Source organism: Moschus berezovskii, chromosome 13 (assembly GCF_049115385.1).
Source record: "Moschus berezovskii isolate FMDL1 chromosome 13, NW_MosBer_1.0, whole genome shotgun sequence".
Classification (NCBI taxonomy): Eukaryota; Metazoa; Chordata; class Mammalia; order Artiodactyla; family Moschidae; genus Moschus; species Moschus berezovskii.
In genome coordinates, this window is record NC_142472.1 from 36,936,010 (window position 1) to 37,008,098 (window position 72,089).

Below are 72,089 nucleotides of genomic sequence, written 5' to 3' on the forward strand. Positions count from 1 at the left end.
GACCTAACAGAAGCAGAAGATATTAAGAAGAGGTGGCAGGAATACACAGAAGAACTGTACAAAAAAGATCTTCATGACCAAGATAGTCACAATAACGTGATCACTGACCTAGAGCCAGACATCTTGGAATGTGAAGTCAAGTGGGTCTTAGAAAGCATCACTACGAACAAAGCTAGTGGAGGTGATGGAATTCCAGTTGAGCTATTTCAAATCTTGAAAGATGATGCTGTGAAAGTGCTGCACTCAATATGCCAGCAGATTTGGAAAACTCAGCAGTGGCCACAGGACTGGAAGAGGTCAGTCTTCATTCCAGTCCCAAAGAAAGGCAATGCCAAAGAATGCTCAAACTACCGCACAATTGCACTCATCTCACACGCTAGTAAAGTCATGCTCAAAATTCTCCAAGCCAGACTTCAGCAGTATGTAAACCGTGAACTCCCAGATGTTCAAGCAGGTTTTAGAAAAGGCAGAGGCACCAGAGATCAAATTGCCAACATCCGCTGGATCATGGAGAAAGCAAGAGAGTTTCAGAAAAACATCTATTTCTGCTTCATTGACTATGCCGAAGCCTTTGACTGTGTGGATCACAATAAACTGTGGAACATTCTGAAAGAGATGGGAATCCCAGACCACCTGACCTGCCTCTTGAGAAACCTGTATGCAGGTCAGGAAGCAACAGTTAGAACTGGACATGGAACAACAGACTGGTTCCAAATAGGAAAAGGTGTACGTCAAGGTTGTATATTGTCACCCTGCTTATTTAACTTATATGCAGAGTACATCATGAGAAACGCTGGGCTGGAAGAAGCACAAGCTGGAATCAAGATTGCTGGGAGAAATATCAATAACCTCAGATATGCAGATGACACTACCCTTATGGCAGAAAGTGAAGAGGAACTCAAAAGCCTCTTGATGAAAGTGAAAGAGGAGAGTGAAAAGGTTGCCTTGAAGCTCAACATTCAGAAAACAAAGATCATGCATCTGGTCCCATCACTTCATGGGAAATAGATGGAAAAACAGTGGAAACAGTGTCAGACTTTAATTTTTGGGCTCCAAAATCACTGCAGATGCTGATTGCAGCCATGAAATTAAAAGACGCTTGCTCCTTGGAAGGAAAGTTATGACCAACCTTGATAGTATATTAAAAAGCAGAGACATTACTTTGCCAACCAAGGTCCGTCTAGTCAAGGCTATGGTTTTTCCCGTGGTCATGTATGGATGTGAGAGTTGGACTGTGAAGAAAGCTGATCGCCGAAGAATCGATGCTTTTGAACTGTGGTGTTGGAGAAGACCCTTGAGAGTCCCTTGGACTGCAAGGAGATCCAACCAGTCCATTCTAAAGGAGATCAATCCTGGGTGTTCATTGGAGGGACTGATGCTAAAGCTGAAACTGCAATACTTTGGCCACCTCATGCGGCGAGTTGACTCACTGGAAAAGACTCTGATGCTGGGAAAGGTTGGGGGCAGGAGGAGAAGGGGACGACGGAGAATGAGATGGCTGGATGGCATCACCGACTCTGTGGACATGAGTTTGAGTGAACTTCGGGAGTTGGTGATGGACAGGGAGGCCTGGCGTGCTGTGATTCATGGGGTCGCGGAGAGTCGGACACGACTGAGCCACTGAACTGAACTGAACTGAATCCCCTCCCTCTTGCATCTCCCTTCCACCTCACTCCCATCCTGCCCGCTCTGCCACCACTCTAGGTCATCACTGTGCTATAGAGCAGGTTCTCACTAGCTACCGATTTTACACATGGTAGTATATTTATGTCAAACCTGAACTCCCAATTCATTCCACCCACCCGTGTCCACACTTTTGTTCTCTGTATATGCATCTCTATTCCTTCCCTGGAACTAGATTTATCTGTATCATGTTTCTAGATTCCACATACATGCATTAATATACAACATTTGTTAAAAGAAATCTAGCTTTGAACAACAAAATAAATAATAACAGTATTATTCTGATCCTAAGAGTAAGTATCTGAGAGACTATACTCATATACATAAATAATTGAGTAAATATAAAAAGAAAAAACCATAGTCATAATTGCAGCCAAAATTCTTTTTTCATTAAGGAATAATTGCCATTTAACACTAGTTTCAGGTATACAACATAATTATACTAATTCAGGTATACATCATATACAAATATGATATTTGTACATGTTGATATAAACAACATATATTGATATTTGTATATGTTGCAAAAAGATCACCACAATAAGTCTAGTTAACATCCTGCACCATTCATAGTTACAATTGTTTCCTTCTGATGAGAACTTTTAAGATTTATTCTTTTAGCAACTTTCAAATGCGCGACACATTATTACTAACTATTAGTAATGCATGCTGTATGTTGCATCACACTTAACTTATTCATTTTATAGCTGGAAGTTTGTAGCTTTTGGCCCCCTTGACCCAATTTATCCACACTTTACATCCTGTCTCTGGCCACCACCTATCTGTTCTCCATATCTATGAGTTTGATTTTTTTCTTTGTTTTCTGTTTTTTTTTTTTTAATTCCACATGGACGTGAGATCATACAGAATTTATCTTTTCCTGATTTATTTTACTTAGCATAATGTCCTCAGGGGCCATCCCTTTTGTTGCCAATGGCAAGTTTTCCTTCTTTTTATGACTGATAATATTCCATATACAGTATATATACACAAACTATGTTTTCTTTATCCATTTATCCATCAATGGACACTTAGCTTGTTTCCATATCCTGGCTATTGTAAATAATGGTGCAAAGGATGTAGTGAATATATCTTTTCAAGTTGGAGGGTTGTTTTTTTTTTCCCTTTGGATAAATACCCAGAAGTGGAATTACTGAATTATAGGCTAGTTCTATTTTCATTTTTTTTAGGAATCTCCATAGTATTTTCTATAGTGGCTGCACTGATTCCAATTCCCACTGAATTCAGTGCACAAGAGTTCCTTTTTCTCCATATCCTTGCCAATAATGGTTATTTCTTGTTTTTCTGAAAAGAGCCAGTCTAACAGATGTCTCACTATGATATGCATCTCTGGTGATGAGTGATGTTGAACATCTTTTCATGTACTTGGTGACAAGGCTGTTTTCTAAAGGCTGAATACTTCATGTGCATGTACCATAATTTATTTAACCCTTATTCTGTTGGTGACTATTTGGGTATTCTCTTAATTTTGGTTATTACAAGTAATATAGTAGTAAATACTTTTTGGATATATATCCTACTGTATATATTTACTTAAGAATGATACTGAGGAGTGGAATTAGTGGGGAAAATGATATGTGAATAAAAATAAAACATCCATTTGATAAATCTCTTCATAAGATAGGAATGGAAGAAAGGGTTCTTAATTTGATAGAGTATCAGTTCAGTTCAGTTCAGTTCAGTCGCTCAGTTGTGTCCGACTCTTTGCGACCCCATGAATCACAGCACGCCAGGCCTCCCTGTCCATCACCAACTCCCGGAGTTCACTCAAACTCATGTCCATCGAGTTGGTGATGCCATCCAGCCATCTCATTCTCTGTCGTCCCCTTTTCCTCCCGCCCCCAATTCTTCCGAGCCTCAGACTCTTTTCCAGTGAGTCAACTCGACACATGAGGTGGCCAAAGTATTGGAGTTTAAGCTTCAGCATCAGTCCTTCCAATGAACACCCAGGATTGATCTCCTTTAGAATGGATTGGTTGGATCTCCTTGCAGTCCAAGGGACTCTCAAGAGTCTTCTCCAGCACCACAGTTCAAAAGCATCAATTCTTCCGGGATCAGCTTTCTTCACAGTCCAACTCTCACATCCGTACATGACCACTGGAAAAACCATAGCCTTGACTAGACAGACCTTTTTTGGCAAAGTAATGTCTCTGCTTTTCAATATGCTATCTAGGTTGGTCATAACTTTCCTTCCAAGGAGTAAGATAGAGTATACTAATGAGTAAATAAGTAAAATTATAATTAAACCTATATAAACTGTGTATAATGCTTTATTGTAAAAAAAAAAGAAAAATTATAGAAAATATGGAAATAGTAGCTATGTGTTGTAAGCATTCAGCTAATTAGAAATTGTTAGCACTTGGGTTGTATCCTTTTGTGCTTGTTATTCATTAAAGAATAAATATATAGTTGGATGGATATATAGGTAGATAAATACATGTGCATATTAAAACATTATTATATGACACTATTGTTCTGAAATTTGCTTTAAAAAAATTTATCAACATGTTTAAATTCTTCCATATTAGTACATAGAATTCTATCTTATTCATTTTTAGTAGTTTTATACTCCCTGTCTGCCAATATAAGAAACACAAGAGACACAAGTTTCAATCCCTGTCTCGGGAAGATCCCCTGGAGGAGAGCATGACAACCCACTCCAGTATTCTTGCCTGGAGAATCCCATGAACTGAGTAGCTTGGCAGACTATAGTCTGTGAAGTCACAAAGAGTTGGACATGACTGACACATATATATACTCCATAATATATCATAATTTATTTAATGCTCCGTTTGGGATATTTGGGGTTTTCCCCAAATTTTTGTACTTAAATAATGTCATTTTCAACACCTTTGTGCATCTATCCTAGTGTCCCTATTTCTTAGGATGGATATCAACAAAGAGAAAGGTAAGCAGGAGCTGAGGAAGTAGAGATGAGCTCATATATAACTTTGAGGAGCTGACCCAAGCAGAGAAGGAAGAAGATATGGCATTATCTTAAAATGCTGGAAAGATATGTATCTTTTTGAAAATAAAAGAAAAGCTAATATGTGCACAAGAATAAAGCAAAAAGTAAAGAAAAACTCACGACAAATGTCCATAGCCTCATGTGCCCCTTCTCTGCTGCTGCGTCACTTCAGTCGTGTCCGACTCTGTGTGACCCCATACACAGAAGCCCACCAGGGTCCCCCATCCCTGGGATTCTCCAGGCAAGAACACTGGAGTGGGTTGCCATTTCCTTCTCCAATGTGTGAAAGTGAAGTTGCTCAGTCGTGTCCGACCCTTAGCGACCCCACAGACTGCAGCCTACCAGGCTCCTCCATCCATGGGATTTTCTAGGCAAGAGTACTGGAGTGGCTTGCCATTGCCTTCTCCGGTGCCCCTTCTCAGTGCTCTCTTATTAGGATTTAGACTTCACGTCCCTGAAAACTTCTCTGGCTGTGGTCACCAAGGTTCTTTCAACCCATGGGATAAATTTCTTCCAGGAAGTTTGGCTTTGTTGCCTCCTCTTTTTTCTTGAAACTTGGGCTAACTTGGACTCCATGAAACAGTTATCCATGGGCTGGTTTTAGCCCTTTGACCCCTCCAGTTTCTTATTTCTTTTCAGACCACTTTAACCCCCCTCATAACATCACTAGTAAAGATCCCCAGGTTTTTTCACTCTCTCCTCGGTTGACTTACTGTGTGGGCTTATCAGCTCCCTTAGCTTTAAAAAGCACCTGTACTTCAAAATTTATTATTTTAGTGTACCCCTCTCCTTTGAGTTCTAGACTTCTCTGTATCTCTTTGTTGACTAGACACATGGGAATTTTGAGATAGCTTCAAACTCAATGACCAAAACTAAATTCATAAGCTTTATTCTCATTCTCAAATATTTTACTCCTCTTTGGTAATCAATTATAGACGTTAGTTAATTATCTACTGGGTCTTCCCAGGCGGCACTAGTGGTAAAGAGCCTGCCTGCCAATGCAGGAGACACAGGAGTTGTGGGTTTGATCCCTGGGTCGGGAAGATCCCCTGGAGGAGGGAATGGCAACCCACTCCAGTATTCTTGCCTGGAGAATCCCATGAACAGAGGATCCTGATGGGCTACAGTCCATAGTGTTGCAAAGAGCTGGACGTGACTGAAGCAACTTAGCATGCATGCACAATTATCTATGAAAAATACCACTTTTATCAATTCTCACACATGAATGCATTGATCAGGCACCACAAATATCAGAGACTCAAAATAGTGGTGTATTAAACAAGATACAGTATATTGTATACTTAAGGTTTCTTTTCTATTTGAACATTATTTTGTAGCTCTAAAACATGCAATTTGTTGTCAATGATATGACTATTTATATATTGAAAACATATTTTAACTGTATTTTAGAAAATTTAGTAAAAGTCAAAATAGACTTTTCTTTAAAATGTGCTATTTGGAACAAAATTTAGAGTTTTATTCTTCTACCTGGACATAATGAAGTTATTCAAAGAGTAGGTATAATTTTAACACTCTTCTGTGTTATTTATTGGTAGGGCAATTGCTGTGAAATACCGAAGAAAAAGAATGCACACATACAGATTATTCAGTGGGAGAATCTGATTCAAATCCTTAGTTTCACAGGATCCTGTTTACTTGCATCTATTAATATAATAGAAGACAGTGCTGTTAATGAGGACTGCTTCTGTCACTTCTCGATTCACCTTAGGTTTTCAAGTGGTGATGAGAAAAAACGGAAATACATTCCAGCTGATAAAAGTCCATGTTTTCCTGGAAAAATGTTGAATATCAAAATCCTAGAAGTGGTAGAATTCTCATTCAAGTTAGAATAAACAAAAAAAGTTATTTGTGATCGTTAACAAAAAGATATCATATAATCCCTAGGGCACGGTACTGAACATAGTCCTAGAATGTAGGGATCTTAATCTTGGAAGAGATCTCAAAAATATCACCGTTTAAAAGCCGTGATCTAGTGCCTCTAGGCTGAATATAGTCGGCTAACAGTGTGTGTCTATGTATATATTCTGAATGCTTCAAAAATAATGTGAAAGCCATCAACTGGGGTGTGTGGTTGGGGGCATCACTCTCTGGCATGCCACATGCTCCATCATTCCATATTAACACTCTGGTCTGCTTCCTCTCCCATACTTAGCCTGAGCCTTTGAAGACATCCAAGTTTGTAACTCCAGCTGGTTGAACTTACCTTCCAATTAAGCACATCTGCCAGGTGGTGATCCGGTCTCTGCTTGAACACTCTCCAGGATGGGGAACAGTGAGCTTATTAAAATTTCAGGCAGCCTTCCTTGTTAGAAAGTTCACTACAATCGAGCAGCAACTTGGTTCCCAGTAACTTCCACCTAATGGTCGAACAGCAAGGAACAAGCCTAATGCCTCTTCCACATGACAAAACTTCAGATAATTGATGGGATCTATCATGTCTCCTCATTTCATTCCAGGGCTTTTCTTTTCAAGGTTAAACACCTTCCATTTCTTTAATGTCCCTCATTTGGCATTCGCCATCCTGATAATCCTCCTTTGAATGAATGTAATTCCATTTGTCAATGACCCTTATAAAATGTGTTTCTGGGAATGAACACAGTGATCTACATGTGGTCTGCCCAGTCCAGGGTAGAGAGGGGCTATTAACACCTGTGTTCTGGGCATTATGCTTCCATTAATGAAATTGAGGGCTACATTAGCTATTCTTAAGCAGTTAGCAACAAGGATGAAAAGGATGTTTAGAGCATGAATGCAGCTTGACCAGGTTCAAAGAAAGGAGGATGCAGTTCAGAAGTTAGTGAATAAGTAATAGAGACATGTTTTAGCATTGAGGAAGATCCTCTATTTCAAAGGACATAGGGAATTACATAAGGTAAAGTGTATAATTTTAAAAATCTTAGAAGAATGAACAAAATGAGTTCATTTCAAATGAACTAAAATGAGTATATATGAATTGATAATGATTACCCTTTTTTCTATAATGTGGTAATCACATGTGCTTTATAATTAAAAATGTAAGAATATTATCAACCCACACACATTACTTTATTCTGGTATGTGGTATTTTATCCCTCATGTTTCTATATATTCTGTTTTATATATGTTAAAATAATGCTCAAATTTGCATACATGTTCGCGTAACTGTATTTCTCTGATTCCAAAGTCATCTTTTGAAATTTGGCAAGAGAAATCAGTATTTTTATCTCACTTTAGCAAAGAGTTTCCTATATATTTCTTTTTCTTTTTTTTTAAAGAAGCCATTTATTTTTAATTTTTTTTAATGGGGTATATAGTTGCTTTACAATGTGGTGTCAGTTTCTGCTGCACAGTGAAGTGAATCAGCCATATGTGTATGTATATCCCCTCCCTCTTGGACCCCCATCCCACGAATCTCCCCCCAGCCCATCTCTCTGGGTCACCACAGAACACTGAGCTGAGCCCCCTGTGCTGTACAGCAGGTTCACACTGTCTGTTTTACACATGGTACTATATACAGAAATCAATCCTAATCTCACAATTCACCCCACCCCTCCCTCTACCTCGTGTCCATATGTCCATTTCTCTATGTCTGCATCTCTATTCCTGCCCTGCAAATAGGTTCCTCTCTACCATTTTTCTAGATTCCACATATATGCATTAAAATATTATATTTATTTTTCTCTTTCTGGCTTACCTCTCTGTTTGACAGTCTCTAGATCCATCCACCTCTCTATAAGGACCCAATTTTATTCATTTTTATGGATAATTAATATTCCATTGTATATATATATACACCACATCTTCTTTATCCGTTCATCTGTTGATGGACTTTCCCATATATTTCTTAATTCACTTCTCCCATTTTCATCTTTTTCACATCGCCACGGGCAACCTTTATGATCATAGCACTTAAAGGTTCAGTTCAGTTCAGTTCAGTCACTCAGTCGTGTCTGACTCTTTGCGACCCCATGAATCACAGCACGCCAGGCCTCCCTGTCCATCACCAACTCCCGGAGTTGGATGTGAGAGTTGGACTGTGAAGAAAGCTGATCGCCGAAGAATTGATGCTTTTGAACTGTGGTGCTGGAGAAGACTCTTGAGAGTCCCTTGGACTGCAAGGAGATCCAACCAGTCCAATCTAAAGGAGATCAATCCTGGGTGTTCATTGGAAGGACTGATGCTGAAGCTGAAACTGCAATACTTTGGCCACCTCATGGGACAAGTTGACTCACTGGAAAAGACTCTGATGCTGGGAGGGATTGGGGACAGGAGGAGAAGGGGACGACAGAGAATGAGATGGCTGGATGGCATCACCGACTCGATGGACATGAGTTTAAGCCCACAATGATTCTCGGGCCACAGAGGGCAGAAAATACTGAAGTATTTTTGCTTTAGTACTTTAGAAACTTGTAGATGTCTCAGGAGCAACAGAGAAGTTCTCAAATTATCCATTTCAAGCTCCTCCTTCCCCAGTACAGCTTAGAAGCTACTGAAGTTTTGAGAAGGAAATGGCAACCCACTCCGGTGTTCTTGCCTGGAGAATCCCAGGGATGGCAGAGCCTGGTGGGCTGCCGTCTATGGGGTCGCACAGAGTCGGACACGACTGAAGTGACTTAGCAGCAGTAGCAGTTGCATGGATATCTTTCAAGTTTCTGAGAGGAGTCCTAACTTTTTGTATTTATAATTTTGTGTTCTTTCAAGGGACCTCCTTGGTGGCTCAGCAGTAAGGAATCTGCCTGTAATGCAGGAGATGCAGGAGATGTGGTTTGATCCCTGGGTTGGGAAGATCCCCTGGAGGAGGGCACGGCAGTCCACTCTAGCATGGACAGAGGAGCCTGGTGGGCTACAGTCCATGGGGTGGCAAACAGTTGGATACAACTGAAGTGATTGAGCACTGCTCAGCATTCTTTCAAGAAGTCTTCCATGTTAACACACACACACACACACACACACACACACACACACATGGACAGAGGAGCCTGGTGGGCTACAGTCCATGGGGTGGCAGACAGTTGGATACAACTGAAGTGATTGAGCACTGCTCAGCATTCTTTCAAGAAGTCTTCCATGTTAACACACACACACACACACACACACTTCTTCTTGCCAGTCTCCTTGCCCAGGGAGTCTTTCCTCTTATTCTCAGCCTGATTGGCATCTGGGACCAGGATGCTCAGAAGTGAATAATGTCTGCCTGCTGGTCCTCAGACTTCCAGAATGTGCACCATAGTTTCCAGCTCTCATGATTCACTCACTGTTCTTTGGTTCCCAGAGAGTGCCTTCGGTGACTATCTCTCTCAGGCACTAGCCTTGCTAGATTTTAGCACCACATCATACCACTGATGGTGTCTTCTCCACCATCGATGCACATCTATGTACGTCTGAAGAAGACGTACTCATTCTTCCTACTCACCTACTTTGGGTCACCATAAAGAAACCTCAAAAGTTTTATATTAAAGAGGTAATATATATAATGTTACATAATGAACACGAGTATACAGTTTCAATGAGGAATAAAGAGAAATGCTAAACACATGAAGATGAGGCCCTTTTCAATTCCTGGCTTCCCTAAGATTTTAGTACCTGACTTTGTATTCTTTTCACTCTAATCCCTGGCAACATTCTCAGTGACTTCAGTATCATCATAAGTAACTCTGCCAGTACTCTGACTTCCCTTGATTTATAACATCAACTTCAGTGATCTTTCCCTTCCACTCTGCTTTAGAGTCACAGGTACAGATATCAGGTTTATCTGACCTTTGATGGCAGGAATAAAGGATAGCATAGCCATCTTATTTCTCCAACCATGACTAGCACAGTTCTTTAAACACATATTAGGAGCACAATAAATATTTGTTGATTAAATAAATCTATAAATATTTGGCAAGTGTAGCCATAAAATCAAGAATGATAAATGGAGCTTGAGTGAGGTCAGTGTCTTGGGAATAATAATTGGAAATCATGATCCAGAACATATTTTATTATCATTCAAGTTCAAATTGTATTCTCCCTTTTGATATATTAAGAATATGAATAACATAGGGTTTTGTCCGTGCTCAGTTGCTAAGTTGTGTCCGACTCTTGCAACCCCATGGATTGTAGCCCGTCATGCTCCTCTGTCCATGGGATTTCCCAGGTAGTGGGTTTCCGTTTTCTTCTCCAGGGGATCTTCCTGAACTAGGGATTGAACCCACATCTCCTGCTCAGCAGGATTCTTTACCACTGAGCCACTAGGGAAGCAACATAGGTTTAGAAATTAGAGCTTTCTTTCTCTGATCACAGGGCATCCTTTTATTTCACTGAAATTATCATCAGTGTGTTTTGAAACTACACAGTACCATTTAACATTTGAGCAATTCCTCATGCCTCAAAAAAGGAGTTTTACAATTCAGAGAATATTTAAAATTTCATTTTGACAATTAGATAATGGGATTAAAATGGTTTATTTATATTGTTAACTAAATTATAGTTATTAAACTATTATCCAAGGTGTTCTGATAGACCTGATACATTATATACCTAATACATTATATTTGTATACATAAAACACAATGCTAAAGAGAGTTTTCTTGGAGTTTTTGTTAATATTTGAAGATTTAGAATGACAATGTTAGTCATTCAGTCATGTCCAACTCTGTGATCCCATGGACTGTAGCCCACCAGGCTCCTCTGTCCTCAGGGGTTCTCCAGGCAAGAATAGTGGAGTGGCTTGCCATTCCCTTCTCCAAGAATGACTTAAAGTGTCTATATTGTTTCTGAAGAATTGCTAACAAGCTGACAATATGTCCTGTTCTGTTCTTTCCTTTGAGAGTCATAAGTGTGCATATTGTCAAATATCTCATTGGAGATTTTGTCCATAAACATAACTCTAATGTGACTCAAACCACAACTTTTACGTGACTCTTCAATTTGCTTCCCAAAGGTCAAATTCAATCCTGGTGGCTTGCTATAAGAATATTTTAATTTTTATTCAGTTATCTCTACTTCCTCTAACTTCCCTGCACATCCCATCACCCAGAGCATGAAAATCCAAGCAGTGAATTTGTTAGCTAGGCACACTCTGTAAAACACCATGATTTATTCTTTCAGTGACCTTAATGATAGTTTTAGTGTGGTAAATTTTTTATTACAGTAAATTATTTATTGCAGGAGAGGCATGTGAGTCAACAAGGAATGCAGAAATAATAGTGGAGAAATTTATGTTGTTTTCCTGAAGCATATCCCCAACACCTTTGTGCTTTTAACAAAAACCTTCCATTATATGGAGCAAATGCTCAAAATAACATGAGATAGACTGGATTTGTAAAGAGGGTAGACTGCATATTCAATTTCCAGGGTTTTCCTGAAAGGGGCTCTTCTCATTCTTCATATTTATCCTGGAGTTAACTAGCTCCCTAGCTGCCTATCAGAGAAGATTTTCAGGTGCTACTGTCTGAAAAGGATCAAAGTTCTAACAATTTCCTGGTTATTGATATCCTCTCAAGAGATGTAAAGGCCTTCACAGCATTATCAAGAATATGTCCAACATGGAATCAGTGGGGCAGAGGCCTCATGGAGATCAAATATTCTCTCCACCCACTACTTGCCTAATCATTTGGAGGGCAGGATGTGATAGGTAAGCTGTCACTTGAATCTAAACATCTATGTGGAACAGGATATCTGTTATTTACAATTCCAGAATTGGGCATTGTTGACATCTATTGGACAGTGAGATCACATTTTTATAGTTAGAACCCTGAGGTACTCTGTGATCTTAAAGCCTTCTATGAACCTTAAAATGATGGTGACCATGGACTGTACAATCAAACTTTCTTTACTTAATTAAATTTCTTTACTTACTTAATTACACATTTATTCCTTAATTTGTTCTTCCCATTTAGTATAAATCGTAAATAACCACAGATTTTCTGATAACCATTGTATTGGATTAGTCAGAATGAATTTGTAGTGATCTTGCCAGATAAAATAGTTAACTATAAAACAGCTTAATAGTAACTAAATTCCTATATTTTAAATGGGAAGCATGATTTAATATTTCAGCAATCCATAATAGCAATGTATTTTAAAAGCTAATATCCATTTGATGAAAACTGATACCTATTCTGGGCTTCCCAGGTGGGGCTAGTGGTAAAGAATCCACCTGCCAATTCAGGAAACATGAGATACTGGTTTGATCCCTGGGTTGGGGAGATCCCCTGGAGGAGGGAATGGCAACCCATTCCAGTATTCTTGCCTGGAAAATCCCATGGACAGAGGAGCCTAGTGGGTTACAGTCCATAGGATTGCAAAGAGTCAGACATAACTGAAGCGGCTTAACATGCATGCACAATACCTTTTCTATGGTTTCTCAGGACCCTATTACCTTGCAATAATGATTACCTTTGCAACAATGATTTAATAAATATTTATTTAACAAATAAATAGATAAATAGATAAGCTCACTCCTTTGCTTAATGAAGTGTGTCTTTATTTTTTTTTTTCCCCAAAGAGTTTGTGACTTACTGAGTTGTTGGAGATGTTTTTGCAGATGTCTTCCTGTTGTGGTGAAAGCCAATTTGGCTGGAATAAAAATCTGGCACCAGTCACACTTTCCTGCAAGCCTTTAGACATGTCACCCTGACTGCCATTTTATATGGTTGCTTTTTAATCTCAGCCCAATCTCTTCTCCTGGTTGTCTGATGCTGTTCTATTAAGATCATTCATTTTTACATATTATTGAGGATGGGGTAGTTCTGCCAAAACAGTGAAAACTTCTTTTGATTCTTTTAGTAAATAATTTCTACAGAATGATTTCCCTTTGAATTTTTAAGATGATTTCTTTTTCTTGATTTAGAGTTTAATTTCCACCAGCTATGCTTTATTTATTGGTTTTTCATCCTGATTGAGGGGAGATTTATGCATTTCTAGGGTTTACCATTAAATGAGTTCTGTGGATCTTACTTAGTCCAGCCATTTTGTGTGGAGATCTCAGTCTCTGAGACACCAGGACAAGTACATAAATAACAAAGCGGCCAGTCCCATTGTTGTTCCAAGCAGACTAATATAGGGTGCCTGGCAACATTAATCATTAGAGAAAAGAAAATTAAAACCATAGTAAGATACCACTACATATCTATAAGTATGGCTAAAATAAAAAATGCAGGCCCTATCATGCTAAACATGTAGATGAAGTGGAACTCTTATACACTGCTAGTGGGAATGTGGAATAGTACAACTTGGTAAAAACATTTTGTGGATTTTTAAAAAAAACTTTGCATACATTTACCATATGATCCAGCTTTCCTACTCCTAAGTATTTACCCATGAAAAGCAGAAACATATGTCCATACAAAAACTTATGTACAAATAGCCCCAAGCTGGAAACCACTCAGATGTCCATTAACAAATGAATGGATAAGCAACTCTGATACAGTCATTTCAATTGAGTACTACTCTACTACTCCGCAATAAAATAGATGAACTATTTAAACATGCTGCAGCGTGGATTAGTCTCAAAATAACTATAATATGAGAAAGGCTAGACAAAATGGAGTATAGACTATGATTTATATAAGATTCTAGAAAATGCAAACTAATCTATCATGACAGAAAGCAGACCAGTGTTTGCCTCGAGTGAGCAAGGCGGAGGAGGGAAGAGGGGATGGATGAAAAGACTGTAATCAGAGGTGAAGCATATATTCATTATCTTGATTGCAGTGATAGTTTTCATGAGTGTACACACTTGTTCAATCTTATCAAATCGTATACTAATGATAAATAGTTTAGTAAATGTCAATTATACTTCAGTTAAACTGTCACTAATAGTTTTTAAGTCTTTATAAACATGTTTGAAGTTTATTACTTCCATTCAGCTTTTTTGATGATGGCTTGATACCATCATTTCAGTGGAGACTAAAATTTTGTTTTCTTTTAAAATGATCACTGAAATACCATCCAATATATCCAATAGCTAAGTGTGAGACAGGAAAAAAATAAGACATAATTACTGAAGGAAAAAAGAAAAGAATGACCAAAAAATATTCTAATTCCAGACATTCCTGGAAAGCAGCTCCAGGGAAATCTGGCCAGGCATTGGGAAAAGATTATACAGATGCTGCAAGGCAGCTCTGCCAGGAAAAAGTTATAAATGACTGAAGGACTGTAGCATTTGTGATGAGAAAGGGAATTAATCTTCCTTGTAGCTTATACTTTCAAGTTCTTCCAATTAAAATGGAAAGGCAAAAGAAGTGATTAAGGAGTAAAATTTTGTCTTTAATTTTTTCATGAGTAGTATGTTCTGAATATTTGGTTAAGATGTTTGAACTTTGGAAAAGGCCATTGTTAAAGAAAAAGTAAAATTTTATTAAACTTGAAATAGACTCAATGTTTCTTTGAAATTTGCTTTGAGAAAATGGAGTTCCCAGTTAAAATCAATTATAGCTGAAGTTGATGAAATCATTTTGTCTGTTATAAACTCCCCAGATTATTAGAAAAAGTACAGTAATAGGGGCAGGAAATCTGGTTTTCCTCCTTACAAGGACAAAAAAATATCTTTGGAACTGGATCCAACTCATGTAACTTCTACAGGTTCTCAAACTCGTCGACTAAAGTAACAAGTAGTTTAATGCAACTCTCAACTCCACCCTATCTGTATAATTTATGATTCTGTATATTTAGATTAAGGGATATAAACAGATATAAACATTTTCAGACTATTTCTTATCTTTCTAAAGACAGAAGACTGGATAGGCAATTTAAATAAGAAAAGAGAATGAAATTGAGGCCATGCTGGCACAAAATTAATGTATAAAGGATGTAACTATAGGAACAAGTTCTTGATAGTATATTCTCTTTATCAGTTATTTCCTAAAATTCAACTCTATATTTAATGAGCACTGCCCACAAATTCGGAGAAGGTGATGGCACCCCACTCCAGTACTCTTGCCTGGAAAATCCCATGGGCGGAGGAGCCTGGTAGGCTGCAGTCCATGGGGTCGCTAAGAGTCGAACACGACTGAGCAACTTCACTTTCACTTTTCACTTTCACGCATTGGAGAAGGAAATGGCAACCTGAATCCCAGGGACAGGGGAGCCTGGTGGGCTGCTGTCTATGGGGTCGCACAGAATCGAACACAACTGAAGCGACTTAGCAGCAGCAGCCCACAAATTATGGTGAGTACCATTGGAGGGACTGATGCTAAAGCTGAAACTGCAATACTTTGGCCACCTCATGGGGCGAGTTGACTCACTGGAAAAGACTCTGATGCTGGGAAAGGTTGGGGGCGGGAGGAGAAGGGAACGACGGAGAGTGAGATGGCTGGATGGCATCACCGACTCTGTGGACATGAGTTTGAGTGAACTCCAGGAGTTGGTGATGGACAGGGAGGTCTGGCATGCTGTAATTCATGGGGTCGCGGAGAGTCGGACACAACTGAGCGACTGAACTGAACTGAACTGACCTGACCATTCCAAGAAAAAAAATGTGCCTAAAGAGGGTGCAAATAAACCATTTCTCTTAACCATAGATTCATATAGAACTCAAGTGGTATTTTGGTTTACCTCTTAAATTCCCTCTAAGGATATATCCATTCATACAAGACTTCCTTGAGTTGGCAGCGCTAAAATAGGAAGCTAGAAATATAATGGTTAAAAAGAAATCATGTAAACATAGGCTACAGGAAGTTTTAGGGGAAATGTGTAGAAAATTATACAGATCTGCTAGCATAGTTCCAGAGATAGATGTATGATTTCTTATATTGTGGCTGTTTCTCCAGTAAAATAGCAAACCACACTGCTGCTAAGTCACTTCAGTCGTGTTCGACTCTGTGTGACCCCATAGACGGAAGCCCACCAGGCTCCCCTGTCCCTGGGATTCTCCAGGCAAGAACACTGGAGTGGGTTGCCATTTCCTTCTCCAATGTGTGAAAGTGAAAAGTGAAAGTGAAGTCGCTCAGTCGTGTCCAACCCTTAGCGACCCCACGGACTACAGCCAACCAGGCTCCTCCATCCATGGGATTTTCTAGGCAATAATAGTACTGGAGTGGCTTGAACCACACAGTTACCATTAAAGCTCAAAATAAAGAACCAATCAACTGACAAAGCTATCAGTGACACAAGGCAAAAGAAAAATAAAAAAAATTAATGAACAAAGAAGAAGTGAAAAAGTAGTTTATTTATCCTATTTGGGAGGATGCAATTAATACAGTATGATGGGCAGACAAATGAAGGAGGGCAAAGGGAAGAGAATAAACCTAGTATAATTCATGGGGACTTTTGGTCATTTAAAATAGAGGAAGGAAATGTATTCCATCAGGTTTGCACAGACTTTGGGGGACATGGTTCTGTGGAAACAACCTAGAGTTGGTCTAAGTGAGACCTGAGACAGTCACCCAGCCTGGCACCTGTAGCCATGAAAATGACTTGGTTTTCCTGGCACATGTGAAAAGGTTCACTCACTGGGAGGATTTATTATTCAGACAACTGCACCAATTAAATTGCTGGTTGGTATATTTAGGAGGTACCCCCGGGAGGACAAGGACACTATTACCAATCAAACTGGGAGTGACTGGAACATTTATCTAGTCAAGAGACAAGACTAAGGAAGGCAGAAATCATGGAAATGACAATTTGGATTCCACTACCCCTGTGCTTGAGCTGGGAACAGCTACATGAGTAGGTTGGATATTGTGGGTATACCCTGGAATTGTGACCTGTGGATAAGACTGCTTAAATCTATTGCTTGAAATCTTCCTCAGGAGCCCCTAATTGAGAAAAGAAAAGAAATCTCATGATTTTTTTCCTGATAGATGTAATTTACAAAAGGAATGCTTGGAACTGGTTATATTAACTTCATAGACAAATTTTATGGTTGCTGGTTTATCAACTTTTAAGGGAACCTCCTGGCAATCCCCTTTCAAAGTTACTACCTCAATTATGAACAAGTCATCATCTCTTGAGGCCACTGAAAGGAGAGATCTTACTACTGGAAAATTCTTCCTTATATTAAACCCAGTCTTAATGGCTAAAACTTGTACTTTTTGCTTCCTGATTGAACCTTAAAAGCCATACTCAAGTCTTCAGCAATGTTTCTCTATTTCTCCAGGCAAGAACACTGGAGTGGGCTGCCATTTCCTTCTCCAATGCATGAAAGTGAAAAGTGAAAGTGAAGTCTCTCAGTCCTGTCTGACTCCTGGTGACCCCATAGACTGCAGCCTACCAGGCTCCTCCACCCATGGGATTTTCCAGGCAAGAGTACTGGAGTGGGTTGCCATTGCCTTCTCTGATTTTGTTTATAAGGTGTCATCAAAGGTCTTGTTTTGTTTTGCTTAGGCTCAGATATTTGCCTTATATGGCAATTACTTGACCATTTATGCTGCTGTGTGTGCTCAATTTTGTCTGACTCATTGCAACCCCATAGCCCACCAGGCTCCTCTGTCTGTGGAATTTTCCAGGCAAGAATACCGGAGTGTGTTGCCATTTCCTTCTCCAGGGGATCTTACCAACCCCCTTCTCTTGCGTCTCCTGCATTGACAGGAAAGTTTTTTTTTTTTTTTTTTTTTTTACCACTAGTGCCATCTGAGAAATATTTAGGTTGGTAAAAAAGTAATTATGGTTTTGGACCATTAATTTTTTATTCTTATAACTAGGCTCAAGCACATCTTTATTAGTCAAAATAGGAACCATTATAAATAACATATTTTTGCCATTGAGAAATAAGTTTGTTTATTCCTAGATCATAAAAATTTTGCTTTGGGATTCGATGAACCCTTGGAAAGCACTTTCTGCCTCCTGCTGGCTGTGGAAGCATTTTGCCTGCAAAAAATTGTGAAGATGCTTGAAGAAGTGGTAGTCAGTTGGCAAGAGATCATGTGAATATGGTGGATGGCAAAACTTTGTGGCCCAATTTGTTCAAATTTTGAAGCATTGGTTGTGCAGCCTGCAGTCAGGTGTTGTGCAGAAGAATTGGGCCCTTTCTGTTGAACAATGCTGGCTTCAGGCATTGCAGTTTTCAGTGCATCTCACCAATTTGCTGAACATACTTCTCAGATGTAATGGTTTCACCAGGATTCAGAAAGCTGTAGTGTATAGACAGGCAACAGACCACAAACACTGACCATGAACTTTTTTGGTGCAAGTTTGGCTTTGAGAAGTGATTTGCAGCTTCTTCACAGTCCAACCACTGAGCTAATGATCACCAGTTGCCATATAAAATCCACTTTTCATCTTGTTGCATAGACTAAGTTCAGTTCAGTCTTCAGTCGTGTCCGACCTTTTGTGACCCCATGGATTACAGCACGTCAGGCTTCCCTGTCTATCACCAACTCCTAAATCTTGCTCAAACTCATGTCCATTGAGTCGGTGATGCCATGCAGCCATTTCATCATTCCCTTCTCCTCCTGCCTTCAATCTTTCCCAGCATCATGGTCTTTCCCAATGAGTTAGTACTTCGCATCAGGTGGCCAAAATATTGGAGCTTCAGCATCAGTCCTTCCAATGAATATTCAGGACTAATTTCTCTTAGGATTGATTGGTTTGGTCTCCCTGCAGTCCAAGGGACTCGCAAGAGTCTTCTCCAACACCACATTTCAAAAGCATCAATTCTTTGGCACTCAGCTTTCTTTATGGTCCAACTCTCACATCCATACATCACTACTGGAAAAAGCATAACTTTGACTAGACGGACCTTTTTCGGCAAAATAATGTCTCTGCTTTTTAATATATTGTTTACGTTGGTCATAACTTTTCTTCCAAAGAGCAAGCATCTTTTAATTTCATGGCTGCAGTCACCATCTGCAGTAATTTTGGAGCCCAAGAAAATAGTCTCCCACTGTTTCCCTTGTTTCCCCATCTATTTGCCCTGAAGTGATGGGACCAGATGTCTTGATTTTGGCTTTTTAAATGTTGAGTTTTAAGCCAGCTTTTTCACTCTCCTCTTTCACTTTCATCAAGAGGCTCTTTAGTTTCTCTCTGCTTTCTGTTGTAAGGGTGGTGTCATCTGCATGTCTGAGGTTGTTTATATTTCTCCCTCAATCTTGATTCCAGCTTGTGCTTCATCCAGTCTGGCATTTCACGTGATGTACTCTGCATATAAGTTAAATAATCAGAGTGACAATATACAGCCTTGATGTACTCCTTTCCCAATGAGAAGATGACCCTTCAAAATGATATTTTTGATTTGTGGTCTGCTTATGAGGCACCCAGGTTCCCTGGTGGCTCAGAGAGTAAAGAATCTACCAGAAATTCAGGAGACCCAGGTACAATCCCTGGGTTGAGAAGATCCCCTGTAGAAGGGAATGGCTACCCACTCCAGTATTCATGCCTAGAAAATTCCATGGACAGAGGAGCCTGGAAGGCTACAGTCCATGGGGTTGCAAAGAGGCAGACATGACTGAATGACTAATGCATTCTTTCACTTTCTTTATGAGGTATTCACTTATTGAGCTTTTCCTCCTTTCCAATTTGTTTCAAAGCTGAATGATTGTAGATTTGTCAGTCTTGAGTTCTTCAGCAGCTTCTTGTGTAGTTGTAAGAGGAAGAGCTTCAGTGATTGCTCTCGGTTGGTCATCGTCAGCTTCTGATGGCTGGCCACTGCTCTCCTCATCTTCAATGCTATCATCTCCTTTGGAAATCTTGAACCACCACTAAACTATAGCTTCATTAGCAGTTCCTGAGCCAAATGGGCTGATGGTGCAAGTTGCTCCATAGCTTTAGAACACATTTTGAACTCCAAGAAGAAAATTGCTCAATTTTACTTTTTGTCTAACTTGATTTCCCTAGTCTAAAATAAGTATAAAATAGATAGCAAGTAATAAATCATTAGCAAAAAAAAAACACATAAAATGAGAAATGCACATTAAAATGATGTGTAACATAACCACATTTAAGAATATATTCCAGTATATATGGCAAAGTTCAACAATGCAAAACCACAGTTACTTTTGTGCCAACCTAATACAAAATTCTCTTATCTATTGAAGTATATATTTATCCACAATATTGCATTACTTTCTGGTATATAGCATAGTGGTTCAGTGTGCATATTATACTATACTGATAGTTATTAACACAATGGCTGTCATTTCCTATGTTCTGCAATGTATCCTTGTTGAATGTCTGTTTTATACTTAGTAGTTTGTACCTCTTAATCTCATACCCCTAACTTGTCCCTCTCTATCCTTCTCTCTCACCATTGGTAACCATGGGTTGGTTTACTGTATCTGTGAGTCTGTGTCTGTTTTAATATATATGATCATTTGTATTATTTTTTAGATTCTGCGTATCAGTGATATTATACAGTATCTATCTTTATCTATCTGATTTATTTCACCAAGCATAATACCTCCAGGCCAATCCATGTTGTTACAAATGGCAAATTTTTATTTTCATGGCTGTGTAATATTCCATCATGTGTTTGTATGTGCGTGTGTGTGTGCATGTACTACATCTTCTATATGCATTCATCTGTTGGTGGACATGGGTGCTTTCATATCTTGGCTATTGTAAAAAGTGCTTTTGTGAACATTGGGGTGTATGTATCTTTTTAAATTAGTGGGGTTTTTTTTGGATATATGTCCAGGAGTGGAATTGCTTTATCAAATGATAGATCCTTTTTTAGTTTTTTGATGAACCCTAACAATGTTTTCCCGGAGAAGGCAATGGCAAGCCACTCAAGTACTCTTGCCTAGAAAATCCCATGGATGGAGGAGCCTGGTAGGCTGCAGTCCGTGGGGTTGCTAAGGGTTGGACACAACTGAGCGACTTCACTTTCACTTTTCACTTGCACACATTGGAGAAGGAAATGGCAACCCACTCCAGTGTTCTTGCCTGGAGAATCCCAGGGACGGGGGAGCCTGGTGGGTTTCCGTCTATGGGGTCACACAGAGTCGGACACGACTGAAGTGACTTAGCAGCAGCAGCAGCAGCAACAATGTTTTCCAGAGTGGCTGAACCAATTTAAATTCTCACCAACAGTGTACGAAGGTTCCCTTTTCTCCACATCCTTGCCAACATGTTTTATTTGTGTTCTTTTTGATAATATTCATTCTGACAGGTATAAGGTGATATCTCATTGTTGTTTTGATTTGCATTTCCCTAATAATTAGCAAGATTTGAGCATCTTTTCATGTGCCTGTTAGCCATCTTTGAAAAAATGTCTACTCAGGTGTTCTGCTCATTTTTTATTGGTTATTCGCAGTTTTGGTATTGAGTTGTATGAGCTGTTTTTGTATTTTGGAGGTTAGTGTCTTATTGGCTGTATCATATCTGAATATTTTCTCCCTTTGAATAGTTTGTCTTCTCCTTTTGTCCTGTGGTATCCTTTGCTGATCAAAAGCTTTTAAGTTTAATTAGGAAACTTTCATAATAGCTATTTGTAATATAAACTGTTGAAGATATCAATTTGGTTTTAAATATCAAAGAATTAAAAATGTTTCTCTTCAACAGGTTAAACTGTTCCCTTTAAAACTGGATGCTGAAGTTATATTATGCTTCCAAATCTGGGGAAATCTTCTGAGGGTCATAGCATGAACTCTACCACTTTCAGCCTTCTTCAGTTGGAAGTGTCCTCTCTGCAACTGCCATGTACTGACTTCTCTGGCTTTCAGTAAAGAGTTCCAGATTCACATCCGTAACACCCCAAATGCTGCCTTCATTTTTAGCCATTTTACTATCTGTATAACTTACTCTTTCATTATATTATATTCATAGATCCTTGATTTCCTTCCATTGAATGAGTTTAACAACTGTTAGAGCAACTGACCTAATTAGGTAAATGGTACCAGTGCAAACATGGATTTCAGCTTAACCAATGCTATCACCCAGATATCCTTATCCATTTCCATTTTAAACTCTCATTTCCATTCCCCACAGTACCAGTTCCAAACCATATTGCTCGTCTCAAACCTATCATCTTATTTGCATGCCCCTTAATCTCATCAGTTTCAGCCTTACTTTCCTTTTGCTTTATGTAATACAAAGGGGTGTCACCCTTCTGTCCACATTATCACTTAATTTCCTGCTGTTCCCACGCTTATATAGAAAGCTGCTTGAATATAAAAGGCTTAAAATAAAAATATATTATTCCTCAAGGTTTTGTCAATTGCTTGGGCTCAGCTGGATAGCTCTCTCATGCAGTTTCAGTTAGATGTCGACCAATTCTGAGGTCATCTGAAGGCTTGACTGGAGTGGGTGGTAAAAATGGCTCCTCCACACACATGTCTGAAACCTTAGCTGAGATGACTGGGCTGGGCAAGGCATTTCTCTCTGTCCATGTGGCCTCTCTGTACGTCCAGTTTCCTCAAAGCATGTGCTTACTGGGTTCTAGGTTATCTTGCTTCTTTCAGAGCAAGTATTCTGAGAAACTCTGTGAGTAATGACAAGCTTCTTATGACCTATGTTTGTGAGAAGTGATGAAGTCATTCAGAGTCAGCTCTGCCTCATTTTCCTGCTAGATACAAGGGGGATAAACTCCTTAAGAGTGTATATGGAGACTAGCTATTAATGATACACCTGCCCTTATAGATCCTAAGAACTTTAGAAGCTCATGCAATTAATGTACACACTTCTTGTGGCTGCCATTTTCCTACTCACAGTCATGTTCACAAATGTACTTGTGTCTCAATTAGGGTATTCATTTCTAATTAGTTAATTTTTGATCACTACTTAATGAAATTAGAAATTGATAATAATATTGGGAAAAAACCCTTTTCACTTGGAAATTTAAAAAGCAAAAGTAATCTTCATTCTTAGGTTAATAATAATACCACAATGAAGACTTATATTTATATTTCATAAATCTCGTATGTGGAACATATAAACAGACATGTTTCCAAAGAATATTAGAAAATATTCTTAAGGATATTTCGGAAGTCCTAGGCTCAGTGATTATTACCAAAGTGTAAAGATAAGTAGGAACTGAGGAGATAGGATACAGAGGGAGAACTTCTGTATACCCTCTCATATTTTTACATTTTCTACTATTACAACGTATAACCATTACATATATGGATACATACTACATAAACAGACTATCTTAATAATAAAACAGTAAACAGTTAACAATAAATGAGCTACTACAATGTACTTAAATTTACTCCTGGAATATCCTTGAATATAAGAAATTAAGAAATATTAGTTCTCTTTTATTTATGTGTATATATGTGTAATTTCCACAGTTTATTGTGATCCACACAGTCAAAGGCCTTGGCATAGTCAATGAAGCAGAAATAGATGCTTTTCTGGAACTCTCTTGTTTTCTCCATAATCCAGCGGATGTTGGCAATTTGATCTCTGGTGCCTCTGCCTTTTCTAAAACCTGCTTGAACATCTGGAAGTTCACGATTCACATATTGCTGAAGTCTAGCTTGGAGAATTTTGAGCATGACTTTACTAGCGTGTGAAATGAGTGCAATTGTGCGGTAGTTTGAGCATTCTTTGGCATTGCCTTTCTTTGGGATTGGGATGAAGACTGACCTTTTCCAGTCCTGTGGCCATTGCTGAGTTTTCCAAATTTGCTGGCATACTGAGTGCAGCACTTTCACAGCATCATCTTTCAGGATTTGAAAGAGCTCAATTGGAATTCCATCACCTCCACTAGCTTTGTTCATCGTGATGCTCTCTAAGGCCCACTTGACTTCACATTCCAAGATGTCTGATTCCAGGTGAATGATCAAGCCATCGTGATTATCTTCGTCGTGAAGATCTTTTTTGTACAGTTCTTCTGTGTATTCTTGCCACCTCTTCTTAATATCTTCTGCTTCTGTCAAGGCTATGGTTTTTCCCGTGGTCATGTATGGATGTGAGAGTTGGACTGTGAGGAAGGCTTATCGCCGAAGAGTTGATGCTTTTGAACTGTGGTGCTGGAGAAGACTCTTGAGAGTCCCTTGGACTGCAAGGAGATCCAACCAGTCCATTCTAAAGGAGATCAGCCCTGTGTGTTCATTGGAAGGACTTATGCTAAAGCTGAAACTCCAATACTTTGGCCACCTCATGCGACGATTTGACTCACTGGAAAAGACTCTGATGCTGGGAGCAATTGGGGGTAGGAGGAGACTGGGAAGACAGAGAATGAGGTGGCTGAATGGCATCACCGACTCGATGGACATGAGTTTGAGTGAACTCCAGGAGTTGGTGGTGGACAGGGAGGACTGGCGTGCTGTGGTTCACGGGGTCACTAAGAGTCGGACACGACTAAGTGACTGAACTGAACTGAACTGACTGATATGTGTAATATATGCTGCTGCTACTGCTGCTAAGTCACTTCAGTCGTGTCCGACTCTGTGTGACCCCATAGATGGAAGCCCACCAGGCTACCCCGTCCCTGGGATTCTCCAGGCAAGAACACCGGAGTGGGTTGCCATTTCCTTCTCCAATGTGTGAAAGTGAAAAGTGAAAGTGAAGTCGCTCAGTCGTGTCTGACCCTTAGCGACCCCACGGACTGCAGCCTACCAGGCTCCTCCATCCATGGGATTTTCTAGGCAAGAGTACTTGAGTGGCTTGCCATTGCCTTCTCCGGTAATATATGCACACATATGTATATATACACACATATATAAATATATATATATAAAATATTTAAAGTCAATTTTGCTTCAGAACTATCCACTTAAGAAGTAAAATAACTATCCTAGCAATAATGCATTACTTCTAGTTTTATAGCTAGAACTTATTTAGTCATAGATCAATTAGGACCAACAGTCTACTAAAGATATGTTACAACTGATAAAAATTAAAGGACAAAACTAGGACACTTGAATATCAGGTTATGAGAGATGAGTTTTAGAAGAATAATATTCCATTATGTGTGTACTTATATACATGTATTATTTTTATTTTTATCCATTTGTCTCTTGATGGACGCCTAGATTGTTTCCATGTCTTGGCCATTGTAAATAATGCTTCTATGAATGTAGGGTGCAGATAATCTTAAAATAGTTATTTCATTTCCTTAAGGTATGCCCAGGGGTAGAACTGCTAGATCAGATGTTAGTTCTATTTTTAATATTTTGAGGAGCCTCTGTACTATTTTCCATTGTAGCTATACCAATTTACATTCCCATGAACAGTGTATAGTTCAGTTCAGTCGTTCAGTCATGTCTGACTCTTTGTAACCCCATGGACCACAGCACACCAGGCCTCTCTGTCCATCACCAACTACCAGAGTCTACCAAACCCATGCCCATCGAGTCGGTGATGCCATCCAATCATCTCATTCTCTGTTGTCCCCTTCTCCTCCTGCCCTCAATTTTCCCAGCATCAGGGTCTTTTCAAATGAATGAGTCAGCTCTTCGCATCAGGTGGCCAAAGTATTGGAGTTTCAGCTTCAGCATCAGTCCTTCCAATGATCCAGGACTGATCTCCTTTAGGATGGACTGGTTGGATCTCCTTGCAGTCCAAGGGACTCTCAGGAGTCTTCCAACACCACAGTTCAAAAGCATCGATTCTTTGGCACTCAGCTTTCTTTATAGTCCGACTCTCCCATTCATACATGACCACTGGAAAAACCGTAGCCTTGACTAGACGGACCTTTGTTGGCAAAGTAATGTCTCTGCTTTTTAATATGCTGTCTAGGTTGGTCATAACTTTCCTTCCAAGGAGTAAGTGTCTATTAATTTCATGTCTGCAATCACCATCTGCAGTGATTTTGGAGCCCAAAAAAACAAAGTCAGCCACTGTCTCCACCTGGGTTTCCTTTATTCCACATCCTCTATAAAAACCAAACTCATAGAAACAGAGTAAGCTGATAGTTGCCATGGGGTGAGGAAAACAGGTGACGCTGGTCAAAGGTTACAAACTTCCAGTTATAAGATGCATAGGTTCTGGAGATGTAATGTACAACACAGTGACTATGGTGAACAAACACTGCATTGTGTATTTGAAAATTGCTAAGAGTACTGATCTCAAAAGCCAGCACCCCACAAACACAGCTCACACATGCATTATAACTGTGTGAGATAATAGATGTGTCAAACAACCTATTGTGGTAATCATTTTACAGTACATACGTACATCAAACCATTATGCTACACACCTCAAATATACACAGCACTATAAGTTAACTGTATCTCAATAAAGCTGGGTAAGAAAAAGTGACAGTAATATATTTTTGTGCTTTAGTAAAACAAACACCAGTATGTAAAGATATTGCATATGTCATATGAAGATAGCATCAAAGTCTATCTTTGAAATTTGTTGACCAAAAATTTTAAGACGGGTGTTGTTTTCTAAACTGGTAAAAAAAAAAGTAAGCAAGACACTTGAGCAAAATTTGCTAGAAAAATACTTGTCAATTAATAGCCAAATATTTTTCTCTTGTTTCTCCTAATATTATTTATGGTTTGAGTTGTAGTGGCTAATTCTCAGAAAAGTCGGTGACTATTTGACTGTCTCAATCTATTGTATGTTGCATATTTTCAACTGATTTTTCTTTTAGTTAAATTCCAAATGAAACAAGACTTTATGAGTTGATTGACATAAAATTGGTTTAGCAATGTCCTTTTAGTATCCCACCCTTTTACTTTAATCTTAATAATTTCCAAGACTACCCTAATGACTTTGTGAATGACTTAATTGAAGTTAAGTCTTTGATTTCAATTCTAATGGTCTTTGAAAGTGTTGGTCACTCAGTCATGTGTGTCTCTTTGTGAACCCATTAACTATAGCCCACCAAGCCCTCTGTCCATGTAATTCTCAGGGCAAAAATACTGGAGTGGGTAGCCATTCCCTTCTCCAGGGTATTTCCTAACACAGGGGTTCAACCCGGGTTTCCTGCATGGCAGACAAATTATTTACCATCTGGGCCACCAGGGAAGCCCATCTAACGGTCTTTCAGTCAGTTCAGTCACTCAGTCGTGTCTGACACTTTGGGACCCCATGGACTGCAGCATGCCAGGCCTCCATGTCCATCACCAACTCCCGGAGTTTACCCAAACTCATGTCCATTGAGTCAGTGATGACATCCAGCCATCTCATCCTCTGTCATCCCCTTCTCCTCTTGCCTTCAATCTTTCCCAGCATCAGCGTCTTTTCAAATGAGTCAGTTCTTCACATCAGTTAGCCAAAGTTTTGGAGCTTCAGCTTTAGCATCAGTCCTTCCAATAAACACCCAGGACTGAGCTCCTTTAGGATGGACTGGTTGGATCTTCTTTCTGTCAAAGGGACTCTCAAGAGTCCTGTCCAACACCACAGTTCCAAAGCATCAATTCTTCGGTGCTCAGCTTTCTTCATAGTCCAACTTTCGAATTCATACATCACTGCTGGAAAAACCATAACTTTGAATAGACAGACCTTTGTTGACAAAATAATGTCTCTGCTTTTTAAATAGCTGTCTAGGTTGATCATAACTTTCCTTCCAAAGAGCAAGCATCTTTTAATTTCATTGATACAGTCACCATCTGCAGTGATTTTGGAGCCCCCCAAAATAAAGTCTGTCACTGTTTCCACTGTTTCCCCATCTATTTGCCTTGAAGTTATGTGAAGAGTTGACTCACTGGAAAAGACTGATGCTGGGAGGGATTGAGGGCAGGAGGAGAAGGGGATGACAGAGAATGAGATGGCTGGATGGCATCACCAACATCACTCCGGGAGTTGGTGATGGACAGGGAGGCCTGGTGTGCTATGATTCATGGGGTTGCAAAGAGTTGGACATGACTGAGCGACTGAACTGAACTGATGGGACCAGATGCCAAGATCTTAGTTTTTTGAATGTTGAGTTTTAAGCCAACTTTTTCACTCTCCTTTTTTATTTTCCTAAAGAGGCTCTTTAGTTTCTCTTCGCTTTCTGCCATAAGGGTGGTGTCATCTGCGTATCTGAAGTTATTGATATTTTTCCCTGCAATCTTGATTCCAGCTTGTGCTTCCTCCAGCCCATGGTTTCTCATGATATACTCTGCATATATGTTAAATAAGCAGGGTGACAATATACATTCTTGATGTATTCCTTTCCCTATTTGGAACCAGTCTGTTCCTTGGCTAGTTCTACAGATTTCTCAAGAGGCAGATCAGATGGTTTGGTATTTCCATCTCTTTAAGAATTTTCCAGTTTGTTGTGATCCACACAGTCAAAGGCTTTGGCATAGTCAATAAAGCAGAAGTGAATATCTTCCTGGAACTCTCTTGCATTTTTGATGATCCAATGGATGTTGGCAATTTGACCTCTGGTTCCTCTGCCTTTTCTAAATCCAGCTTGAACATCTGGGAGTTCACAGTTCACATACTGCTGAAGCCTGGCTTGGAGAATTTTAAGCATTACTTTACTAGCGTGTGTGATGAATGCAATTGTGTGGTAGTTTGAACATTCTTTGGCATTGCCTTTCTTTGGGATTGGAATGAAAAGTGACCTTTTCTAATCCTGTGGTTCCATTTTCCAAATTTGATGGCATATTGAATGTAGCACTTTTATATTGTCATCTTCCAGATTTAAAATAGCTTAACTGGAATTCCATCACCTCTACTAGCTTTGTTCATAGTGATGCTTCCTAAGGCCCACTTAACTTCACATTCCAGGATGTCTGTCTCTAGGTGAGTGATCATACCATCATGGTTATCTGGGTCTTGAAGATCTTTTTTGTACAATGCTTCTGTGTATTCTTGCCACCTCTTCTTAATATTTCTGCTTCTATTAGGTCCATATAATTTCTTTCCTTTATTGTGTCCATCTTTGCATGAAAGTTTCCCTTGGTATCTCTAATTTTCTTGAAGAGATCTCTAGTCTTTCCCGTTCTATTGATTTCCTCTATTTCTTTGCATTGATCACTGAGGAAGGTTATCTTATCTCTCCTAGCTATTCTTTGGAACTCTGCATTCAAATGGGTATATCTTTCCTTTTCTCCTTTGCCTTTTGCTTCTCTTCTTTTCATAGTTCTTTGTAAGGCCTCCTCAAACAACCATTTTGCTTTTTGCATTGCTTTTTCTTGGGGATTTTCTTAATCCCTGCCTCCTATACAATGTCATGAACCTCCATCCACAGTTCTTCAGGCACTCTGCCTATCTAATCCCTTGAATCTATTTCTTACTTCCACTGTACAATCCCATCACTTCATGGGAAATAGATGGGGAAACAGTGTCAGACTTTATTTTTTGGGGCTCCAAAATCACTGCAGATGCTGATTGCAGCCAGGAAATTAAAAGACACTTACTCCTTGGAAGGAAAGTTATGATCAACCTAGATAGCATATTAAAAAGCAGAGACATTACTTTGCCAACCAAGGTCCGTCTAGTAAAGGCTATGGTTTTTCCTGTGGTCATGTATGGATGTGAGAGTTGGACTGTGAAGAAAGCTGATCGCCGAAGAATAGATGCTTTTGAACTGTGGTGCTGGAGAAGACTCTTGAGAGTAACTTGGACTGCAAGAAGATCCAACCAGTCCATTCTAAAGGAGATCAGTTCTGGGTGTTCATTGGAAGGACTGATGTTAAAGCTGAAACTCCAATACTTTGGCCACCTCATGCGACGAGTTGACTCACTGGAAAAGAGTCTGATGCTCGGAGGGATTGGGGGTGGGAGGAGACGGGGACGACAGAGAATGAGATGGCTGGGTGGCATCACCGACTTGATGGACATGAGTTTGAGTGAACTCTGAGAGTTGGTGATGGACAGGGATGCCTGGCGTGCTGTGATTAATGGAGTCGCAAAGAGTCGGATACAACTTAGTGACTGAACTGAACTGAACTGAACTGAACTATATAATCATAAGGGGTTTGATTTAGGTCATATCTGAATGGTCTAGTGGTTTTCTGTACTTTCTTCTATTTAAGTTTGAATTTTGCAATAAGATGTTCATGATCTGAGCCACAGTCAGTTCGTAGTCTTGTTTTTGCTGACTGGATAGAGCTTCTCCATCTTTGGCTGCAAAGAATATAATCAATCTGATTTCAGTATTGACCATCTGGTGATGGCCATGAGGAGAGTCTTCTCTTGTGTTGTTGGAAGAGGGTGTTTACTATGACCAGTGCATTCTTTTGGCAAAACTCTATTAGCCTTTGCCCTGCTTCATTCTGTACTTCAAGACCAAATTTGCCTGTTTGATAAATACCTCCAGGTATTTCTTCACTTTCTACTTTTGCATTCCAATCCCCTATAATGGTCTTTACCTTTATATTCATTTGGTATTGGACAGATATAGACACATCTTGAAATATAGCAAAACCTAGTGCTATACTACTGGAGAAGGAAATGGCAACCCACTCCAGTGTTCTTGCCTGGAGAACCCCGGGGACGGGGGATCCTGGTGGACTGCCGTCTACGGGGTCGCACAGAGTCGGACACGACTGAAGCGACTTAGCAGCAGCACTGCTATACTACATGTAAAATATTAAACTTCACACTCTTTGCAACTATGACAATCTGTCTATACCTCCGACTCTATAAAACTAGTATATCTACTCTTTGACCTTAGGCAAACTTCAGGCCTTGAGCCACTCCATTTCCTTCTAATCTGTCTGCTTCTTTCTAGATTCACTTTCATCCTTTTTGACCCTAGATTCCAAAGTCTGTCACTTCAGTCATTCTGTCACAATTACTCTTCCTCTCTTCTTCTTTGCCCATCAGTGGCCACCCATTATTAAATCTCAGTTTGGGACTGATTTAGCTGCAGTCCATGGCATCTCAAAGAGTCAGACATGACTCAGTGACTGAACAATAGCAATAGTTTTACCTCTTTGCTTTCTCACAGGTGAATACAATTGGAAAAAATAAAAGTAACAGCTTTTCCCATGCTTATAATATCTGCTTTTGACATCACATCCCTTTTTCAGTTCAGTTCAGTCACTCAGTCGTGTCCGACTCTTTGCAACCCCATGGACTGTAGCATGCCAGGCCTCCCTGTCCATCACCAGCTCCCAGAGTTTACCCAAACTCATATCCATTGAGTAGATGATGCCATCCAACCAACTCATCTTCTGTCATCCCCTTCTCCTCCTGCCTTTAGTCTTTCCCAGCATCAGGGTCTTTTCAAATGAGCTCTTCACATCAGGTGGCCAAAGTACATACCTTTTTAGTTATACCTAAGTCTTGAACTTCTTGTGAAAATGGAACTGCTCTATAGTGGGGCTTCCCAGGTGGTGCTAGTAGTAAAGAATCTGCCTGCCAATGCAGGAGACACAGAGACACAGGTTTGGTCCCTGGGTCAGGAAGATCCCCTGAAGGAGAAAATGGCAACCCACTCCAGTATTCTTGCCTGGAGAATTGCTTTATAGAGGGAGAAACATTTCCTGCCATCACTTTGGTACATATTCATTCCTTTGGTTTTTTCCCCCAGGATAAACAATGACCTATAAAATGGGCCCTTTTTGTTTCATCTTACTTGTCATTGTTGACCATTCTCTCTTTAAAGCAAGAAATAGTCCTTATCTTCTATGATTTTATTTTCTCCTGGATTCCATCCTATTTTTTAGATTTTCTTTCTTAGTTTCCTTCGTGGGCTTATGTTTTTTCTGCCCATTGCTTAAATAGTTATATTCTGCAAGGCTGCTTTATCAGCTCTGGGTTCTTTTTACTGTCTGCACTTACAAGGTTACTTGAATTACGTTCCTGATTTCAGTTATCACTTACATGTTGCATTTTTAGCCTTAATTTCCCCCTTGAACTCAAGACTCATAAATCCAGCTGGTTCCTGGAAATCTCACTTAGATGTTTTATAGGAAGTTTGAACTCTATGTGATTTAAAAATGACCTTGTAATTTTCACCTCAAATCTGTTTCTCAACTGTGTTCTCTTTAAATGAATGGTTTGAAAATTTCCTCATTTATGGAATCTAGAAACAAAATAGTTATCCCTGACTCTTATCTCTTTCTCAGTCTCCATGTCCAATCATTTCTAGGGTCCTGCAGATATAACTGTTTTACTTCTGTCATATATTTCTGCTGATATTCATCTATTGCAGTGCTATTAAACAATTATTAAAGGCATCATTTCTCTATTCAGAAGCATTTGCAAATAAATAGGCTCTCATAAAGACCATCTGGTGACAAGGACCCTGAAAAATACAAGAAATGACTGTTCCTTTCCTCTCTATACTATTGCTAAAACATCAGCAGCTTTGAAAGTACATGTGTGGATGCTAAGTTGCTTCAGTTGTGCCCAACCCTTTGTGACCCAATGCACTGTAGTCCACCAGGCTCCTCTGTCCATGGGATTCTCCAGGTAAGATTACTGGAGTAAGTTGTACAAGACTCCTGCAAGGGATCTTCCCAATCCACAGTTTGAAACTGAGCCTCCTACATTGGCAGGTGGGTTCTTTACTGCTGAGCCACCAGGGAAGCTTCAGCTTTGAAAGAATGCTCCCTCATAATAAAGTATCTAATGAAACTCTTTCTTACTTTAGAAAGCATATGGACCCCACCTATCAAGTTTTATTTCTGTGGACAGTATTTACAATTAAGATATATAGAATATGATTTTGGAGTCAAGGTATGACCTTGGGAAATTCATTAAGCAAACTTTTTAGGAAAATTATAAGAGTAGCTAATACTTATTTCATAAGGTTATCTGATGTTTAGGCAAGATATTATAGAGTGTATAGGTGCTAAATATTCAATTTTCACTCCTTTCATTTTTGCTTTTAATGCTTTGTTGTTGTTCAGTCACTAAGTCATGTTCAACCCTTTGGGACCCCGTGGACTGCAGCATGCCAGAGTCCCCTGTCCTTCACTATCTCCCAGTGTGTGCTCAAATTCATGTGCACTGAGTTGGTGATGCTATATAACCCTCTCATCCTCTGCCAACCCTTTTGCCTTCAATCTTTCCCAGCATCAACGACTTTTCTGGTGAGTCCAATCTTCACATCAGGTGGCCAAAGCATTGGAGTTTCAGCATCAGTTCTTCCAAGGTTCAAGGTTGATTTCTTTAAGGATTGACTGCTTTGATCTCCCTTCAGTCCAAGGGGCTCTCAAGACAAAAGTCTTCTCCAGCTCCACAATTCAAAAGCATTCATTATTTTTGGCACTAAGCCTTCTTTCTGGTCCAACTCTCACATCTGTACTTGACTACTGGAAAAACCATAGCTGTGACTATATCTGGACTTTTGTCGGCAAAGTAATGTCTCTATTTTTAATGATTGCCTGAGTATTTTCTATGAATGAATCTTGAACTGACCATACTGTGTGCTGCTTAAAGGGGAGAGAACTTCTGAAGCATTACTGACTGAGTATAGAAATGGAGGGACCATGTCTGCACCATATATATGCTCACTGTGAAGCACCACCAATGACTAGAAGCATGAATATATCAGAAGATCCCATATAGGCAATCTCAAGAAAAATTAACAGAGACTGCTTTTTACTTGAAAGAAAAAAATGTAGTAAATTGAAACCAGTACATAAAATGGCAGAAGCCTCTTTTTAGAATTGTAACAGGAAACATTGGTGAAAGGATTAGTAATGACAACTACATAGGGAAGAATGACATTAATAAAGAAGTAATTGAAGGGCTTCTTTGCTTGTCATCCATTAAAACAGCTTTACTTCCAAGGTGGTTAAAAAAGCAATCAATCAACATAAGCCAAGACATTCTCCTGAAGAAATGGGGAAGCTATTATGAGTTATGTGCTAACTGATGTACGGAAAGTGAACCATGGCTTGAGCCTTGAAGCATAATTGATAGAATTTTTGTGTATCACTGTTGATGGTTAAATATGCATTCCCAGGGAATCATGTTCATAGTTGGTTGGTGTAGTAGTCTTTATAAAATTTGTGGAGCCTCTTGGTAAAGCCTCTTCTGTTATACTACAAAAGATTGAGAAGAAAAGAAAAGCATCCCAGCTGATTCCTACCTGAGTGGGCATGTAGGATAAATTTTTAAAAGGGCATTGGATTAAGAATAATTTTCATAATTAAAGAAAAATCATTTAACTTTTTAAGTAACAGTAATGTAAATACATCCTGAGAAACACTGGGCTGGAAGAAGCACAAGCTGGAATCAAGATTACTGGGAGAAATATCTCAGATATGCAGATGACACCACCCTTATGGCAGAAAGTGAAGAGGAACTAAAGCCCCATTGATGAAAGTGAAAGAGGAGAGTGAAAACATTGGCTTAAATTTCAACGTTCAGAAAACTAAGATCATGGCTTCTGGTCCCATCACACCATGGGAAATAGATGGGTAAACAGTGGGAACAGTGTCAGACTTTATTTTTTTGGGATCCAAAATCACTGCAGATGGTGATTGCAGCCAGGAAATTAAAAGACACTGACTCCTTGGAAGGAAAGTTATGACCAACCTAGACAACGTATTAAAAAGCAGAGACATTCCTTTGTCATCAAAGGTCTGTCTAGTCAAGGTTATGGTTTTTCCAGTGGTCATGTATGGATGTGAGAGTTGGATTGTGAAGAAAGCTGATCGCCGAAGAATTGATGCTTTTGAACTGTGGTGCTGGAGAAGACTCTTGAGAGTCCCTTGGACTGCAAGGAGATCCAACCAGACCATTCTAAAGGAGACCAGTCTTGGGTGTTCATTGGAAGGACTGATGCTAAAGCTGAAACTCCAATACTTTGACCTCCTCATGCGAAGAGTTGACTCACTGGAAAAGACTCTGATGCTGGGAGGGATTGGGGGCGGGAGGAGAAGGGGACGACAGAGGATGAGATGGCTGAATGGCATCACCAACTCAATGCACATGAGTTTGGGTGAACTCTGGGAGTTGGTGATGCACAGGGAGGCCTGGTGTGCTGCAATTCATGGGGTCTCAAAGAGTCCGACATGACTAAGTGACTGAACTGAACTGAATGTGAAATCCATGAGCGTTCACTTACGATAAAAAATTTTCTATAGAAAAACCAGCTCTCCAATATTAGAATTTTCGGGGATGTATAAAAGACCATCTAGGTTTAAATAGAGCATAGTTTTGTTTCAAAATCATCAAGATGTGTTTCATACTTACAATGGTGGCAGTTTGACAAAATTGGGCAATCAGAGTGAAGTCAGTTAATTTATTGAAAACTGGTTGAAACAGTTACAATTGATTTGTTTTATTGCATAATTGCTTGACATGTCATCTTTTGTATCATTTTTCTGAAAATCTGATTTATAAGTGGTCCATATGCCTTAAGAGGAAAGGAGATGCTCTAGAGAGAAAAAAAAAGTTCATTTTAATTATTTTTCAATACAAGAGGGAAATTAAATCATGGTTTAAGTTAGAAAAGCTATACTTTTGGAAAATGTTTGCTTGGAAAATTATAAGTAATATTAAGGTTACATAAGTTCAAACACTTCTGGGAACGTTTTCATAATATAGGGTAATTAAACCCCTTTGGACTAAAGCTGCTGCTTTTGATTATGTACGAAGGTGGTAAGTTTATGGCAACTTCAGCACCTTCCTTTAAACCTTTAAACTTCTAATTACCAAGAATTGATCAAAGATGAATAAGTTTTCACTGCTCATTCAGGATTTTTAAACATTTTTATTTATTTACTAATTTGTGGCTATGCTGGGGTCTTCACTGATGGGCACAGGGTTTTTCCAGTTGTGGTGAGCAGGGGCTACTCTCTAGTTGCAGTGTGTGGGCTTCTCATGCGGTGGCTTCTTTGTTGTGGAGCATGGGCTCTAGGGCACACAGGCTTCAGTAGTTGTGGCATGTGGGCTCAGTAGTTGGGCACACAGGCTTCAGTAGTTGTGGCATGTGGGCTCAGTAGTTGGGACATGTGGGCTCAGTAGTATGGCTCCCGGGCTCTTGAGCACAGGCTCAATGGTTGTGGCCCATGGGCTTGGCTGCCCTGCAGCATGGGGGATCTTCCCAGACCAGGGATCAAACCTGTGTCTCCTGCATTGGCTGGTGGATTCTTTACCACTGAGCAACCAAGGAAGCCCTCAACCAGGGTTTTTAAGATGGTACTTTTACTTGATCCCCTACAGGTCCCAGGAGGACCATTCTGGGCCTTTAGCATTTGCTTCATGGAACTTCATCACTGTCCAAAGTGCATCTAACAGCTTATAGTCACCAAATTCACTGATGGAGGTAAGACTCTCATAGGACTATTGGGCTCGCACTTCAGAGTGTAAGTGAAACTGGCACCTAGATGTCTTTTACACTCCAGCCTCTGTGTTCTGTCATGTTTATATAGTGATGGTATCTGGATATACTTACTTGATTCTGGAATGATTTTTTTCTCTTAGAAAAAGAATATTTCATATTTCAAAACAAATATAGAGCTAATTCTAAATATATTTTTTAAATTTAATTAATAAGTAGGCTGAGCTGTCTAAGGATAGACAATAATGTTATTTTTCACCAAGAATTAGGAAAGCATAAATATGCCTGTTCTAACAAGCTATCTCAAAATCAACTTCTAACTGATTATTTGACATTGTTCTATTTCGGGGGTATGCGAGAGTCATTTGGAATTCCTCTTCCTCAGCTACAAACCCCAGATCAATAATTTGATATTTATTAAAATTCATGGCCGCTCATGAATTGTTTGTATATGCCTCCTATATCCTTTACCAAATAATAGTTCTTAGAGTTTCTTCTTGTGCTCCATATTTACTTAAATATGAATCCATATTCATATTTACAAAGTCGAATGCCGAGATCTTAAAATAATTGAAGCTGGAAAATACCATTTGAGAGACATAAAGACTGTCTAAATTTCAGAGCAGAAGAGGGAATTTAGGCTGGGGATTGAGCCTCTTCTGTTATGGGAGAGATCAGTTGTGTGAGTAGTTTTAACCAACTAGAATCAAAGCAAGAATCTAATTCATGGTACTTCAGAAACCCAGAACTGGAGAAGTAATTCACGTACAGATGCCTCAGACTGAAATGTTAAATTGGGTGTGTACTTATTAAGGGCATGGCCTAGAAAAGCCCAATATGTCTTCTCCTAAATATGGATTTTGGCTAGACTTTTTCTGAAAATGTCTGTCGTTGACAGGTGGGTCTCTCTTTCAGTCTTCTTTACGCTCCCTGTTCTTTGATGATCAAAGACTGGAAGGATAGGTAAACACAATAATGAAGATTGTGCAGAGGATCCCTGGTTGTGATGCTTTTCAAACTTTGGAAAATATACCCTTGACTACATTTGGGTGGCAGAGGGCAGGGCGAGAGTTGTGCTATTCTTTCTATGGCCAGGAACACAGGCACCTGAGTTCTCAGTAGGAAGGAAATAGTCTGAAAGAACTTTGGTTGAGAAGAGTTAAGGCGACTTCTATACTATGTTAGCAGATAAAATTTTGAGGAGAAATATTTGAGGAGCTAAAAAGAATAAGTCACTGCCTGTGAAAGGACTTTTGAAGCATTGCATTTTCCTTTCCTGCATTAAAATGACCTTCCCTTTGTCTATGGCTTCCACTTAATCTTAACTGTGTTTTGGGTTTTGATGGGCAGGCATTACATACTTGAGAAGTGACCCAGAGAGTGTAATTGTGTCACACATATGCATTCCTCAGTGAGTCCTCAGGGGTGGGGGAAACTGTAACAAAAGGTGGTGACTGAATTGCTGTTACTTGTGTAAAAAGGAAGAGTGACTCTGGAAGGCTGGAGAAAATGGGACTACCTGAATGAGATTAAGATTTGAGGAATGTCATTATCACAATTGTCATCAACACTAATAATGCCTGAAATTTATAGAGGGCTTTTTTGAAAGTACTTTGCCCTAAATCATCTTACTTGCTTTTTATCTGAGATTTTGACTATAGAGTACTGTTGAGAATTATCTTTTCCACAAGAAACTAGTCTAATAATAAAGTAAGACATCACAATGTAAACATTTTGGGAAATTTCAGTGCCCCAAAACTGTATAATGAGAATAATGTATATTAGTGAGTTTTCACTATATGTGCTTTTTTTTTTTTTTAACATTTACTACTTTCTTTATACTGATTTTCTCATACAGTTATATATATGAACATAATACAAATATACATATATAAATACACATGCATATAAAAATAAAAAGATACAGGATACACATTTATTTTTGTATCTAATGATCCCAATGACCCTGTGAGACAGGAACTCTAATCTTCATTGTACAGACATGAAAACAGAGGAGCAAACAGATTAAATAACTTACTCTGTATTGTAGAGGGGGTTTGCATCCACTGAATTGCAGGACTTCTTCCTTAGTCTCTTTGGGACATCAGTTTACTCATGTTCTTAAGGCAATTTCAGAAATAGTTCCCATGTATTAAAAGTTGGTTGAGAAATATTGAGATAATCTCTGGTTCAAGTTGTATTGCAAGGGAAAACACTTCCCACTTGTTTTATATTCATCATATTTATAGTCACTAGGTATTTGCATTGGAGAGGGAAATGGCAACCCACTCCAGTGTTCTTGCCTCGAGAATCCCAGGGACGGCTGAACCTGGTGGGCTGCCGTCTATGGGGTCGCACAGACTCGGACACGACTGAAACGACTTAGCAGCAGCAGCAGCAGCAGGTATTTATAATATTTGTAAGTGTGGATACATTTAAATGCAATATCATCTACTTTGAAAGTGTAATATATTTTTGTTTCTTGGTTTAAAAATCATCTCAGAAGTCATTTTTCTCCAAAGAAATGTCTGAGTACATTAGCTTAAAAGATGATGTTGGTGAGCTGATAGTATGCATGTTTCAAAAAGGTTGTTCGACTATACATAATGTGCATTTGTGAGAAATAGCTCATGGTCTTTATGAAGGGCTCAGCTTGTTTATCTTCTCTTGATAACTGGTTAACTATTCCTTCTTTGCAAACTGTCAGTCACCTGACTTGAGAACGAAAAAAAAAGGCTATTTTGTAAATTAAGTTCTCTCATATGTAAATGTCACCCTGTAAGTGAAAACAGAATTTACCCTTCTTAGGTAAAGATCTTTTGTTTCAAGTTATATATTTGAAGAGAGGAAAAATATAATTTATTGTACTACCCTGCCTTGATTACATAATGGAAACTCCTGTCGTGGTTGAGAAAGTCCTAAATATTAACTGACATCATTTTATTCTTCAGGTGTTAGCAGTAAACACTGTTATAAGCTTTATGTAGCTGTAGGGCTGACTTGGAAAGGTTCAGTAAATGCACCAAGGTTTATGCGGGTTTGGTAATTAAAGGAGCTTCAAGTGAGATATTCGACTGAAGAGAAAGAAAAATGTTATAATTTATTGTACTGCTCTGCCTTGATTACACAATGGAAACCTGTGTTGTGATTGAAGAGGTCCTAAATGTTAACAGACATCATTTTTATTTAGGTGTTAGGAGTAAACATTGTTATTATAAGCTTTGTATACCTGTAGGACTGACCTAGAGAGGGTTTATAAATGCACCAGGAGTTTGTGCAGGTTTGGTAATTAAAAAAGCAAGTAGGAAAAACCATAGAAAGGACAAAAGGGGGCAGGAGAAAGATAAGCTGAATATTTGTATCAGCAGACATTAAGATGCAATAGAATGGTATTTTCCTGGTTTAAATTTATTCAGGAAAGAAAGAAATAACTGTTAGTTATATGACATAATTGATCATGAAAATGTAGGTGTGGAAGGCTGCTTATCCTATAAGAATGTGGTAATTGATGTTTATGATTCAGGAGCAGGGGTTTAGGAGGTGTCCAGAATTAATCAGGAAAGGTGAGGCAACACTTCTTATAGTGCTGCCTGCTGCTCTAAGGAAAGGGAGCCTTGGTTGTAGGGTCTTTTGTTCCATGAATATATGGTTCCTATGAAAAAGTATTTAAATCTTTCAGGGGTTAATACTGAGTGGCCATCAAATGGATAAAACTACAATGAAATAGGTTTAACAAGACAATCTGTAGGAACCCCTGGAATCAGATTATTTTGAGGAGTTGAATAAATCTTTTGCAAGGAAAGGAGCTTGAGTAATGATGCTCAAGGTTTTATAAAGATGAAAACATTTTCTCAATGTGTCTTGTAGAGCATCCCTATTAGAATCAACTGCAGTGTTTGTTAAAAATTCCCAATGCCCTGCCTAGACTTACTGAAACAGAATTTCTAGAGTATAAGCCCCGGAATCTGTGTGCATTTTAAAAAACTTTCCAGATGATTTTTATACTCAGCTTATTAAAGCATTCTTGGGTAGAAGGACTTCTTACAGAATTCTGAGTGTGGTAGTAAGTCAGTTGTAAGAGATAAATAGGTAGAAGATTCAGAGGAGAAGGTTCATAGGGCATTTTAAAGCCTTTGGATATTTTAAAGTAGAGGATGAGATGGTTGGGCTGACTCAATGGACATGAATTTGAGCGAACCCCAGGAGATAGTGCAGGACAGGGAAGCCTGGAGTGCTGCAGTCCATGGGGTTGCAAAGAGTCGGACATGACTTAGCTACTGCACAACAACAACAAGGGGAGTTTTTAATCAGTGGTGGCTTCCAGCATGTTGAAAAGGCTTCACCACTACCCAGTTAAGGAGGATTGAGGCAGGAAGGTCAAGGAACTATAGGTAGAAGAGGTCTTGTCAACTGTACAAGATCGTGAGGGTTGGTGTTGACTTCACTCCAAGAGGTCACAAAGATGTTAGGTGGCAGCTATGTGTTGTGACTGCATTCCTGGGCTTGTATTTCAAAAAATATGAATGAGGTTTCGGTAGATCTCTAATATTTACTGAGGGCTACTCGTTGCTGCTAAAGCAAGTGGAAATGCATTACACATTGTGATAAAAATCACTGATACATTTAACATTCTGGAATAACATTCTGGGATTGGCTGGGTATGGTCCCCAGGTATTAGTGCCAGTTTTAGTCCTTTTGATTGATGATTGTGACACTAAAAGAGAATAAGACTATGAAAACAGCAGAATATATGGATGATATTGAATGAAATAAAGAGTTACTGTTAAGGGTTTAGCATATTCTGAGTGGAAATTATGAAAGATATGTTTGAAAGAATTAAGAAACCTTATCTGTTGGTTTTAATCTAAATTTTAATGAGTGGAAAGAAAAAAATCTTAATAAAATTGCCATACACTATTGTAAGCAGGACGCAGAAAATGCAGACAGATAAAGAAGGGTCGTTGGTCAGAAAAAAATCATAATTTTTAGATGGACACAACAGGGAGTTCTTCAGGTTCCAGGTACCTGTGTATTACAAGTTCTCAGTATAAGTGATTACCAAAGTATGGAAAATTTTACTACAAAAATGCAAAACGTTATGATAGGCATAGTTTGAGACTTCAGTTGAAACTCAACTAATATGAGATGGCATTAGAAAAGAATAATGTGATCAAAGATCCTAAATCTAATTAAAGCAAAGAGGGAGCAATTTTGTAGAAAATGAATAAAAGTCTTCTGATGTAGATCGCAAAACTGTAATGGAGATAGGATACAAATAGGAAATTGAGCTAGCTTAGCAAATCCTGCAAACATTATTTCCTCAAAGTAGAGCACGGTCTTTAAAATTTTTCCCTGATACAGTCATAAGATTGTATTGCATTTTATTCCAGCATTTTTCCTACACGTTTTACATTGTGATTTAATGGTAGATATGAGTTTTGGACTGCATGTTTCTGTATCATTAGTTTTTAATAAATGATATTTTAATGAGTGTATAACATTATGGATGACCCATAAATGTGCTTAATTAATCATCTGTTGTTGCACATTTATGTGCTTTCAAATTTCTTTTCTATTGTAAGTCTGTGATGAAAAGTTTTCATTAAGATAGAATTCTGGAAAAGTAATCATGGTCAAAGGATATAAGCACTTTTTAAATTTCTGAACACGATTTGCACAATTATTTTCCAGTAATGTCATTTCAATAACAGTCTCACCAGAAATTTGTGAATGTGTCCTTCACAAAAGCTTCTTAGGTACTAACGACTATAATAATTGTTTTTTTACTAATTTGAGAGGCAAATTAATGTATATAATTAATTGTGCTGAAGTTGAATTTTTTATTTATGTTTTACTTCTTTGCTTATATATATGTACATATGTGTGTGTATATGAAATTATTTCTTATGCCTTGTTGTTCAGTCACCAAGTCATATCTGACTCTTTGTGACCCCATGGACTGCAGCACACCAGGCTTCCCTGTCCCTCACTGTCTCCCGGAGCTTGCTCAAACTCATGTCCACTGAGACAGTGATGCCATCCAACCTTCTGTTGCCCTCTTTGCCTCCCACCTTCAATCTTTCCCAGCATCCGGGTCTTTTCCAAGGAGTCAGCTCTTCGCATCAGGTGGCCAAAATACTGGAGCGTCAGCCTCAATGTCAGTCCTTCCCATGAATATTCAGGGTTGATTTCCTTTGGGACTGACTGGTTTGATCTCCTTGCTGTCCATGAGACTTTCAAGAATCTTCTCCAGCACCATGGTATGAAACCATTAATTTCACCATAAAAGACCTGATTGATTTTTCTTCTCCATTTACTCATTACACAGCTAATTCTTAGTATATGGTTTGCCACCCAGTTTGGTTTGTAGTGTTCTTTGGAACCTCTAGGGTTTTGACATGTGCGGTGTTTCTAACCTTAGTTTTCTGTGCTGTTGTAGATTTCCCACTTTTTATCTATATTGACCACTTTATGATAATTTAGGGAGAGGGCACATGAAGCTAGATATTAGTTACTCATCTACTAGTGGGTTTTTTAAAAAATATATATTATTGAATTGTTTCTATGTGAGACTCAAGAAATAAAGTTTTCTTCATTAAATAAATTTTGTATCCTGAAAACTGAAAATCTCATTTGGATCTGGCTCCTTGGGGAGATTTGTAAGACTTACTCCTAAGTGCCTCCTAAAACATATCTACTCTGGAACATTTTCACATCATATTTGTAACCCTGAACACAAAGCCTGAATGTTTACTACAAAGAGCTTTAAATAGGTGATTCTTGTAGACATCATCAGAAAGTACTGGATAATTCTTTGGATGTTTTATTATTGTTTTTACCAGCACCTAATAGTTTTTCAGATTCATGCTCTGATTTGATACAAGAATGTTCTTATTCATTCTGCTTGAATTAACCAGTTGTTACTAAGAACAGTTGACTTACTGGAAAAGAATCTGATGCTGGGAGGGATTGGGGGTGGGAGGAGACGGGGACGACAGAGAATGAGATGGCTGGATGGCATCACCGACTCAATGGTCATGAGTTTGAGTGAACTCCGGGAGTTGGTGATGGTCAGGGAGGCCTGGCGTGCTGTGATTCATGAGGTCGCAAAGAGTCGGACACGACTGAGCAACTGAACTGAACTGAACTGAAGAACCAAATCATTCCCATTTTGATTTATCACAGATTGGGAATTTTTTAAACAAAGCAAATTTTGTTGGTTATACATACAACTAAGGTTCTAATCCATTACATATGTACATATGTGAATAAAATTATAAAAAGGACCCAAAGTCGATAATCTTGAGAACTGCTTTCTCTCTTATTTCATACAAGGATTCTCCCCGTGCTTCCTTCCTTCTTTCTTCCTATCACACTCCGTGTCTACCTCCCTCCCTCTTTCCTTCCTTTTCCTTAATAATGAAGGCAATGAAAAAAAAATTTTTTTAAGTACAGCTTTTGTTATCTTTCATAATGTTTGATATCATGTAGTGACTTTTTAATCTTTTCTAGGTAATTTTTAATTCCCCTTTGATTCTTTTTGATTGGAGCGTTAGCTGGGAATATATATTAGTTTCCAAATCTTTTCTTGCCACAGTTTTTTCCTATTAACTTCCATATTTATTGGATTATGATCAGAAAATGTGATCTTTGCTTTTCAAAGTTGTTAAAATGTTCTTTGTGGACAAGTTAATATTGATTTGATTTTCAAAAATGTCCCATGTAAATGCATAATTTTTATATTATTTGTAGAGATGTGAATAGGTAAGTCTATCAAAATTTTTCTTGTTTATATTAAAGTCTTCCATGGTCCTTTTATTTTTAGTTCACTAGAATTATTTAATTCTGAATAAAGGATATTGAAGATTCTAACTACGATTTTATCTGGTATGCTTGAACTTTCTTGAATATTTGCATTCTCTAGTCAGGTGCTATATAGTATGTTCCATACAGATTATGGCTATTGTCTTTAAAATATGGCCTTTTATCATCACAATTTTACCCTAAACATCTTATTCTCTTTCAAGAGCATGCATCACAAATTTCTAAATTCTCTATTATCATTTGTTTAGATTATCAATATACATTGTAAAATTCATTTCTTAACACTATTTTTGATCTTTTTTATTTTCCCTATTGTGAGATTTTGATTCTGCTTCTTATGTGTTAAGTACTCAGTCAGATATTTTCCTGAGATCTGTTATGTGGGCCATGCCCTCTCGGACTTCTTGTTTTTCAGTCACTGAGTTGTGTCTGAGTCTTTACGTCTCCATGAACTGCAGCACACCAAGCTTCCCTGTTCTTCACTGTCTCAGGGGGTTTGCCAAAACTCATGTCCATTGAGTCAGTGATGCTCCAACCACCTAATCCTCTACCACTCCCTTTTCCTCTTGCCCTCAGTCTTTCCCAGCATCAGGGTCTTTTCCATCGAGTTGGCTCTTCATATTAGGTGGCTAAAGTATTGGAGTTTCAGCATCAGTTCCTCATAATTCTTGCATATCCTAAATATCTATTTATACCCTGAGAAATGGCTGATATTTTGGCTGGCTATAAGATGGTTAAGTTCTTTTTTCTTAATAGTGATTCCATACTTTCCTGCTTTTAGAGTGGCATAAGCATAACACAAATGTCAATATAATACTTTTTCTTTGAAGCTGACCCCTTCTCTGTCTAATGCTTGTAGGATTTCCTTTTAATTCATTAATTTCATAGATGTTACCATACTATGTTGACTCTATGTCTTTTATCATTCATCAGGATTGAGACCCATAGACTTGGTTGGCATGTTTTTAATGCAAAGCTTTTTCTCTTGTTTGTTTATTGTTTGTCTATCTTCTATTTGTCACTTTATTTTTTTCTGGAATTGTAATACTCATATTTCAGGATTCTTGGATATTTCCTTCAATTCTTTTAAACTTTCTAAGATATCATAATTTTACATTTTGACATATTTCTTTCACTTTTCCTTCTGGCTTTATATCTGGGCTCAGTTGTGAATATGCTTAATCTAGTAAATTGTGTAGTAGAGAAAGCCTATGTTTCTTTTTTTTTAATGCCACAGAAAGTCCTATCTTTCTCTTCTATTAGGCTGAATCCTAAAATGGTCTTCAGATTCTCTCTTCCTAGTATATACACCCAGTACAATCCTCCTGCCTTGAGTGTTTATGGACCCTCTGAATATGATGTGATATTTACCCACTTGGTTAGATTGCACTGTAGAATCAAAGTGACGGGAGAGTATTCATGAGCAGTGAAAACCTGCTTAAAATAGCTTTCCTTAGTTTAAGATTTTAAAAGTATATTTAGTTGGCTTTTTGAGGTGTTACAGAATGCTTACATGTAACTCTACTTATTGAGCACTTGCATGCAAAGAACGTATTAATGTGCTTCAAATGCTACCTCATTTAAGTCTATTGGTAATTTTAGTAGTTTTTTTTTTTTACTTTTGATTTTATATTGGAGTATAGCTAATTAACAATGTTGTGATACTTTCAGGTACACAGCAGAGTGACTCAGCCGTACATGTACATGTATCTATTCTCCCCCAAGCTCCCTCTCATACAGGCTGCCTCATGACATTAAGCAGAGTTCCCTGTGCTATTCAGTGTGTCCCTGATGGCTATTTATTCTAAATATGCTGCTGCTGCTGCTAAGTCACTTCAGTCATATCCGACTCTGTGCGATGGTAGTAGTTGTTTGGATAGTTGTTCGGGGTGTAGTTTCTACCCATGTTGAAGGTAATGAGACTTGATGTGCTGAAGTTCACAGAATTATGCAGAGGTATAATACAAAGCCACACTTTTCTGGCCTCAGATTCTTTCCTTTTCAGCGCTGCATTGTATCAGATGGTTTCCCTACTTTTCATAGCACATAGAAAGGCTAGAACTATGTGATCATTATCTTTATATCTCCACAGCCTGGTACAGTGGTTGTCTTATAGTAAATACCTATAAAGTGAAATCAGAAGGTAAAAAGGAGGAAAGTAAGTGATTAAACATTGAGATGGTGTTGGGTAGAAAGGAGATATGAGGGGTCACGACAGAGCATAAAAGTTAGTGACTTGAATGATAGAATATTGTTAGAAATATTGTTAGAATAGAAGATGATAGAAATATTGTTAACAGTCAGCCTCCAACTGAAATGCCTAAGATTGCTAAATTTGTCAGTTAAACATGAGACTCTTTTTTCAACTTCATAAACATTTGGGTTCTCAGTGCTTCCCAAACCTATTTGGACCTTTTATGTGAATAATACTTGCTGCTAAGTCACTTCAGTCGTGTTCAACCCTGTGTGATCCCATAGATGGCAGCCCACCAGGCTCCCCTGTCCCTGGGATTCTCCAGGCAAGAACACTGGAGTGGGTTGCCATTTCTTCCTCCAATGCATGAAAGTGAAAAGTGAAAGTGAAGTCGCTCAGTCATGTCCGACCCTCAGCGACCCCATGGACTGCAGCCTACCAGGCTCCTCCATCCATGGGATTTTCCAGGCAAGAGTACTGGAGTGGTTTGCCATTGCCTTTGCCTTCTCTAATACTTAGACTTGTTATAATATCTTTTTCATTTTTGAAAGACTATATATTTCAGAGAACTTTCACATTTATTATTTTTATAATATTACTTATTATATCATCTGGACAACCTCAAAAAGTAGCTGATACAAGGATTGGGATCAATTTCACTTTAGAAATGGGGGATTGGAGTCTCTTAAGATGGCAGAGGAATAGGACGGCGAGACCAGTCTCTCCCCCACAAATTCATCAAAAGAACATTTGAACGCAGAGTAAAGTCCACAAAACAACTTCTGAATGCTGGTAGAGGACATCAGGCACCCAGAAAAGCAACCCATTGTCTTCGAAAGGAGGTAGGAAAAAACATAAAAGATAAAAAGAGAGACAAAAGAAGTAAGGATGGAGCTCCATCCCAGGAAGGGAGGCTTTAAAAAGAGAGAAGTTTCCAAACACCAGGAAACACTCTCACTGGCGAATCTGTGGTGAGCCTTGGAATCACAGACTGCCACATAACCCTCTTTTTTTTTTTTTTAAGCTTTTTTTAAAACCCACAGATTACCCACCAAACGGTAACACCCAGCGGAGAAGCAGCACAGACGCCTGCATACGCCATTAGCAAGCGGGGGCTGGGCAGGGAGGAGCTGGCTGAACTGCTAAGAGAGAGGACTGGGCTTGAATGCCGCAAGGGCAATCTGAGAGAACTGGGGATAGCAAAGCAGACTGGGATAGCTTCCCCACAAAAAGGCGGAAAGCTCTAACCTAAGACTCCACCAAAGCATCACTACTAACAAAGCTAGTGGAGGTGATGGAATTCCAGTTGAGCTATTTCAAGTCTTGAAAGATGATGCTGTGAAATTGCTGCACTCAATATGCCAGCAGATTTGGAAAACTCAGCAGTGGCCACAGGACTGGAAGAGGTCAGTCTTCAATCCAATCCCAAAGAAAGGGAATGCCAAAGAACGCTCAAACTACCGGACAATTGCCCTCATCTCACACGCTAGCAAAGTCATGCTCAAAATTCTCCAAGCCAGGCTTCAGCAATACGTAAACCGTGAACTCCCAGATGTTCAAGCAGGTTTTAGAAAAGGCAGAGGCACCAGAGATCAAATTGCCAACATCCGCCGGATCATGGAGAAAGCAAGAGAGTTTCAGAAAAACATCTATTTCTGCTTCATTGACTATGCCAAATCCTTTGACTGTGTGGATCACAATAAACTGTGGAACATTCTGAAAGAGATGGGAATCCCAGACCACCTGACCTGCCTCTTGAGAAACCTGTATGCAGGTCAGGAAGCAACAGTTAGAACTGGACATGGAACAACAGACTGGTTCCAAATAGGAAAAGGTGTACGTCAAGGTTGTATATTGTCACCTTGCTTATTTAACTTATATGCAGAGTACATCATGAGGAACGCTGGGCTGGAAGAAGCACAAGCTGGAATCAAGATTGCTGGGAGAAATATCAATAACCTCAGATATGCAGATGACACCACCCTTGTGGCAGAAAGTGAAGAGGAACTCAAAAGCCTCTTGATGAAAGTGAAAGAGGAGAGTGAAAAGGTTGGCTTGAAGCTCAACATTCAGAAAACAAAGATCATGGCATCTGGTCCCATCACTTCATGGGAAATAGATGGAAAAACAGTGGAAACAGTGTCAGACTTTATTTTTTTTGGCTCCAAATCACTGCAGATGCTGATTGCAGCCATGAAATTAAAAGACTCTTACTCCTTGGAAGGAAAGTTATGACCAACCTTGATAGTATATTTAAAAGCAGAGACATTACTTTGCCAACCAAGGTCCGTCTAGTCAAGGCAATGGTTTTTCCCGTGGTCATGTATGGATGTGAGAGTTGGACTGTAAAGAAGGCTGATCGCCGAAGAATCGATGCTTTTGAACTGTGGTGGTGGAGAAGACTCTTGAGAGTCCCTTATACTTCAAGGAGATCCAACCAGTCCATTCTAGAGGAGATCAATCCTGGATGTTCATTGGAGGGACTGATGCTAAAGCTGAAACTGCAACACTTTGGCCACCTCATGCGGCGAGTTGACTCACTGGAAAAGACTCTGATGCTGGGAAAGGTTGGGGGCGGGAGGAGAAGGGGACGACGGAGAATGAGATGGCTGGATGGTATCACCGACTCTGTGGACATGAGTTTGAGTGAACTCCAGGAGTTGGTGATGGACAGGGAGGCCTGGCGTGCTGTGATTCATGGGGTCGCGGAGAGTCGGACACGACTTAGCGACTGAACTGAACTGAAGACTCCACCAGCCCCGCTCACAGAACAAAAGACTGAGCAGAGCGAGTCAGCTGCAGTCGGCCCATCCCCCATCCCCCACCAAGACAGGCAGGGACGGCAGCCAGAGCCAGAGGGGGCAACCGCGGCCACAGAAAGGCATCCGATACCAAACTGCAGGCCGGTTTCATTGCTAATCAAGACTTCTTGGCCTCGGGCTGGTCGATATCTGCCTGAGAAGGTGCACCGGTTGTACACCCAGAAAACCGAGTGGCAAGGACTGGGGAGGCGATAAGTCGCAGTGACCACGCTCGCCAACACCTGGTCCCCTGAGCTGCTCGGACCGGGGAAGACACAAAACGCAGGCCCAACCAAGTCTGTGTCTTTTGGAGTACCCGAGAACCTGAACTTGAGCCGCTCAGAAATGGGAAGTGCATACAACCCAGCTCCGGCCTTGGACAGTTCCTGGCAGAGCAACCTAGAGCCTGGGCAGTGTAGACTGGGACAGCACACACCCTGTGAGCGGGGGCAAATCCAGTGTGGCCAAGACGCTGCGAGCACTCCCCACAGATGCCAGAGATATTTGTCTGCAGAGTTGCTTCCTTCCCAGAACAGGACTGAACAACTGAGCCTTTAAAAAGTGTCCACTCACACCTTAGTGTCAGGGCAGAAATTAGACACTGAAGAGACCAGCAAACAGAAGGTAAAACAGAGGGAACCACCTTGGAAATGACAGATAGAGTAGTCTAGAGGCTACTCCAAGAATAAGACCAAAAACCAGAGGCAAGAGGCTTAAGCCCGAATACTGAGAACACCAGAGAACTCCTGACTCCAGGGAACATTAAGTGATAGGAGCTCATTAAACGTCTCCATACCTACACTAAAAACAAGCACCACCCAAGGGTCAACAAGTTCCAGAGCAAGACATACCACGCAAATTCTCCAGCGACACAGGATAATAGCCCTGACCTTCAATATACAGGCTGCCTAAAGTCACTCCAACCAACTGGTTCCAAATAGGAAAAGGTGTACGTCAAGGTTGTATATTGTCACCTTGCTTATTTAACTTATATGCAGAGTACATCATGAGGAACGCTGGGCTGGAAGAAGCACAAGCTGGAATCAAGATTGCTGGGAGAAATATCAATAACCTCAGATATGCAGATGACACCACCCTTATGGCAGAAAGTGAAGAGGAACTCAAAGGCCTCTTGATGAAAGTGAAAGAGGAGAGTGAAAAGGTTGGCTTGAAGCTCAACATTCAGAAAACAAAGATCATGGCATCTGGTCCCATCACTTCATGGGAAATAGATGGGAAAACAGTGGAAACAGTGTCAGACTTTATTTTTTTTGGCTCCAAAATCACTGCAGATGCTGATTGCAGCCATGAAATTAAAAGACGCTTGCTCCTTGGAAGGAAAGTTATGACCAACCTTGATAGTATATTAAAAAGCAGAGACATTACTTTGCCAACCAAGGTCCGTCTAGTCAAGGCAATGGTTTTTCCAGTGGTCATGTATGGATGTGAGAGTTGGATTGTGAAGAAAGCTGATCGCCGAAGAATCGATGCTTTTGAACTGTGGTGTTGGAGAAGACTCTTGAGAGTCCCTTGGACTGCAAGGAGATCCAACCAGTCTATTCTAAAGGAGATCAATCCTGGGTGTTCATTGGAGGGACTGATGCTAAAGCTGAAACTCCAATACTTTGGCCACCTCATGCGACGAGTTGACTCACTGGAAAAGACTCTGATGCTGGGAAAGGTTGGGGGCGGGAGGAGAAGGGGACGACGGAGAATGAGATGGCTGGATGGCATCACCGACTCTCTGGACATGAGTTTGAGTGTACTCCGGGAGTTGGTGATGGACAGGGAGGCCTGGCGTGCTGTGATTCATGGGGTCGCAGAGAGTCGGACACGACTGAGCGACTGAACTGAACTGAACTGAACTGAAAGTCACTCCAAACCCACTGACATCTCATAACTCATTACTGGATGCTTCATTGCACTCCAGAGAGAAGAAATCCAGCTCCACCCACCAGAACACTGACACAAGCTTCCCTAACCAGGGAACCTTGACAAGTCAGCCGTCCAACCCCACACACAGCGAGGAAACTACTTTGTGTGAGAACTCACAGACTGCCAGAAGAGAACTTCACAAACTGCCAGAAGAGGGAAAGGCCACCCCAAGCAAAGCAATATAAACAAGATGAAGAGGCAGAGAAATACCCAGGAAGTAAAGGAACAAGAGAAATGCCTACCAACACAAACAAAAGAAGAAGACATAGGGAATCTACCTGATAAAGAATTTCGAATTTTGGTGGTGAAAATGATTCAAAATCTTGAAAGCAAAATGGAGTTACAGATAAATAACCTGGAGAAAAGGATTGAGAAGATGGAAGAAAGATTTAATAAGGACTTAGAGGAAATAAAGAGTCAATATACAATGAATAATGCAATAGATGAGATCAGAAACACTCTGGAGGGAACAAAAAGTAGAATAACAGAGGCAGAAGACAGGATAAGTGAACTAGAAGATAGAATTGTAGAAATAAATGAAACAGAGACGGAAAAAGAAAAACGAATTAAAAGAAATGAGGACAATATTAGAGACTTCTGGGACAATGTTAAATGCTCCAACATTCGAATCATAGGAGTCCCAGAAGAAGAAGACAAAAAGAAAGACCATGAGAGAATACTTGAGGAGATAATAGTTGAAAACGTCCCTAAAATGGGGAAAGAAATAATCACCCAAGTCCAAGAAACCCAGAGAGTCCCCAACAGGATAAACCCAAGGCAAAATACTCCTAGACACATATTAATCAAATTAACAAAGATCAAACACAAAGAACAAATATTAAAAGCAGCAAGAGAAAAGCAGCAAATAACACACAAGGGGATTCCTATAAGGATGACAGCTGATCTTTCAACAGAAACTCTTCAGGCCAGGAGGGAAGGGCAAGACATACTTAAAGTGATGCAAGAAAATAACCTATAGCCCAGATTACTGTACCCAGCAAGGATCTCATTCAAATATGAAGGAGAAATCAAAAGCTTTACAGACAAGCAAAAGCTGACAGAATTCAGCATCACCAAACCAGCTCTCCAACAAATACTAAAGGATCTTCTCTAGACAGGAAACACAGAAAGGATGTATAAACTCGAACCCAAAGCAATAAAGAAAATGGCTATGGGATCATACTTATCAATAATTACCTTAAACGTAAATGGGTTGAATGCCCCACCCAAAAGACAAAGGCTGGCTGAATGGATGCAAAAACAAGACCCCCATATATGTTGTCTACAAGAGACCCACCTCAAAACAAGGGACACATACAGACTGAAAGTGAAGGGCTGGAAAAAGATATTCCATGCAAATAGAGACTGAAAGAAAGCAGGAGAAGCAATACTCATATCAGATAAAATAGACTTTAAAACAAAGGCTGTAAAAAGAGACAAAGAAGGAAACTACATAATGATCAAAGGGTCAATCCAAGAAGAAGATATAACAATTTTAAATATTTATGCACCCAACATAGGAGCACCGCAATATGTAAGACAATTACTAACAAGTATGAAAGGGGAAATTAACAACAATGCAATAATAATAGGAGATTTTAATACCCCACTTACATCTATGGATAGATCAACTAAATAGAACATTAACAAGGAAACACAAACTTTAAATGATACAATAGACCAGTTGGACCTAATAGATATCTATAGGACATTTTACCCCCAAACAATGAATTTTGCCTTTTTCTCAAGTACAAGCGGAAACTTTTCCAGGATAGATCACATCCTGGGCCATAAGTCTAGCCTTGGTAAATTGAAAAAAAATTGAAATCATTCCAAGCATCTTTGTTTTCTGACCACAATGCAGTAAGATTAGATCTCAATTACGGGAGAAAAACTATTAAAAATTGGCCACCTCATGCGACGAGTTTACTCACTGGAAAAGACTCTGATGCTGGGAGCGATTGGGGGTAGGAGGAGACGGGGACAACAGAGAATGAGGTGGCTGGATGGCATCACCGACTCGATGGACATGAGTTTGAGTGAACTCCGGTAGTTGGTGTTGGACAGGGAGGCCTGGCATGCTGTGGTTCATGGGGTCGCTAAGAGTCGGACACGACTGAGTGACTGAACTGAACTGAACTGAATGGAGGCTGAACAACACGCTGCTGAATAATGAACAAATCATAGAAGAAATCAAAAGAGAAATCAAAATAAGCATAGAAATGAATGAAAATGAAAACACAACAACCAAAAACCTCTGGGACACTGTAAAAGCAGTGCTAAGGGGGAAGTTCATAGCAATACAGGCACACCTCAAGAAACAAGAAAAAAGTCAACTAAATAACCTAACTCTACATGTAAAGAAACTAGAAAAGGAAGAAATGAAGAACCCCAGGGTTAGCAGAAGGAAAGAAATCGTAAAAATTAGGGCAGAGATAAATGCAAAAGAAACAAAAGAGACCATAGCAAAAATCAACAAAGCCAAAAGCTGGTTCTTTGAGAAGGTAAATAACATTGACAAACCACTAGCCAGACTCATCAAGAAACAAAGGGAGAAGAACCAAATCAATAAAATTAGAAATGAAAATGGGGAGATCACAACCGACAACACAGAAATACAAAGGATTATTAGAGAATACTATCAGCAATTATATGGCAATAAGATGAATAACCTGGAAGAAATGGACAAATTCCTAGAAAAGTACACCTTGCCAAAACTGAACCAGGAAGAAATAGAAAATCTGAACAGACCCATCACAAGCACGGAACTAGAGGAAGTAATCAGAAATCGCCAGCAAACAAAAGCCCAGGTCTGGACAGCTTCACAGCTGAATTCTACCAAAAATTTAGAGAAGAGCTAACACCTATTCTACTCAAACTCTTCCAGAAAATTGCTGAGGAAGGGAAACTTCCAAACTCATTCTATGAGACCACCATCACCCTACTCCCAAAACCTGGTAAAGATCCCACAAAAAAAGGAAACTACAGGCCAATATCACTGATGAACATAGATGCAAAGATCCTTAACAAAATTCTAGCAATCAGAATCCAACAAAACATTAAGAAGATCATACATCATGACCAAGTGGACTTTATCCCAGGAATGCAAGGATTCTTCAATATCTGCAAATCAATCAATGTAATAGACCACATTAACCAACTGAAAATTAAAAATCATATGATTATCTCAATAGACGCAGAGAAAGCCTTCGAGAAAATTCAACATCGATTTATGATAAAAACCCTCCAGGAAGTGGGAATAGAAGGGACATATCTCAACATAATGAAAGCTATATATGACAAACCCACAGCAAACATTATCCTCAATGGTGAAAAACTGAAAGCATTTCCCCTAAAGTCAGGAACAAGGCAAGGGTGCCCACTCTCACCACTACTCTTCAACATAGTTCTGGAAGTTTTGGCTACAGCAATCAGAGCAGAAAAAGACATAAAAGGAATGCAAATTGGAAAAGAAGCAAAATTTTCACTGTTCGCTGATGACATGATCCTCTACACAGAAAACTCTAAAGACTCTACCAGAAAACTATTAGAGCTAATCAATGATTACAGTAAAGTTGCAGGGTATAAAATCAACACACAGAAATCCCTTGCATTCCTATACACTAATAATGAGAAAATAGATAAGGAAATTATTCCATTTACTGTTGCAATGAAAAGAATTAAATACTTAGGAATATACTACCTACGGAAACAAAAGACTTATACATAGAAAAGTATAAAACACTAGTGAAAGTAATCAAAGAGGACATTAATAGATGGAAAAATATACCGTGTACATGGACTGGAAGAATAAATATTGTAAAAATGAGTATACTACCCAAAGTAATTTATACATTCAATGCAATCCCTATCAAGCTACCAACGATATTTTTCACAGAACTAGAACAAATAATCTCACAATTTGTATGGAAATACAAAAAAACTCGAATAGCCAAAGCAATCTTGAGGAAGAAGAAGGGAACTGGAGGAATCAACCTGCCAGACTTCAGGCTCTACTACAAAGCCACAGTCATCAAGACAGTATGGTACTGGCATAAAGACAGAAATATAGATCAATGGAACAAAATGGAAAGCCCAGAGATAAATCCATGCACCTATGGACACCTTATCTTTGACAAAGGAGGCAAGAATATAAAATGGAGAAAAGACAGTCTCTTTAACAAGTGGTGCTGGGAAAACTGGTCAGCCACTTGTAAAAGAATGAAACTAGAACACTTCCTAACACCATACACCAAAATAAACTCAAAATGGATTAGAGAGCTAAATGTAAGACCAGATTCTATAAAACTCCTAAAGGAGAACATAGGCAAAACACTCTCCGACATAAATCACAGCAGGATCCTCCAAGAACCACCTCCCAGAATATTGGAAATAAAAGCAAAAATAAACAAATGGGACCTAATTAAAATCAAAAGCTTCTGCACAGCAAAGGAAACTATAAGTTCAGTTCAGTTCAGTCACTCAGTCGTGTCCGACTCTCTGCAACCCGATGAATCACAGCACGCCAGGCCTCCCTGTCCATCACCAACTCCCAGAGTACACTCAAACTCATGTCCACAGAGTCAGTGATGCCATCCAGCCATCTCATTCTCGGTCGTCCCCTTCTCCTCCCGCCCCCAACCTTTCCCAGCATCAGAGTCTTTTCCAGTGAGTCAACTCGTCACATGAAGTGGCCAAAGTATTGGAGTTTAAGCTTTAGCATCAATCCTTCCAGTGAACACCCAGGACTGATCTCCTTTAGAATGGACTGGTTGGATCTCCTTGCCATATGAGGGACTCTCAAGAGTCTTCTCCAGTACCACAATTCAAATAATCAATTCTTCGGCGATCAGCTTTCTTCATAGTCCAACTCTCAGGAAGGTGAAAAGACAGCGTTCAGAATGGGAGAAATTAATAGCAAATGAAGCAACTGATAAAGGATTAATCTCCAGAATATACAAGCAGCTCCTGCAGGTCAATTCCAGAAAAATAAGTGACCCAATCAAAAAATGGGCCAAAGAACTAAACAGACATTTCTCCAAAAAAGACATAAAGATGGCTAACAAACACATGAAAAAATACTCAACATCCCTCATAATCAGAGAAATGCAAATCAAAACCACAATGAGATACCATTTCACATCAGTCAGAATGGCTGCTATCCAAAAGTCTACATGCAGTAAATGCTGGAGAGGGTGCGGAGAGAAGGGAACCCTCTTACACTGTTGGTGGGAATGCAAGCTAGTACAGCCACTATGGAGAACAGTGTGGAGATTCCTCAAAAAACTGGAAATAGAACTGCCATATGATCCAGCAATCGCACTCCTGGGCATACACACCGAGGAAACCAGAATTGAAAGAGACACATGTACTCCAATGTTCATTGCAGCACTGTTTACAATAGCCAGGACATGGAAACAACCTAGATGTCCATCTGCAGACGAATGGATAAGAAAGCTGTGGTACATATACACAATGGAGTATCATTCAGCCATTAAAAAGAATGCATTTGAATCAGTTCTAATGAGGTGGATAAAACTGGAGCCTATTATAAGAGTGAAGTAGGAGAAGGGGACGACGGAGAATGAGATGGCTGGATGGCATCACCGACTCTGTGGACATGAGTTTGAGTGTACTCCGGGAGTTGGTGATGGACAGGGAGGCCTGGCGTGCTGTGATTCATGGGGTCGCGGAGAGTCGGACACGACTGAGCGACTGAACTGAACTGAACTGAACTGAAGCCAGAAAGAAAAACACCAGTACAGTATACTAACGCATATATATGGAATACAGAAAGATGCAAATGATAACACTGTATAAGAGACAGCAATAGAGACACAGATGTATAGAACAGTCTTTGGGACTCTGTGGGAGAAGGTGAGGGTGGGATGATTTGGGAGAATGGCATTGAAACATGTATGTTGTCATATGTGAAACGAATCATCAGTTCAGGGTCGATGCATGTTATAGGATGCTCGGGGCTGGTGTGCGGGGATGACCCAGAGGGAGGAAGGGGGTGGGTGGTGGGAGTGGGGTTCACGAGGGGGAACTCATGTACACCTGGGACAGATTCATGTCAATATATGGCAAAACCAACCAATATAATATTGTAAAATAATTAGCCTCCAATAAAAAATAAATACAAAAAAATAAAGTTTGAGACTCCATAAAAGTCTAAGCAAAAAAAAAAAAGGGGGGGTCTATGGTTATATAAATAATCAGGTCAAGTTTATTGAGAACAGATCTATTTTTTAAGCAAGTCTTAATTTGGTTATATTTGGTAAAAATGAGGGTGATTTTAGGGAGAAAAGGATGTTTCAATAAATGTTAAATCCCAGTTTGTTAATGGCGGTCTACCAATGGAGGTAGTAAGACTCATTTCTTGGATAGTTCCTTGCAGTTATGTGATATTAATGTAAAATTTAATTGAATTCTTAAACACCCTAAGTTTGTTTCTGAAGCTTATCTCAGTGATCTATCTTTGGATGAAGATCAGATGCCTCGTGACCTGCAACCAGGACTAAAAAAAAAAAGGACATAATTTAAAGGACTGTCTCCAATCTGGATGGAAGGACTTTTTTCAGAAGAAACTTCACTACACCAGTATGAGAAGACGACCACATCAGAGGTAGACAGCTTGCCCAAGATGCTGGACCTGATTCGTATGATCATTTATAATGTTTTCTTGACCTCTGAGCCCTCTGCATACAAATCAAATGCTTTTCTACCATAGGCCTGATCCTATGCTAGTTTTAGAAATTAATCCAATTATAGGGTTTGTAGACATGTAAAAGCTCATTCTGCTTACACAAAAACTCTGTTAGACTTGTGCCATCCTAATGTCCTTAAACCATGGCAACAGTCTGCTTCTTAATTGGAAAATTAAAAACAATAGCTGGAAATCAGAGTCAGGGCTATGGGAAATCCAAGATGGCTGCTTGGCTTTTCCCAGATCCCTGACAAACCTCATTTTTTATTTGATGGGTTAAAGCCTCCCTGGCTACAGGGCCTCCATAATGAAAAATCACGGAGTATTAAGTTTTGTAAATTGTTAAATTAAGTTTCTAGTTTTGTTAATGTCTAGTGTTTACTAAGACTCACTGCTGAGACAGTTCCTTGTTACGTGATACTGCTAAAAGATTTAATTAAGTTATTAAAAAGGACACTCTAGGTTAGTTTCTAAGGCTTATCTCAGTAACCAATCTTCAGAGAAAGGTCGGATGCTCCATAATGTACAACCAGGAGATTAACACCAGACTATAATCATTTAACGAATGAAGTCAGGTGACTTGGCGTATACCAGGCTTTATCTAATGAAAGTTCTTGACTTATAATTCTTATTTTACTAATAACTGCTAGCTATGGCTGTATTATTTTCTATGTCACTTGTTTCCCTGAGCCTGTGATATAATGCTGAACTGACAGTTCCATATGAGATCAATAATTGTAATAATGTGACTCTGGGTATGGGAAAAAGCAACAAGAGGAAATATTTTCCTGGACCAGGAGGCTAGTAAGACAGTGGTCCAGAGACTTTTGCTACTTGCAAGGCCTGGTCCAATTTTAGCACAATGAGTGGCCCATCACTTCCCTAGACCTGGGAATGAGCCTTCCCAGCACCGCAGGACACAATGGCCATGAAATGGTGTCACACGGTCAGATATGTGGCTATGAAGGGACCCTGCTGACTGGAAGTTGGTCCTTGCCAGCTGCCTCTACAAAGATTACATCATGACCATTGCAAGCTGCTGACCTCCAACACCCCCTGAAAGAAGTTCAGGGTGAAAATCAGGAATGAGGCACTCTGTGCTCTGAAAAAAAAAAAAAAAACTGGCAGAAAAGGCCTTCAGATAGTTAGATCTTTTCAGAAAAAGATTTTATGAGTTCCAATTCTTGCATCTTCTCATACCTAGAAAAACACTGACATCATTAGTGAAATCTGCTTTGGCTATTAAAAAAATTTTTTTTTTTTTTTTTTTACAATTAAAAGTCAAAATAGAGTAGCTATGGTTCAGACATCCTGGGAAATAATTATTTCCCAGATATCCTGAAAAATGATATTATGGGTGTGATTTCAGATTAGACGCTGTGACCTAATGTAGAACTTAATGCTCCTGTAATGCATTTTTGCTTCTGTACTTTGCTTGCTGCTCGTAAAACCAAAGTTACTCCATTTTAAGATAAAGTTGTTTTTAAGTAAATATTCCTAAAATTGTTTTCTAAAAAAGAAAAAAAGAGAAGAAAAAAGAGAAATGGGGGATTACCCAGTGCTCTGTAAATTCTTTATTTACTCAACAAACATTTATTAAACAACCACTTCATGTAAGGCACCTTACTGGACAGAAATATTACAGTAGAGCCCCTGCTTTGGGGAAGCGCAGCTATTGTTTATTGTTTATAAGCAAAATATTGTCTATTTATTATAGGGAGCACAGTTATTGAGCAAACAGAAGTGTTATAGGAAGTACATATTTACCAGAAGGATCAGAAAAAACTATTGTGAAGATGCAGTTGATTGGGAAATAAAAGCATGTACTATGATGAGAAAGAATGCTGAATGATCCAGAAGTTCAAATAAGGCCAGACATGGAGAATAGCAAGGGGTGAGTGGCAAGAGATGATGCTGGAGGCTGACCAGGAGACTGACTGTCTAGAGCTTTGTAGGATTCGTCAGGGGTGTGAACTTTATCCAAAGTGAAATGTAAAAAACAGTGAAGAGTTGATTTGAAGCTAAAGATAGACATGATCAGGGTTACATCTTTTGGCTGGAAAATAGAGAATGGATTGTAGAGAGTAAGAATGCATGGCAGAGGTCAACCAGAAACCTTTTGCCATATGTCAGCCAGGAGACAAGATTCACTTTAGTTAGTATGAGGAAGGGAAGATGAATATGAATGGATGGCTTCAAGAACTAGAGATGATTGTTTGGATATTGTTAGGAGAGGAAGACGTCAAGGATGACTTCCAGTTTCTGGTTTGAGAATGCTGGTGGCAGGGGTTATTTAGGTGGAAAATGATGAGATCAGTGTGGGATATTTGCTTTGAACTGCCTCTGAAACATACAAATGGGGAGGTTAAGTAGACTGTTGGAAATATCAATGTGGAACTCAATTTGGGATTTATCAGCCTAGCTACAATGGAAGGTATGGGGTTACACTGAAGAGTATGGATCAACAGGGTAAAGAGGAAAGAGAGTGAGAACTCTGGTTAGGTGGAGGTGGGTGAGCCAGGAAAGAGAAAAACGCTGAAAACAAGAAAAACAAGAGAGTATTCCGAGAAAAAATAACATGGTAAGTTGTATCATATATTTTCAAGCTGTCAAAAAAGATGAGAGTGGGATAGTGTTTACTAGATTTAATAGCATGGAGTTCACTGGCATCTTGGCAGTAGAAATTTGGTGGGGTTGTGGGGTCTGAAGCCAGACTCGAGTGGGCTTACAGATGAGTGGAACCAGAGGAAAAGGAGGGAATTAAAGTAAAATTTGACTATGAGGAAGAGGTGGGGAATGGTGATTACTGGATAAAAACTGGGGGATTATAGGAAGCTTTAGGGCTTCCCAGGTGGTGCTAGTGGTAAAGAACCCTCTTGCCAATGCATGAGATGCAGTGCACTTGGGTTTGATCCCTGGGTTGGGAAGTTCCCCTGGGGAAGGCCATGGCAACCCGCTCCAGTATTCTTGCCTGGAAAATCCCATGGACAGAGGAGCCTGGCGGGCCACAGTCCATGGGATTGCAAAGAGTCAGACAGGACTGAAGGAACTTAGCACACATGCACTCAAGAAACTTTAAATTATTAGATTGGTGCCAAAATAACCGTGGGTTTTTGCATTGTTGAAATTAGCCATTTGATATTAAAGTACATTCTTAAATAAATATGGTTACTTTGTACATCATTTTAATGTGAATTTCTTACCTAATGTGTTTTTGATGATGACATTACTTGCTGCTTATTTTATATTTATTTTAGACTATGGAAATTATGTTAGAGAAAAAGCAAATTCTAACAATTTTCTTATTCGAGTTAAAAATGGTTTGTAAAGCAGGGGAGACAACTCACAACATCAACAACACATCTGGCCCAGAAACTGCCAACAAACTTACAGTGCAGTGGTGGTTCAAAAAGTTTTGCAAGGGAGACAAGAACCTTGAAGATGAGCGTAGTGGTCAGCCATGGGAAGCTGACAAATCCAGTTGAGCTGACAACAACCACTGAGGCTGATCCTCTTACAACTACAAGAGAAATTGCAGAATTCAACATTGATCATCCTTCAGTCACTCACTTGGCATCTGAAGCAAATTGGAAAGGTGAAGAAGTCTGATAAGTGAGTCTCATGAGCTGACTGCAAATGAAAAATATCATTGTTGTGAAGTGTTATCTTCTCAGCCTATGCAACAACGAACCATTTCTAGATCAAATTGTGATATACAATGAAAAGTGGATTTTATCTGACAAGCAGGTATGACCAGCTCAGTGGTTGGACCAAGAAGAAACTCCAGATCACTACCCAAAGCCAAACTTGCACCGAAAAATGGTCACACTCATTGTTTGGTAGTCTGCTGCCTGTCTGATCCACTGTAGCTTTCTGAATCCCAGTGAAAACATTACATCTGAGAAGTATGCTCAGCAAATCGATGAGATGCACCAAAAACTGCAATGCCTGCATCCAGCATTGGTCAACAGAAAGGGCCCAAACCTCTATGAAAACATCCAACCGCAGGTCGCACAACCAGTGTTTCAAAGCTGAATGAATTGGCTTTTGAAGTTTTGCCTCATCTGCCATAGTCACCTGACCTTTTGCCAACCAACTACCACTTCTTCAAGCATCTCAACAACTTTTTTCAGGGAAAACACTTCCACAACCAGCAGGATGCAAAAAAAAAAAAAAAAATGTTTTCCAAAGTTCACTGAATCCCAAAGCATGGATTTTTATGTTACAGGAATAAACAAACATTTCTCATTGGCAAAAATGTGCTGACTTCAATGATTTCTATTTTAATTAATAAAAATGAGCCTAATTATAATGAATTAAAACTCACAGTCCAAAACCACAATCACCAACCTAATATATTTTATTTTTTATAAATTGCAAGAAACTCAAGCATATGTAAGTTCTGATGAGGAGATATAAATAGAAAGGAAGGTACTGCCACCTCAGTTTTCCTCTAAGATCACAAGTTCCAGATAAAGCTGAGAGCAGCAGTTCTAGTCTGCAGGTTCTGGTTAATTTACTCTTCCAGGGTTAAATTATAAACTTAGATTAAACAGAGGAAGAATATCATTTTAGAGCATTAGATAGTCTTTACACATATTGAATTATGGAAGAGAGAGAAGCCATAGCAAGAGTTGCCAGGTCAGTTGTAAAGTTATTATGAAGTAAGTATATTTGTGTGTCAGCTTGTCCCAAGGGTAGGAACATGAGCACATTGAATTACTGTTTTGTGAGGAGGGCTGGAGGGAACTTGTGATATGTCCAGAGCACCTGCATGAGTCTGGCTGAGATTTTGGCAAGAGACCTAGTTTCAAACTATCTTGTTGTTGTAATTTTTATTGTTGCCATCAATTTTTGCATAATGTTGGAATTGGAAGTGGTGGAAGTGAGCCAGGCCCACTTCTGACCACCCCCTTCCTAGCTACTGATATTCTAAAAGAGGAATAATTGTTCATCTTAATGTTTAGAGATCCAGAATATTCTCTGAATGAGTTTTTCAAGCAAGGAAGTTTTCTCTACTAAAGTCATGTAGCCAATTGCGTCTCTATGGTTTTTTCTCAATAAGACTTGATGACCGACAATGCATGTTATAGGATGCTCGGGGCTGGCATGCGGGGGTGACCCAGACGGAGGATAAAGGGAGGAGGGAGGTGGGAGGGGGGTTCAGGAGGGGGAACTTATGTAAACCCGGGGCAAATTCATATCAATGTATGGCAAAACCAACCAATATAATATCGTAAAATTATTTGCCTCCAATAAAAAATAATTACCTAAAAAAAAAAAAAAAAAGACTTGATGACCGAGAGGCCAAAGGGCAGCTTTTACTAATGTCCTCTCTCCATGCAGCTGGCCATGCATGGATTATCAGGGCCTGGCAGTGATTAGCAAGAAAATATTGGAAGGACTGATACTAAAGCTGAAACTCCAATACTTTGGCCACCTCATGAGACTAGTTGACTCACTGGAAAAGACTCTGATGCTAGGAAAGGTTGGGGGCGGGAGGAGAAGGGGACGACAGAGAATGAGATGGCTGGATGGCATCACCGACTCTGTGGACATGAGTTTGAGTGAACTCCGGGAGTTGGTGATGGACAGGGAGGTCTGGCGTGCTGTGATTCATGGGGTCGCGGAGAGTCGGACACGACTGAGTGACTGAACTGAACTGAACTGAACTGAAGAACTAAATTTCATTTGGCTACTGGTTCTTTGTGTGATCATTCTTTGAAAAAACTCACATCATTCTTTGAACAATAAATGAGTTACAGGGCAGAATTTGAACTCCTTGACAAGTCCTAGTAACAACAGAGTGATGGATTCTTGTAATAAATTTATTTGAAGTATCAATGTTAATAACTCACCATGTGTGGGAGATTGCAAAAATAGCTGCAAAACTCTTTTACTTTTATGTCCTTGTCATGTGATCTTATAGCTCCTCCTGTCATGGGCTGCACTCCATTTCTCTCCCCGTAAATCAAGACTTGCTTATCTAGTAAAATTCAGTGGACGTGATGGTATGGCAGTTCAAGATTGAAGCCTCGTGAGCTCTTAAGTGTTTCTGGTCTCTTTCTTGGGATCCCTATCATGGCCATGTGAACAAGCTCAGGCAAGTCTCCTGGAGGATGAAGGACCAGTCAACAGAGCTGAGAAGCCCAATTAACCTGGTTGAGATCCTAGAGATGGAGAGAGCCCAGCCAAGATTAGCAAAGCCACTGGCTCAGTTTGCAGCTGAACATAAGACACAAAGGTGCCACACCATAACATCTCAACTGAGTACAGCCTAAATGGCCATCGCTTGGAATTATGAGCTAAATGATTAGTTATTTTGGAAGTGACTAAGTTTTGGTATGGTTTGTTACCTAGTAACAGATAGCTGATACATTATTCTGTTGGATCCCTTTATGCTAATCATGTCTATCATCACACAAGAGATGTCAACACTGGGGACAGTGAGTAGTTATTAAGCAGTTACATTCTCAATAGGCTATGCTGGTTCTTATACAACACAATTTACCCACAGACATTTTTAGAAGCTCAAATTTTGTTGATATCTCAGATATTCTGTTGTAAATAAGTAACAACATTTATTTGGAGTTATATTATTTATCACACCAGTTGTACATACAATATGTTTCTGGGCACAATAGAGAATGCCTTTATTATAAGCCGCTGGGTGTGACCTACAGGAAACAGCACATTTTTCCTCCTCTTATTTTACACTATAATCAGTATATTTAAATCACAGAGTGAATCCAAAATATCAATCTATTTAGCATTCCTCTGTTTAATTCACTAACAACATAAAATATATGTGCATTTGGCAGCTGAAATGAAAAATAATGAGGCACTTAGAGAAATTAGATTACAACATTAAAATATAATAAGAATTTAATGATACAAGTAACATATATCCCTCATACATTTGATATATGTGAAGCTGCACAATTATCAACAGTGTGAATTTTTTCCTTTTGGTTGCCAGAAAGTATTCGTGTGATTTACAATCAGATATAATAATGTTGTTCTACTAGAATAAAATCTATTATGACATTATATACGACTTTTATTAATTCTATTCTATTCGATAATTGGAGACCTCCAATTTTATTTTTTTAGTGACAGAGTAGAGACCTCAGCTCATTTTACACTTTTTAATTTCATGCTTGTCTTAGGCTAAATCTTTTCCATAAATTTCAATTCAACAAAACATAGATGCAGTACCAAGTTAAAGCTTAATGAATTGGTTAGTTCTCAGAAGTCAAAGAAACTGGATTTTTTTTTAGACTCAAATATTTCAATTTATGTGAAATTTAGTTGAAGAGAATCATGCTTGAATCACTCATGCAACTAATAGCATTGAGTATGCATAGTATCTTTGATGCTAAGATATTCAGTTCAGTTCAGTTCAGTTGCTCAGTCATGTCCGACTCTTTGCAACCTCATGAATCACAGCACGCCAAGCCTCCCTGTCCATCACCAACTCCCGGAGTTCACTCAAACTCATGTCCATCGAGTCGGTGATGCCATCCAGCCATCTCATTCTCTGTCGTCCCCTTCTCCTCCCGCCCCCAATCCCTCCCAGTATCAGAGTCTTTTCCAGTGAGTCAACTCGTCGCATGAGGTGGCCAAAGTATTGAAGCTTCAGCTTTAGCATCAGTCCTTCCAATGAACACTCAGGATTGATCTCCTCTAGAATGGACTGGTTGGATCTCCTTGCAGTCCAAGGGACTCTCAAGAGTCTTCTCCAGCACCACAGTTCAAAAGCATCAATTCTTCGGCGATCAGCTTTCTTCACAGTCCAACTCTCACATCCGTACATGACCACTGGAAAAACCATAGCCTTGACTAGAGGGACCTTGGTTGGCAAAGTAATGTCTCTGCTTTTTAATATACTATCTAGGATGGTCATAACTTTCCTTCCAAGGAGTAAGCATCTTTTAATTTCATGGCTGCAATCAGTATCCCCAGTGATTTTGGAGCCCCCAAAAATAAAGTCTGACACTGTTTCCACTGTTTTTACATCTATTTCCCATGAAGTGATGGGACCAGATGCCATGATCTTTGTTTTCTGAATGTTGAGCTTCAAGCCAACCTTTTCACTCTCCTCTTTCACTTTCATCAAGAGGCTTTTTAGTTCCTCTTCACTTTCTGCCACAAGGGTGGTGTCATCTGCATATCTGAGGTTATTGATATTTCTCCCAGCAATCTTGATTCCAGCTTGTGCTTCTTCCAGCCCAGCGTTCCTCATGATGTACTTTGCATATAAGTTAAATAAGCAGGGTGACAATATACAACCTTGACATACTCCTTTTCCTATTTGGAACCAGTCTGTGTTCCATGTCCAGTTCTAACTGTTGCTTCCTGACCTGCATACAGGTTTCTCAAGAGGCAGGTCAGGTGGTCTGGGATTCCCATCTCTTTCAGAATGTTCCACAGTTTATTGTGATCCACACAGTCAAAGGCTTTGGCATAGTCAATGAAGCAGAAATAGATGTTTTTCTGGAACTCTCTTGCTTTCTCCATGATCCAGCGGATGTTGGCAATTTGATCTCTGGTGCCTCTGCCTTTTCTAAAACCTGCTTGAACATCTGGGAGTTCACGGTTTGCATATTGGTGAAGCTAAGATATTAGGTTAATACATACAGCATAGGAGTAGTTGGAGAATGTTAAAATCAGATTCATTGGACAGTTCAGGGTCCTTTGGCCTGAAATCACTAGCAAATGTATATCAGACTGGTAGAATTCCATAGAAGAGTGCCTTTTGTTTATGGCATATATGACGTTCCTTTTTCACAGTAACAGTGACAAAGACCCATTTCAGTAAATTGATTTTGCCAAGCTGTGTGACTCATTTTGTTTAAAAAGTTCAAGTGTGGTAAATAGAAAGAAAAAATTAGGTGGCAAATCAAAATGGGAGAGATTAGCATAGCATTTCATAATTTATCAAGATAAGATTAACAGCAAATTTATTTTTCTCCATTAAAGGCAATTCAATATGAGAGCTATCTCTGAATTGTGGAGTGGAACTGTCTGCCAAAACATATGGCCACTGAAGACTAATATTTAACTTTGCTAAATACAGATGCCTTTATTATTCTCTATGGGATACTTCTGTTGAGTCTAGTATTTTGGATGGACCTTTAATTTAGAACTCTGTTTCTTCCCTTCATAAAAAACACATATTTTTCTTTAACTCTTTTTTTAAATTTTGTTGCATGATTTATTTATGGATTGAAACACAGTAGACAACAGGTAAAATTCATAATCCTAGGAATAAATTTAAAATATAAAATAATTACATTTTATTAGAGGGACACATATAAAAATACCAACGTGAATTGTAAAGAAAGGAAAATGTTAGCTCATAGGTCCTAAGTCTAAGGTAGACTTGGCCCTTTAACTCATTTTTAATTCTTAATTGAGGAACATAAACTAAGAGACAATCACAAAAAATGGGCAAATTAACATGACTTTTCATCTTATGAAGTCTAGCAGAATCATCCTTCTCTCTGCACCTAACATGTCTTATGAGGTCTTAATACAAATAGGAGATTTAGGAAGCTCTGCCTTGAATTGGAGTGAACTGATTTTTGAAACTTAGTATCAAAGGGGAAAATCTGAGTTTTCTAACTTCTTATTTGAGGTGTGGAGGTTGAACACAGAAATGGAAGGATCAGTGAACCAAAGACATCCAGGATGGGTCAGGCATCAAAAGGAGTTCAGTTCTAGAAACTCTTGAAGGTATGAGGCAGAAGTCTGAGATTAGCTGTGGCATTCAGTGGGGTGTTTTCCAATAAAACTTTATTTGCAAACATAGTTGACATGGGTTATAATATACTACTTCTGTTTTATACTTTGTTGCTCTGATAAATGGGAGCTGACAATGTTGTGAATGGCCAGATTTAAGCATAGGGCCAGAGGGTTGCTTGGGCCTATAGGAATGCTGTAGACATGACACTGTGCCATGTGCTCAAACCATAAGAGGCCTAGAACTGATTTTACTTCCTTAGAGCTCTGTGAATATCACTCAGTCGTGTCCGACTCTTTGAGAACCTATGATCTATAGAGTGCTGGAGAATTCCGGGCCAGAATACTGGCGTGGGTAGCCATTCCCTTCTCCAGGGGATCTTCCCAACCCAGGGATCGAACCCAGGTCTCCTGCATTGCAGGCAGATTTTTTCTTCTCTTTTTCTAAAATTAATTTTTATTGGAGTATAGTTGCTTTAAACATTATGCTGGTTTCCGCTTTATAGCAAAGTCAATCAGTCACGCATATACATATATCCTCTCTTTTATAAATTTACTTCCTATTTAGGTTACCACAGAGCACTGAGTAGAGTTCCCTGTGCTATACAGTAGGTTCTTCTTTTTTTAATTTATTTATTTTAATTGGAGGCTAATTACTTTACATTATTGTATTGGTTTTGCCATACATTGACATGAGTCTGCCCTGGGTGTACATGTGTTCCCCTTGAACCCCCTCCCACATCCCTCCCCATCCCAGCCCTCTGGTTCATCCCAGTACACCAGCCTCGAGCATCCTGTATCATGCATTGAACTTGGACTGGTGATTCATTTCACATATGATAATATACATGCTTCAATGCCATTCTCCCAAATCATCCCACCCTCGTCCTCTCCCACAGAGCCCAAAAGACTGTTCTATACATCTGTGTCTCTTTTGCTGTCTCGCATACAGGTTTATCATTATCATCTTTCTAAATTCCATATATATGCGTTAGTATACTGTATTGGTGTTTTTCTTTCTGGCTTACTTCACTCTGTATAATAGGCTCCAGTTTCATCCACTTCATTAGAACTGATTCAAATGTATTCTTTTTAATTGCTGAGTAATACTCCATTGTGTATATATACCACAGCTTTCTTATCCATTAGTCTGCAATCAAAAAATGGGCCAAAGAACTAAACAGACATTTCTCCAAAGAAGACATACAGATGGCTAATAAACACATGAAAAGATGCTTAACATCACTCATAATCAGAGAAATGCAAATCAAAACCACAATGAGGTACCATTTCATGCTGGTCAGAATGGCTGCTATTCAAAAGTCTACAAGCAATAAGTGTTGGAGAGGGTGTGGAGAAAAGAGAACCCTCTTACACTGTTGGTGGGAATGCAAACTAGTACAGCCACTATGGAGAACAGTGTGGAGATTCCTTAAAAAACTGGAAATAGAACTGCCATATGACCCAGCAATCGCACTTCTGGGCATATACACCGAGGAAACCAGAATTGAAAGAGACATATAACTCCAATGTTCATCGCAGCACAGTTTATAATAGCCAGGACAAGTAGGTTCTTATTTTCTGTTTCTGATTTACTTTGCTCTGTATGACAGTCTCTAGGTCCATCCACATCTCTGCAAATGGCACAGTCAATTTTTTCCCTTATTATGGCTGAGTAATAGTCCATTGTATATACGTATCCCATCTTCTTTATTCATTCTTCTGTCAAAGGACATTTAGGTTGCTTCCATGTCCTGGCTATTGTAAATAGTGCTGTAATAAACACTGAGGTGCACATATTCTTTGAAACTATGATTTTCTCCAGGTATATGCCCAGGAGTGGGAGTGCTGGGTCATATGGAAATTCTAGTTTGTTTGTTTGTTTTTAATTTATTTACATATTTTAATTGGAGGCTAATTACTTTGCAATAATATAGTGGTTTTTGCCATACATTGACATGAATCTGCCATGGGTGTATATATGTCCCCCATCCTGAACCCCCCCTCCCACATCCCTCTCATCCCATTTCTCTGTGTCACCCCAGTGCACAAGCCCTGAACGCCCTGTCTCATGCATTGAACCTGGACTGGCGATCTTTCACATATGATAATATATATGTTTCAATGCCGTTCTCTCAAATCATTCCACCCTTGCCTTCTCCCACAGAGTCCAAAAGTCTGTTCTTTACATCTGTGTCTCTTTTGCTGTCTCGCGTATAGGGTCATCATTACCATCTTTCTAAATTCCATATATATGTGTTAATACACTGTATTGGTGTTTTTCTTTCTGACTTACTTCACTCTGTATAATAGGCTAAAGTTTCATCCATCTCATTAGAACTGATTGAAATGCATTCTTTTTAATAGCTGAGTAATATTCCATTGTGCATATGTACCACAGCTTTCTTATCCATTTGTCTGTACAGGCAGATTCTTTACCAGCTGAGCCACAAGGGAAGCCTTTAGTGCTCTGAGCCATCATATAGAGAGGCTCAGCTACCTTGCTGAGGAGACCTATGAGAGAGATGACCAACAGGTCCCTGCATAATCCAACCATTGAAGCTGAAGCATCAGATGAGAATGTTACACCATCTTGGATGTTCATTCATTACTCAGTTTAGCTTTCACTAAAGCATTTTTGATGAGGAACCTGGCAGTGTACAGTCCATGGGGTCACAAAGAGTCAGATACAACTAAGCAAATAACACACATCATGTGGAGACAAGCTGTTTCTACACAGTCTACTCAAACTGAAGATCTATGAGCAAACAAATGATTGTGGCTTTAAGGCACTAAATTTGGAATGGATTTTTATGCAGTGACAATTAAATGATACAGACAACATGCTGCATTTCAGTTGCTTTTGATTTCCACTCTCAGCTCATCATAGACTTTTGATGCTCCTAGTGCCTTCTTGTCCCCATCAAGACTCACCTGCCTTGAGAAAATTTCAGACGTTGTAGTAGGTTGTTGTGGTTGAAACAAGGAACACTGTGGGTTAAAGACCTGTAACATTATGTCTTAAGTCTTTTACCTAAGTCCCCTGCCAAGTTATAAGATAACTTGATGGAAGATAATTTGATAAAGAGAAATATTTTAATCCTAAATCATGATGTCAAATTATCCTTACCATTATCACCCTGTGAGGGCTGCAAAGACACCATAACTGTGTAATTTAATCCATTCTTAGTCCAGCGAACATCTTTGTGTCTGTGACCTTCCTGCAGAGGGCATATCATATACCATTTCATATAGCTGTTCCCCTTTCATCAGTCTAAAACCTCGTCTAATTCAAATCCTGTAGATGAATATCACTCACGCCTCTTAAGATGCAGATTTATATTGAAGTGAAGTGAAAGTGAAAGTCACACTCAGTCGTGTCCGACTCTTTGTGACACCATGGACTATACAGTACATGGAATTCTCCAGGCCAGAATACTGGAGTGGGTAGCCTTTCTCTTCTCCAGGGGATCTTCCCAACCCAGGGATCGAACCCAGGTCTCCCACATTGCAGGCAGATTCTTTACCAGCTGAGCCAGCAGATTTATATTATGTGACATTTATTTAACAAGAAAATAACAGTAGCGTTTTTCCAGACAGGAGAAGCTACAGACTTGAATTTTTTTCTGTACGTGAAGGTTTGGAAGCATCATACTAGAGACTGTAGTCCCAGTGGCCACTTAGGGAAGGTTACTGCTGACCACTTCTTAGCACTTGCAGATGACCTGTATTAATGTACTAGCAGACAATCACTCCCTATCCCTTAACTCTTCTCCAGAAATCACTGGACAGAAACTCCCAGAAACACATGAAGACTTTCGTCCTTGCCCTAAAACTACAAGGTAAGAGAAGAAAAAGATGGGGAAAAAAACGAGAAATTAGGATAACTTTCTGGAACTCTGATTTTGGCACGCTCTGTGAGAAACACTGGGCTGGATGAAGCACAAGCTGGAATCAAGATTGCCGGGAGAAATATCAATAACCTCCAATATACAGATGACACCACCGTTATGGCAGAAAAGTGAAGAACTAAAGAGCCTCTTGATGAAAGTGAAAGAGGAGGGTGAAAAAGTTGACTTAAAGCTAAACATTCAGAAAACTAAGATCATGGCCTCTGGTCCCATCACTTCATGGCAAATAAATAGGGAAACAGTGGCTGACTTTATTTTGTTTGGCTCCAAAATCACTGCAGATGGTGACTGCAGCCATTAAATTAAAAGACGCTTACTCCTTGAAAGGAAAGTTATGACCAACCTAGACAGCATATT